A 60948-nucleotide genomic window follows, 5' to 3' on the forward strand; every position below is an offset into this window, starting at 1 on the left:
ACCACACCCACCAGACACAACAGTGGAAGGCCTGAGTGGAATAGGGTCGCCCACTTGGGGTTGGTTAAGGGGAGGTCAGGAAAGTCAGGAGGTAGTAATAGGAGTAGAGAGTGACGTGTTGGAAGTGAAGGATAGAATGTCAGAAGTAGGGCTCCTAGGAAGCTATCTAGGTGGCAGACGGTGGTCTGGGCCTAGAGGAGCTGGACCACGGTCGCAGGGGATCGTGGCATTGGGCACGGAACTGTCGAGAAGGACAGGCGACGGCCTTGCACCATCAACGGGCTGGGACCAGGGCACGACGGGGTACGTGGACCCTAGGTCAGTGAGTAGCTTCAGGCAACCTGACAATTTACCCGACGAGAGCGGAGCCTTCAAGATCCGTTTTCCCGTCGCTCCAAAATCGGGGTACTAGTGCAACGAGGGGGATATGACTTTCCACCAAAACGGTCCAGAAAATCCCAAGCGTGAACCCTGAGAGCAAGCTCCCACACTTAGCCATAGTGGGGAGCGGGACCCGACTAGTTCCATACTACCAGGACCAACAGAGAAGTAAACTTAGTGCCAGGAGGAAGTTCATGGATCACCAGGCAGCACCATTGGGGACGGGACCTGAACTAGCTCCCCTCAGCGTCAGCGATATACAGAACTTTGGTTTACTCAGTTGTCGGTGTCAGCTTAATGGACTGAGTGAATACGAAAGTGACCCCGTTCGCACCCAACGGCACTCCCCAAACACCAACACCATCACAGAGTCCTGGGGCACCCCCCTACCCGTGGAGGGTTCTAACACCTGTCTGCCTCATTCCATCGCACCCAGGTACTCCCAACTGCAGCAGTGGTACCCCACATTACCACATACCATGGGTGGCGTCACAAACTTTAACACAATCCCCTGTAAATACCCCCCCCCCTTCATTTGAGTGGCCTCACAACCCCCGGGTCTGGAGACCCCTTGAGCCACCGCGGATCTGGATCCGAGCAGCCCGGCTGCTGGCACGGGGGCGGCACAATATTGCCACCCAAAATACTTTGGGAAGCTTCAGATTTCAGGATGATGTGCACAAAGCAAGGCAGCCAGTGCTAGAAGCAGCAAAATAACCCCAAAACCTCTTTAAACCTCCACCAAATGTGACTGTAGGTACTGTGTTCTCTTCTTTGTAGGCCTTTTTGGTATACAGTAGAATAATGTGCTTTACAAAAAGCTCTAACTTTGTCTCTTCTGTCCACAAAATGCTTTTCCAGTAAGATTTTGGCTTACTTATACACATTTTGGCAAACTGCAGACCAGTTTCTATATGTCTCTGTGATAGCAGTGGGATCCTCCTGGGTCTCCTGCCATAGCGTTTCATTTCATTCAAACGTCGATGGATAGTATACGCTGACACTGATACACCCTGAGCCTGCAGGACAGTTTGAATGTCTTTGGACCTATCCTGCGTTGCCACCTATTTATCAATTTTTTTTTTCTGTTATCCACGCCCAGGGAGATAGTTCACAATGAAGCAGTCATCAGTGTGGCATGTGACTAAAGTATATCCACTTCTATGCCTTTCTGTGACTCTTCCAGTCTCTCTATATCCCTGTTGCAACCTGCTGATGACACTCTTTGATACTCCCATCTTAGTGGCCACTTCTGTCTGAGAACATCCTGCTTGAAGCTTTGCAGTGGTGAGGTAAAGTTGATCAATTTTTAGATGTTGTCTTGGTCTCATGATGTCAAAATCTGAACAGCACAATGAGGAGGACTGTTTAAATACCAATTCTAGTCAAAATCCTAAATTTATTGAGCAATTCATTGATCAAACACCTGTTGTGAATTTTGCTATTAAGCTCCTTGTTAAAGAACAACAAGTTGTGCAAAAAGTACTGAAACGTTGAACAGTTGAACATGTGTATTCAAAGGTTTAGAGAAGGTCCCAATAAATTCACCTGAAAAGGTTAGAGGGCATTGTAGGATCATAGTTCACATATGACATAAATTCAAAGCATTTTTGCATTTTAGGGTCATCCTTAAATTTCACCCGAAAGCCAAATATCCCTAACTTATATATACAGTATATAGTTGAAACCAGAAGTTTACATCCACTATCTAAAAAGACACATATGCAGGTTTTTATCACTATCTGACATGAAGTCAGAATAAACCTTTCCCATTTTAGGTCGATTAGGATTACCAGTATTATTTATATTGTATTTGCCAAATGCCAGAATAATGAGTGTGAGAGAATGTTTTAAGGCATTGTTATTACTTTGTGCAAAGTCAAAACTTTACATACACCAAGAATACTATGCCTTTAAACAATATGGGACAGCCCATATGATTGAGTCTCCCTGGAGATCATGATCCGCGACGTTCTTTTAGGTCCCCAATCACGTCATCGCCGTTATACACTGTATTATGGCAACAATTTAGAGTAAATGGCAGCGCCAGTAAAAAGTTATTTCTCTCCCACCGGGCATGTTCAAATGTAGCGCCCCTAACTACATCAGGGTGCTACAGGGAACTGCATCCTGTACCCCAGGGTGCAGGACCTACCCCCCATGGTTCCAGGTTCCCATCAACAGTGTCACTGACATTCGCACTACAAATCCCAACCACACCTCACACCAGGGCTGGACAGACACACCAGTGGGTTGGACAAGCTGGAGCACGGCCGCCCACCTAGGAGTCAGGCAGACTGGTGGGAGGGAGGAAGTGAATGTTTGGAGTCAGCTCTCAAAGTGAGAGGGAGTTGAGTGGTAGCTCTCAGAAAGTGAGGAGCAGGGGAGTTGGAGCTCCCAGGGAGGCGACAGGTTGGGTCGCAGACGATGGTCCGGGACCACAGGATTTGGGTACCAGTATCAAGAACACTGGACAGGAGTGTAACAGACGCAGTCTAGGAGGACTGTTGGCACCAGAAAGCCGAGCCACCTTACTGGCTTACTATATCAGGGAAGAGCTTCAAGCGCCTTGGTAATTAACCTGTGGAGGATAGTCTCTTTATGAACTTTCCCCAAGAGCTCAGAGATTAGAGACCTCATCACAACGCGGGGGATAGGGCTCTCCAAAATACACAACCCAGTAAAATCCCAAATGCCAGCCACCAAGAGCACAGCTGCCATACAAACGGGTAGCAGGGCCCCGAAAGCTTCAAGCCAAGGGGCCACAACGGTCAATCAATTTGTGCATGGAGGCTGGGCTCCGGACTTACCAAGTGACACTGGTGGGAGCGGAACCTGGATGGGCTCCCCCCGTAGAGACTGCAGTGCCTAGAGACTTTGGTTTACCATCTGTGTGAGTGTCTGCTTAATCCACCTGATTCAGCACCCCAACTACCGCAGTGAGTAATCTGACCCCTGCATCCTGCTTCCCAAGGCCAAGCCACCCGTTCTTCAAATCCCCACTATTCGGGGCCTTCCCTATCTGCGGAGGGACTGACACCTGGCTGCCCCACACCATCTGCCCCAGTACTCCCTTTGGTAGCGGTGGTACTCCCCTTTACCGCAACCCGCAGGTAGCGTCACAAAAATTCATCACCTGTAAATATCCCCTTACATTTGTAGTGGCCGCAAGCCCCCGGGTCCGTAGACCCTCGTGCCACAGCAACCCCGGATCCGAGCAGTTCGACTGCTGCTGGGGCGGCACACAAACATGTCAGATGGGAGAGAAATGTCTTCCCCCTGTGTGGCCAAACTCCACCCCCGATTCCACTCCTCCTCCTGATCTCCAAAAATGGTGGGTGCATGAGTTTTATGCCCACTGCAAGCATCCTCCTCCTCTGATTTCTCTCTCATTTGGCATGTCAAATGAAAGAAAAATCCTCCCCAGGTCTGAGGTTACTGCAGTTCACAATGCCTGCAGTGTGACCTGGGGAGTGTGCCTGCAGTAATCTCACTGAGATCAGTGCAGCTCCACTCGTCACATGGAGTGCATGCCTTTCCATAACATGGGGTATATATGTTCACTGAGCGTGCCTCCCAGTGACCTCCAAAATGGATTATGGCGGACTGGATTTTTTTTTTCAATTTATAAATTAGTGAAAGGTGAGAATGTATTGGGGAGTGCTTTTGCAAATAAAAAATTTTTTTGTTGTCTTTATTTTTTTATTACTGACTGGGTTAGTAATGACGGGTACCTGATAGTCGCCTCAACACTACTTGATGCTTGATTACAGCTGGTATCAATTCCATATATTAGCCCATTTGCCACTGCACCAGGGCCACAGGATGAGCCGGGTGAAGCGCCAGGATCAGTGCATGTAATGGATGCGCCACTTTTGGGGCCTGCTATTTTTAGGCTGTAGAGGGCCAAATAAACATGGCACTTCCCACCCTGAGAAAACCAGACCCCAGCTGTCTGCATCACCTTGGCTAGTGATCCAATTTGGATTACCAGCCAAGGTGAAGCTGCCAAGGCTAAAACCCTTTAATGCTACATGAAAGTCACTAAAGGGTACAAGCTTAGAATATGTAGGAGAGTAGGATATTATATATGTGCTTGACATTTATCCATCTATCTTTTTAGGCTGCATGCCCACTATTAAGGTTTGCAGCGTTTTTGACGTAGAGTGTTCTCACTGCATCAAAAATGCTGCGTTGTACAGTACAAGCACAGTGGATGGATTTTTTTTTTAATCTCACGCCCACTGTGCTTTTTCTTTGTAGCATAAATTGACTTGTGGTGTGGCGTGGCTTTCCGAGCTGCAGGATGTCAATTTATGCTGTGGGGATGAGAGTGTTCTCCACAACGAGAATAGAGCTAAAGTCAACAGCAGCCTGAGCCCGGATTGTGGGCATGGCTAAATTCTCCAGTGGACAACACTTGCACCTCTGCAGGAGGGCTGATACTGCGTTCTACACGCAGTATCGCCGGATCATGGGCATATAGCCTAAAAGTGAGAAATTTACTGCTACAGCAACATTTTTGTGAAGTACCTGTGGGTTCAAAATGCTCACTATACCCCTCATTAAAATCCTTTAGGGGTCTAGTTTTCAAAATGGGCTCTCTTTTGGGGGTTTCTGATGTATACGGTAGGTACCTTAAGGGTCCTGCAAATTCGACATGGTGCCAGCAATTTATTTCAGCGTTTTCAAAATACAGCTGATCGATTGCTAGGACTTGCCGGGTCTCGCTGTTTGAGGACATCGCAAAACCAGGGATTGGAGAAGCAGGAAGCTCATTTGCATATTTCCAGTGAATTGTGGGAAGAGGAGAAGAGTCGCCGTAAGCTGATCGATTGCTGGGACTTGCCGGGTCTCGCTGTTTGAGGACATCGCAAAACCACGCGCCTGACGACGCGCGACTTTCGCCTGTCATACGCTACATCAGCAATATGGAAGAGAAGAAAATCCACATGGTCACCTGCAACACATGCTACATGTTTACGGATCTGCCGCACAAAAAATCCAACTTCACCTGTCAAAAGTGCAAACTTGTTGCCCTCTTAGAGGAAAAGGTGCAGGGACTGGAAGAAAGAATAGCAACTTTGAAGCTTATTAAAGAACATGAGGACTTCTTGGACGAGGCAGAAGCAACCATTCAGGATATGGAGTGAGAAAAGCTTCAGAACACATACAGAGGCTGAAAAGTGGACACATGTGACCAAAAGAAGCCAGCCTATCAAGTGGTCGTCACCACCCACACAGCTTAGCAACCAATATGAAGCCCTCATGCTGGAGAATGAAAATGGCAGAGCTCAGGATGATACCATATCTACAGGAGAAGACACAGTATCATCAAAAGAAGTTACTTTGTCAACAAAAGCAGAAACAAAAGACACTCAAAAACACTCAGGAGCAACAAGCAGTGCGTCCAGAAAGAAAAGAAGAGTGGTAGTTATGGGCGACACACTACTAAGAGGCACGGAGGCAACTATCTGCAGGCCGGACATAACCGCACGAGAAGTATGCTGCCTCCCAGGAGCAAAAATCAAGGATGTGGCCAACAGGATACCAACTATCCTCGGATCCAAGGACGAATATCCGTTCCTATTGATACATGTAGGAACAAACGACACGGCAAGAAATTATCTACCAACTATTTGTGAAGACTTTGAAATTCTGGGGAAGAAAATAAAGGAACGGAACGTACAGGTTGTTTTCTCATCAATCCTCCCAGTCGATGGCCATGGTGTCAGAAGATGGAATAGGATATTAGATTTGAACAACTGGCTACGACGATGGTGCCGGCAGCAAGGATTTGGATTCTTGGAACATGGAGTGAATTACCTCTACGATGGACTTCTCGCAAGAGACGGGATACACCTCACAAAACCTGGGAAACACACATTCGCCAGAAGGCTTGCCACACTCATCAGGAGGGCTTTAAACTAGAAGAAGAGGGGATGGGAGAAAAAACAGTAGACAAGAACATGCAGCAGAAGGACAAACTAATCAAGGATACTAGATGCCGTAAAGAGGACCCAAGACAGAGTACTAAGAAGGAAGCTAAGAAAAGGGGAGCAAAACTTCTTTCCTGCATGGTGACCAATGCAAGAAGCCTGACCAATAAGATGGAAGAACTGGAGCTGGTAATGTATGAGGAAAAATACGACATAGTAGGAATAACTGAGACATGGTTAGATGATAGTTATGACTGGGCGGCTAACCTGTAAAGATATGAATTGTTTAGGAGGGATCGTAAAAAAAGGAAAGGGGGTGGAGTCTGTCTATATATAAAGTCCAGTTTAAAGCCCAGACTAAGAGAAGATATTCAAGAGGGTAATGAAGAGGTGAAGTCTCTATGGGTGGAGATACAAGGAGGGAAAACTAATAAAATCCTCATAGGGGTTTGTTATAAGCCACCAAATATAACAGAAACCACTGAAAATGTATTATTGAAACAAATAGACAAAGCAGCAAATCACAATGAGGTGATTATTATGGGGGACTTCAACTACCCCGATATAGACTGGGAAACTGAAACCTGCGTATCTCAGGAAGGAAACCGGCTTCTGTCAGTAACTAAGGATAATTATCTGTCCCAACTTGTGTCGGGCCCAACTAGAGGGGCAGCCCTTCTGGACTTAATTTTAAGCAACAGGCCAGATAGAATAACAGACGTACGAGTGGATGGGCACCTAGGGAATAGTGACCACAATATAATACAATTCCACTTGTCCTTCAGTAAGGTGCCTTGGAGGGGGGTTACAAAAACGCTGAATTTCAGGAAAGCAGTTTGATCAGCTTAGAGAAGACCTTCACCAAATTGATTGGGACAATGTCCTCAAAAATGGGAGCACAGAAAATAAGTGGGAAATTTTTAAATCAGTATTAAACACCCACTGCGAGCGAGCCATACCATACGGAAATAAAAGGGCTAGGAAAAGGAGAAAACCAATGTGGCTAAATAAGGATGTAAAAGGGGCAATGAATAATAAGAAAAAGGCATTTAAAAAGCTAAAACAAGAAGGCAGCGAAGAAGCATTAAAAATATATAGAGAAAAATCCTTCTTTTCTAAGCTTATATCTGTTCTTTTTTTTTTTTTCTTGTTTTCTACTTTTTCTTAAATGTTTATTCAATAACTTAAAAGGGGATTGTTTTATGCTGAGAGTGGTCTTGTCAATTATCAGGAAGACATGTTTAGCTGGAACTCTGATTTCTAGTGTATGGTTTGTCATGGAGTGTTAGCATAAGGATAGCTTTGAAATCTACAATGTGATGTTATTTTTGTCATTCCGAAACTGAGAGATCACTGTTTATGTTTTATAATCTTTATAAATGTTCAAGATGTATGCTTGATTTATAAACTTAATAATAAAACAGATTTGAAACTAAAATATATAGAGAAAAAAATAAAATGTGTAAAAAACAAATACATTTAGCAAAAGTAGAAGCTGAGAGACTCATTGCTAAGGAAAGCAAAACAAATCCCAAACTATTCTTTAATTATATAAACAGAAAAAAGCTTAAAATTGATGGTGTTGGCCCTTTAAAGAATAATGAGGGTAAAATCATAGAAAGCGATGTGGGAAAAGCAAATGTTTTAAATACTTTTTTCTCAACTGTGTTCACACAGGAAAAGCATATGCCACGGGAAATGCAGAGTGATCATGTAAACGCTTCATTAAGTATGACCTGCCTAACCCAGGAAGACGTGCAGAACTGACTTGGTAACATTAAAATTGACAAATCACCAGGCCCTGATGGCATTCACCCTCGGGTATTAAGGGAGTTAAGTAATGTGATAGACAGGCCTCTATTGCTTATATTTAAAGACTCTATAGAAACTGGGTCTGTTCCACTGGATTGGCGGCTAGCAAATGTGGTACCAATATTCAAAAAAAGGGTGTAAAAGGGAACCTGGAAACTATAGGCCGGTAAGCTTAACATCTGTTGTGGGTAAAATGTTTGAAGGGTTTTTAAGGGATACTATTATGGAATGTCTCAATGTTAATAATTGTTTAACTCCATATCAACATGGATTTATGAAGGATCGCTCCTGTCAAACTAACCTGATCAGCTTCTATGAGGATGTAAGCTCTCACATGGACCGAGGAGAATCATTGGATGTCATTTATCTCGACTTCGGTAAAGCATTTGACACTGTCTCACATAAAAGACTGCTAAGTAAAATGAGAAAGCTTGGGCTCGGGGAAAATGTGTATAGATGGGTAGGTAGCTGGCTTAGTGGTAGAAAACATAGAGTGGTTATTAAAGGCACATACTCAGATTGGGCCAGGGTTACTAGTGGGGTGCCACAGGGCCCCCTACTATTTAATATATTTATTAATGATCTGGTGTATGGTTTACAGAGTAAAATATCAGTATTTGCAGATGATACAAAACTATGTAAGGTAGTTAACACAAAGGAGGACAGTTTGCAACTACAGATGGATTTGAGTAGATTGGAGAATTGGGCTGAAAAAGGGCAAATGAGGTTTAACACAGACAAGTGTAAGGTTATGCACATGGGAAGGAGAAACAGATGCTACGATTACTTACTAAATGGGAAACCACTGGGGAAATCAGACATGGAAAAAGACTTAGGCATCTTAGTCAATAAGAATCTAAATTGGAGTGCCCAGTGTCAGGCAGCAGCCACCAAAGCAAATAGGGTGATGGGATGCATTAGAAGAGGTCTGGGGGCACGAGATGAAAACATCATTCTCCCTCTGTACAAATCACTGTCAGACCACACTTGGAGTATTCTATAGACAAAAATATCAGGTCCACAAGGCAGATATATATGTGATCATGCTCAATTTATTAAATGTTACAAAAACATACATATAAAATTGTGACAATACAAGTTAATAGATAGAGGCTACACAGATATGGAATAGGGAAAGAGTCGCACTACTCAGGGTGACCACACGGGACCAGTGCAGTCCGTAGCCACATATATATAAAGGCTGATTACCTACGGGCTATGATTAGCATTGAGGGTGCTGGTGGTGTCAAATTACTCACAGTATATTAGACTTAATCAACCCTTGTACATCCGAAAACATCAGAAATGCACAACCACTCAGCCATCTCTAAATCAATCTTCCATTGTGCCCCTAATATAATACAGGACTATAGTGGTAAGTTACCTACAGCCATGTGTCTATCGGTAAGCACCTGCTCGTGTAGCCACTCCCACCTCGACGCGCGTTTCACCGCTTCCATTTTCGTCAGGTTTCGTTATGAGCGTGTAATTGGGATCTGTCTTTTTATATGCATATTAAATAGTGCAAGTTGACTTCTGCATTCATTCCATGCTCATATATGACGCATGTCACCATAGTATGTATGTATCATGTCTTGATATAATTAAACATGCATTCCCATCATCGTCAATTGGACATATGGTGAGGGTGACACTTGGGCGACGGGTCACGTGGGTCTGCGGCGTGCAGTGCGCAATTGGCGTTGTTGATCTGGGGGTGCCTGATAGGCCTTGGTTGATATGGGCCTGTTTCCCATAATATGGATATTCCATGTATACATGTGTCCAAAATACTGACATCTAAATGACTGGACACCTATATAAGGATACCTAATGATTTGTGAGACATTATCTGTCCCAGTGGACACATCTATACATGGAATTCTGGGCATTTAATATTACACGGCATGTGCGCACGGGGTTGTAGAACGCGTGATGTGTGCGTACATATAATTGTGGATATTTTTGCATGCTTGCCTGTGATTGGCGTAATGCGTCTGGTATGAGCATGTGTTTGAGATTTGTCTCTTTATATGCTTGTGAAATAGTGCAGATTAACTTTTGCACCTTTTCTATGCTCATGCATGACGTGCGCCATCCCAGTATGTATGCTTCGCGTTCTGATCCAATCTAATATACATTCCCACACTGTAAGTTACCATCCGTGTGGTCAGGGCTTCACTCACCATGTTATCCGGGGGCCGCTCTGTGATCATGCGCTGTGCTGACTCCATGGATGACGCGCCACTAGAGCGAGTGACATGGGGGCGGGACTTCGGTCCGGTCTCCATGGACACACCACGTCACAGGGACGCGTACCGCGTGACGCGCGGTCACGTGGACTGCTGACGTGCTCGCAGTGCGACTCACCCATGGGACGCTCATCATGACGCTCGGAGCGCCCGATTCCGGCAAATGACCACCAGCTGGGTACAATTCCACGTAGTATATCTAAGGCACACACTACATTGCTGACATGCCTCCTGACGAAACCGGAAGCGGTGAAACGCGCGTCAAGGTGGGAGTGGCTACACGAGCAGGTGCTTACCGATAGACACATGGCTGCAGGTAACTTACCACTATAGTCCTGTATTATATTAGGGGCACAATGGAAGATTGATTTAGAGATGGCTGAGTGGTTGTGCATTTCTGATGTTTTCGGATGTACAAGGGTTGATTAAGTCTAATATACTGTGAGTAATTTGACACCACCAGCACCCTCAATGCTAATCATAGCCCGTAGGTAATCAGCCTTTATATATATGTGGCTACGGACTGCACTGGTCCCGTGTGGTCACCCTGAGTAGTGCGACTCTTTCCCTATTCCATATCTGTGTAGCCTCTATCTATTAACTTGTATTGTCACAATTTTATATGTATGTTTTTGTAACATTTAATAAATTGAGCATGATCACATATATATCTGCCTTGTGGACCTGATATTTTTGTCTATAGGATCTCTCATTCCCAGGGACACGCTGTATTACATATATGAGGCTAATTATAGGTTGTATGCTATTTCTTCTTTTCTGTATTTTCAGATGCCTCGAGCACTAGCTACATGGACTATAAAAAACGAGATAAAGCTTGGATAAATCAGATAGGCTCACTGTTTGGTGAGGGGGGAGTCGTTGAGAGTGAAACTTGTAATGTTAAGGATTTGAAACTCAAGGTCACCAACTCTTTAAAAAAACGTACGCGCCTGTGGTGGAATAAGGTATCATTAGAGAACTACCTCCAGAAAAACATTATCCCTCGAGTACTTAGATTGCAGATATTCCCCACTACTGTAACACCTGATCCATTGTTCATAGAGAGATGGGAGGATACGCTTACTAAATGTTCTCGTACATTAATTGAATTATTGATTGGACTGGATAAAAAATCTATAGAGACTGTAGAAAAAGATATTGACACATATAGAATACAAATCCAGGAGAATCTCTCATCGGAGGAATTCTCCAAATTTGATAAGGATCTGGATGTGGAAATCAATAAATGTGAAAAAGAGGTACAGGAAAGAAAAATTAAAAAATTCCAGAGAGACCTTTCCGATTACCAAGACAAAAAAGTATATCGGTGGTATAACAATAACCAAGGACATAGAAATAGACGAGGATCACAAGCCTCTTCCATTACATCTAATCAATCTGAAGAAATATGTGGAGAACATTTTTTAGCCAAGCGGCAAGGGAGGGGAGATGGTCCAGAACGAAACCCTCCTTCAATTGCCCAAAATCCAGGAAGTTCTGGAAGAGTCCTAAGGAACCAGAAAAAGTGGGGATACAAAACAAAGATAAACTAAAGGTAATAAACCTGTCGAGTAAAAACCTTACCAGTGCACAGATATGGGTACTGGAGAAGGGGCTTACTTTTTCCCCCACTGCACATGTTGATCATTTTACACTTATAAAGGACTTAGAACTATTTGCCAGAAAGTTACGATATAAAAAGTTCTTTGCCTCAAAAGATGACGATGGTTTTCCTACTTTCAGAGAACAACAAGCGCTATCTGATCTTCAAATATTGTTGGATGAACAAGAGATTGAGGAACCTATACACTCTCGGTTCCCTACACACCTGCACAGCCGGACGCAAGCCTTCCCCCCCCATGGCATTAGTCCAAATGTTGACATCTTTGTTAAATTAGTTAAAAAAGAAATATTGACTATCTCAGAAAAAACAAGAAATTACAATCTGACAGCTCAGGAGAGAAGAGCTATTAAAGAACTAAGAGATATGAAGGATGTGGTCATAAAACCGGCCGATAAGGGGGGGAACCTTGTTGTGTGGCCTGCAGGTATGTATGAAGGTGAAGCATTCCGACAACTTAATGCTGTTAGTTGCTACCAAAGATTAAGCAACAATCCGACAATCCAATATAAAAATACACTAGATGGAATCATCGAGAATGGATTTAGGAGGGGAATCATTACTGAGAAAATGAGGGATGGTCTTATCACCAAATATCCGAGGATTCCGACTTTTTACTTAACCCCAAAGATTCACAAAAACAAAGACAACCCCCCGGGGAGACCAATTGTATCAGGTATAGGGGGGCTGAATGAGAAGATCTGTAGATTCATTGATTTTTACCTCCAGGGATGTGTCGGGACTCTGCCATCATATATCAGAGACTCAACTGATATACTTAAGCGGCTACACAGTGTCCAATTAGAACCGGACATGCTGCTGGTCACATGTGACGTAGAGTCGCTGTACACATCTATTGCACATAGCCATGGCACCACTGCATCGAGAACTTATTTGCGAATGACGAATATGGATGATGACTTGATCAACTTTGTAATGGAATTGCTAGACTTCATATTGAAACACAACTATTTCCTATTCAAGGACCGCTATTACCTACAGCTCCAGGGAGTGGCAATGGGGGCGACTTGTGCGCCCTCATATGCAAATCTCTTCCTGGGGCTGTGGGAGCGGGAGGTTGTGCAATCCATAGAGGGCTTCGATGCAGTGGTGTCATGGTACAGGTACATAGATGACATACTATTCGTGTGGCAGGGCTCTGAGGCATCCCTGGTTGGGTTTTTACAACGACTCAATGACAATCAGTTGAACATCAAACTTACATCTAAATATGATTACAACAAAGCGGAATTCTTGGACATTTCAATAATTAGAGGTGAGGATGGCGGCTTAGTGACAGATGTTTTTCGTAAAAGTACGGCAACTAACTCGCTTTTACACGCATCCTCATCTCACCACCCACAAACAATTAAGGCAGTACCAACAGGACAATTCCTGCGTATGCGCAGGATTTGTTCAAGGGAGGCGGATTTTGAGGCCCAAGCCACCCGACTGAGTACCTGTCTCAAAGAGAGAGGATATAAACCTCAAAACATCAAACAGGGTTACATTAGAGCACTTAACCATAAACGAGAGACACTGCTTATGTCACATAGGGACAATAGTGAGTTACAACCTGTCAGATTTATTTCAAACTTCAACACCAAATGGCATGATATAAGAAACATTTTCCAAAAACATTGGGGGATCCTGTTAGCCGATCAAGACCTGGCCAAACATCTTACAGCTTACCCATCCATTACTTGGCGTAGATCGAGAAATTTAAAAGATCTGCTTACCCGTAGCCATTATGTCCCGCTACTTCAAAATCCATTTACTCAGAAGGGACCCAAGTGGGGCTGTTTTCAATGCGGCAGCTGTACGGCATGCAGGTACATAGAGAGGAGCACTACATTTGTGAATAGTGCAGAAACCAAATGCTTTTCCATCACGCACAATATAACATGCAAAACTGACATGGTTATTTACTATGCTAGTTGCCCCTGCAAAAAATCTATATAGGGATGACCACCAGACAGCTACGGGTGAGAATACTGGAACATGCTCGGGACATTGTAAATGCCCAAGGGTGTAAAGATATTAGCGAGTTAAAGACTATACCACGGCATTTCTTTAACCACCACAAATGTAATCCCAAGGACTTAAGAGTCAAAGGTATAGACCACGTCAGCTTGGGTGCGAGAGGGGGCGACTATAGGACGGAACTCCTAAAAAAGGAGACAAAATGGATGGTTGTCCTTGACACTGTAATGCCCATTGGTCTCAATGAGGCCTTGAGTTTCAAACCCTTCTTACCAATGTAGCGCGAATTTTAAGCTGTACATATTGTATCTGTATTTTAATTTTCTTTTATCCTTTCTTTTTTATTTTCTTGATACTCTCTTTGTGCCTTTCATGGAATTCCAGCGTTGATTTGGAGCCTGATATGACATCACATGGACCACACAAGAATATGGAAGTCGGCATGATCGATAACATATCCTGATCCCTTATTGACAATAGTCAAGATGATGACATATAAAAGCATCGGCGACAGCAACATACCCCATATTTTATGTATATACTTAAGTCATACGTTTGGCTGGTCTGTGGTGGACACGTCCTGCGGCCAATTAAATTGGATACAGCAGCGGGGACATGCAATTGGACGTGACCTGGTGTTTGACATTATGCTTATTCTTTGGTTAGTATATGGCCCTCATTATGTACTTTTTGATGCAGAGTAGGTAGCATATGGGAATTTCCTGTAGTGATAAAGATTTTTTCTGTGGTTGGGCATATGGTGGGGGCGACATTTGGGCGACAGGTCACGTGGTTCTGCGGTGTGCTGTGTGTATGTTGCGGTGTTGATTTGGAGGTGCCTGATGGGCCATGTTCCATAGGGGCTTTCTCCCCATAATATGGATGTTCCGTGCATGCATGTGTCCAAAATAGTGACATCTAGATGAGTGGACTTTCATATAAAGAAACCTAATGATTTGTGAGATATTATCTGCCCCACTGGACACATTCATGCATGGAATTTTTGAAGATTTAACATTACACGGCATGTATATACGAGGCTGCAGAACGCGTGATGTATGTATATACACAACTGCCGATTTTTGCGTATGCTTGTCTGGGATTGGCGTAACACGTCCGTTATGAGCGTGTAATTGGGATCTGTCTTTTTATATGCATATTAAATAGTGCAAGTTGACTTCTGCATTCATTCCATGCTCATATATGACGCATGTCACCATAGTATGTATGTATCATGTCTTGATATAATTAAACATGCATTCCCATCATCGTCAATTGGACATATGGTGAGGGTGACACTTGGGCGACGGGTCACGTGGGTCTGCGGCGTGCAGTGCGCAATTGGCGTTGTTGATCTGGGGGTGCCTGATAGGCCTTGGTTGATATGGGCCTGTTTCCCATAATATGGATATTCCATGTATACATGTGTCCAAAATACTGACATCTAAATGACTGGACACCTATATAAGGATACCTAATGATTTGTGAGACATTATCTGTCCCAGTGGACACATCTATACATGGAATTCTGGGCATTTAATATTACACGGCATGTGCGCACGGGGTTGTAGAACGCGTGATGTGTGCGTACATATAATTGTGGATATTTTTGCATGCTTGCCTGTGATTGGCGTAATGCGTCTGGTATGAGCATGTGTTTGAGATTTGTCTCTTTATATGCTTGTGAAATAGTGCAGATTAACTTTTGCACCTTTTCTATGCTCATGCATGACGTGCGCCATCCCAGTATGTATGCTTCGCGTTCTGATCCAATCTAATATACATTCCCACACTGTAAGTTACCATCCGTGTGGTCAGGGCTTCACTCACCATGTTATCCGGGGGCCGCTCTGTGATCATGCGCTGTGCTGACTCCATGGATGACGCGCCACTAGAGCGAGTGACATGGGGGCGGGACTTCGGTCCGGTCTCCATGGACACACCACGTCACAGGGACGCGTACCGCGTGACGCGCGGTCACGTGGACTGCTGACGTGCTCGCAGTGCGACTCACCCATGGGACGCTCATCATGACGCTCGGAGCGCCCGATTCCGGCAAATGACCACCAGCTGGCTACAATTCCACGTAGTATATCTAAGGCACACACTACATTGCTGACATGCCTCCTGACGAAACCGGAAGCGGTGAAACGCGCGTCGAGGTGGGAGTGGCTACACGAGCAGGTGCTTACCGATAGACACATGGCTGCAGGTAACTTACCACTATAGTCCTGTATTATATTAGGGGCACAATGGAGGATTGATTTAGAGATGGCTGAGTGGTTGTGCATTTCTGATGTTTTCGGATGTACAAGGGTTGATTAAGTCTAATATACTGTGAGTAATTTGACACCACCAGCACCCTCAATGCTAATCATAGCCCGTAGGTAATCAGCCTTTATATATATGTGGCTACGGACTGCACTGGTCCCGTGTGGTCACCCTGAGTAGTGCGACTCTTTCCCTATTCCATATCTGTGTAGCCTCTATCTATTAACTTGTATTGTCACAACTTTATATGTATGTTTTTGTAACATTTAATAAATTGAGCATGATCACATATATATCTGCCTTGTGGACCTGATATTTTTGTCTATAGGATCTCTCATTCCCAGGGACACGCTGTATTACATATACAGTTAGGTCCAGAAATATTTGGACAGTGACACAATTTTCGCGAGTTGGGCTCTGCATGCCACCACATTGGATTTGAAATGAAACCTCTACAACAGAATTCAAGTGCAGATTGTAACGTTTAATTTGAAGGTTTGAACAAAAATATCTGATAGAAATTGTAGGAATTGTACACATTTCTTTACAAACACTCCACATTTTAGGAGGTCAAAAGTAATTGGACAAATAAACCAAACCCAAAAAAAAAATGTTTATTTTCAATATTTTGTTGCGAATCCTTTGGAGGCAATCACTGCCTTAAGTCTGGAACCCATAGACATCACCAAACACTGGGTTTCCTCCTTCTTAATGCTTTGACAGGCCTTTACAGCCGCAGCCTTCAGGTCTTGCTTGTTTGTGGGTCTTTCCGTCTTAAGTCTGGATTTGAGCAAGTGAAATGCATGCTCAATTAGGTTAAGATCTGGTGATTGACTTGGCCATTGCAGAATGTTCCACTTTTTTGCACTCATGAACTCCTGGGTAGCTTTGGCTGTATGCTTGGGGTCATTGTCCATCTGTACTATGAAGCGCCGTCCGATCAACTTTGCGGCATTTGGCTGAATCTGGGCTGAAAGTATATCCCGGTACACTTCAGAATTCATCCGGCTACTCTTGTCTGCTGTTATGTCATCAATAAACACAAGTGACCCAGTGCCATTGAAAGCCATGCATGCCCATGCCATCACGTTGCCTCCACCATGTTTTACAGAGGATGTGGTGTGCCTTGGATCATGTGCCATTCCCTTTCTTCTTCAAACTTTTTTCTTCCCATCATTCTGGTACAGGTTGATCTTGGTCTCATCTGTCCATAGAATACTTTTCCAGAACTGAGCTGGCTTCATGAGGTGTTTTTCAGCAAATTTAACTCTGGCCTTTCTATTTTTGGAATTGATGAATGGTTTGCATCTAGATGTGAACCCTTTGTATTTACTTTCATGGAGTCTTCTCTTTACTGTCGACTTAGAGACAGATACACCTACTTCACTGAGAGTGTTCTGGACTTCAGTTGATGTTGTGAACGGGTTCTTCTTCACCAAAGAAAGTATGCGGCGATCATCCACCACTGTTGTCATACGTGGACGCCCAGGCCTTTTTGAGTTCCCAAGCTCACCAGTCAATTCCTTTTTTCTCAGAATGTACCCGACTGTTGATTTTGCTACTTTAAGCATGTCTGCTATCTCTCTGATGGATTTTTTATTTTTTTTCAGCCTCAGGATGTTCTGCTTCACCTCAATTGAGAGTTCCTTAGACCGCATGTTGTCTGGTCACAGCAACAGCTTCCAAATGCAAAACCACACACCTGTAATCAACCCCAGACCTTTTAACTACTTCATTGATTACAGGTTAACGAGGGAGACGCCTTCAGAGTTAATTGCAGCCCTTAGAGTCCCTTGTCCAATTACTTTTGGTCCCTTGAAAAAGAGGAGGCTATGCATTACAGAGCTATGATTCCTAAACCATTTCTCCGATTTGGATGTGAAAATTCTCATATTGCAGCTGGGAGTGTGCACTTTCAGCCCATATTATATATATAATTGTATTTCTGAACATGTTTTTGTAAACAGCTAAAATAACAAAACTTGTGTCACTGTCCAAATATTTCTGGACCTAACTGTATGAGGCTAATTATAGGTTGTACACACTTGGAGTATTGTGTGCAATTTTGGGCACCGGTGCTCAAGAAAGACATTACTGAACTTGAAAGGGTTCAGAGGCGGGCTACTAAAATAATAAATGGAGTGGGTGCATTACAATACACGGAAAGGTTATCAAAATTAGGTCTATTTACTCTAGAAAAGAGAAGACTTAGGGGAGACCTAATAAATATGTACAAATATATCAGAGGGCCATATAGAGATCTCTCCCATGATCTGTTTGTACCAAGGACCATGACAAGAACAAGGGGGCATTCTCTTCGATTGGAGGAAAGAAAATTCCTACATCAGCATAGAAGAGGGTTCTTCACGGTAAGAGCAGTGAGGCTCTGGAACTCTCTTCCTGAGGAAGTGGTGATGGCCAACTCACTGAATGAATTTAAGAGCGGAATGGATGCTTTTCTTGATAGCAAAAGTATAGAAGGTTATAAATAGCATAATCTTACAGGTAGATAGAAGAGCGACCTAGATTATTAGAGGAATGGGTGGGCTGCAACACCAAGACAGGTTATTAAACTTGGGGTTATTTAGTTTGGAAAAACAAAGGCTTAGGGGGATCTAATCACAATGTATAAACATATGAGGGGACAGTACAGAGACCTTTCCAAAGATCTCTTTACACCTAGGCCTGCGACTGGAACACGGGAGCATCCGCTACGTCTTGAGGAAAGAAGGTTTAATCATAATCACAGACGAGGATTCTTTACTGTACGAGCAGTGAGACTAAGGAACTCTCTGCTGCATGATGTTGTTGTAATAAGTGATTCACTACTAACATTTAAGCAGAGCCTGGACGCCTTTCTTGAAAAATATAACATTACCAGTTATGTATATTAGATTTTATGACAGGGTGTTGATCCAGGGAACTAGTCTGATTGCCGTATGTGGAGTCAGGAAGGAATTTTTTTCCCCATTGGAGCTTATTTGACATATTGGGTTTTTTTTGCATTCCTCTGGATCAACATGTTAGGCTACGGGTTGAACTAGATGGACTTAGAGTCTCCCTTCAACCTTAAAAACTATGAAATTATGAAATGGTGCGCCTTTCGTTCGAAGCCCTCCCATTTGTCCAAACAGAGGTTTTTGATGACATGTGGGGTATCTCTGCGTTCATAAGAAATTGGATAACAAACTGTGGGGTCCACTTTTTGGTATTGCCTCTTGAAAAAGTGAGAAATTTGGTGCTTAAATAACATTTTTGTGAAAAAAAAATTAAAATGTTCAATATGATGACTTAAGGTTAACAAATTCTGTCAAGTACCCTTGGGTTAAAAATGCTTACTATACCCCTGAATAAAATCCTTGAAGGGTCTAGTTTCCAGAATTGGGTCACACGTGGGGGACCTCCCCTGTTTATGCACAACTGGGGCTCTCCAAATGCAACATGGCGTTCGCTAATGACTGCAGACAATTTTGAAGTCAAATGGCGCTCCTTCCCTTCCAAGCCCTGCAGTGCGCCCAAACATTTGATTTCCACCACATATGAGGTATCATCAAGCACAAGAGAAATTGCACAATAAATTGTATGGTGCATTTTTTCCTGTTACTATTGCTAAAAAAAGTGTTATCTGTTTGCAGTAACAATTTTGTGATAAAAATGTATAACGTTTTACTATTTTCACAGTTAAACGTTATAAAATTCTGTGAATCATCTTGGGGCTGCAAGGTGGTTATGAAACATCTAGATAAATTCCTTAAGGGGTCTTGTTTTCAAGTCACATGTTGGGGAGCTCCTCTGTTTAGGTACAACAGGGGCTCTCCAACCGCAACATGGCATCGCTACTAATTGCAGCCAATTTTAAAGTCAAATGGCGCTCCTTCCCTTCTGAGTCCTTCCATGCGCGCAAACAGTTGATTTTAATCACATATGAGGTATCAGCCTACTCAGAAGACATTGTGCAATAAATTGTATGGTGCATTTTCTCCTGTTACCCTTGTTAAAAAAAGCTATCTGTTTGAAGTAATAATTTTGTGGTAAAAATGTTTTTTTTATTTTCTCAGCTCAGCATTATAAAATTCTGTGGCGCACCCGAGGGTTGAAGGTGTTCAACAAACATCTAGATAAATTCCTTGAGGGGTCTAGGTTCTAAAATTGGGCCATTTGTGGTGGGTTTCTTCTGTTTGGGTACTTTAGTGGCCCTACAAGTGCAACATGGTACCTGCAATCTATTTCACCCAAATTTGTTTTCCAAAATTAAAATATTGCTCCTTCTGTTCCGAGCCCTCTCATTTGTTTAAACAGAGGTTTCTGACTACATGTGAGTAACAAACTGTAGTGAGAAAGTTGAGAAAAAGTGAGAAATTTGGTGCTAAAACAACATTTTTGTGAAAAAAAACCCATTTTTAATATGATGGCCTAATGTAATCAAATTCTGTGAAGGACCTGTGGGTTAAAAATACTCACTATACCCCTAAATAAAATTCATGAGGGGTCTAGTTTGAAAAATGGGGTCACTTGTAGGAGGTTTCTAGGTTTCTGCTGTTTAGGTACCTTATGGGTCCTGAAAATGCAATATGGTGCCCTCAATCTATTTCAGCCAAATTTGTGTTCCAAAATTCAGATATTGCTCCTTCTATTTTGTGCCCCCCCCATTTGTATAAACAAAGGTTTCTGACCACATGTGGGGTATCAGCGCGCTCAGAAGAAACTGGGTAATAATTTTGGACTCCATTTTGTTGTGTTATTTCTTCTAAAAGTGAATAAATTGGGTCTAGAGCAACATTTTTAGTTAAAATGTTAATTTTTGTTTTTTCCATCCACATTGCTTTAGTTCCTGTGTAGCACCTGAAGGGCTAATAAACTTCTTGGATGTGGTTTTGAGCAGTTTGAAGGCTAAAGTTTTTATAATGGTGTCAATTTTGGGTATTTTCTGTTACCTAGGCCTCTTAAAGTCACTTCAAATGTGAGGTGCTCTCTAAAAAAAATGGCTTAAATGTAAATGTAAATTTTGTTGAAAGAATGGGAAATTGCTGATGAACTTTGAACCCTTCTAACTTCCTAAACCCAATAAATTCTCTTTCAAAAATTGCGCTGATGTAAAGTAGACATGTGGGAAATGTATGTTATTAACTATTCTATGTGACTTAACTTTGGTTTAAGGGAATACAAATTCAAAGTTTGAAAACTGCAAACTTTTTAAAAAATATTATTTTTTTTTAACAAATAAAAGCAAAAATTATTGTCGTAAATGTATCACTATCGTGAAGTACAATAAATAAAAAACAATCTCAGAATCACCAGAATACGTTGAAGCTCCGGAGTTATTACCTCATAAAGTGACAGTGGTCAGATTCCCAAAATTTGGCCTGGTCATGAAAGTCAAAATTGGCTTTGTCCTTAAGAGGTTAAAGGGAATCTGTCACCAGGTTTTTGCTACTCCATCTGAGAGCAGCATGATATAGAGACAGAGACCCTGATTCCAGCGATGTGTCACTTACTGAGCTGTTTGCTGTCATTTTGATAAAATCAATGTTTTCTCTGCTGCAGATCTAGCTCCTGAATATCCTGGACTACCTGGCTGCAATTTACCATGTAAACACAAATCCCTTTAAAACATTATCTTTACTTAAATATCAATATTAAAATTATTTTGCCCAGGTGATCACCCGCACACACATATATTCATGAAGGGGAGTAGAGATATTTCAAAGATAAATATATATTCATATTAAAAGACGGGATCAGCAAGATAGCCCTATTTAGATGCCTGAAGCTGACCCCTACCTGTCAACGGAGGGTATGACACCCTAACTTAGCCGGGGCGCCCCCGTTCCTCATCGACTTGCCCTCACTCACCCTTCACTTACACTATCCTGTGAAGACTACATTACACCTCTTGATATACTGATGCAAAAAGCAACTGACTACTTATGCCACAGCCAATGTATATAAATCACACTTTATATTGGTAATCAATCCATATGGATACCAATCATTAATTAAGGAGTGAACAAGATATATATTAATCATCCTCCCCTTTATTCAAAAACAGATATTCAACATTGGCTGAAATTCAATCCAAACAGTAGCCAAATGCATTGGGCATACACTATATTCTGGTCCAAAACCAGTCCAGCATCATACAAACGATGAAAAATGCATACAATAATGAAATAAATCACTTCAGCATCATACAAAGGATTAGAGATGCATATATTGAAACAATAAATCACTTCCCTTAAACATTGTGTATGCTGCACCGCCTCAACGCGTTTCTCCGCCCATTTCTCGGAATATCAGGAGGCCCAGGGAGGAAAGAGGGAAAAAGAGCTGTTCATGGAAGACATCAGTATATGAACGGAACCCCGAGCCACTGCCGTTCACACCTAGGCCACACTCCGTACTGCTCCAACGCTGTCACTTTACTCACAACTGATAATGCCGGCCTGCTTGGCGGTGGGAGTCTTTTGTCTCTCACTATCTTCAACTTCCAAAATGGGGCTGGTCTGGTCTCCCAAGGGAGTCTCAGTTTTTCAGACCGCATCCTGCAGGGTGGAGCCTTTTACAGTTAGCACACCCATTCACTTTTAGCCTCCGTCTGTCGCACCTCTCTGCACAGCAACGGATGTGGTTCCTTCTTCGACCACACCTTCCAGAGCTGCACAGTTCTCTTTGATCCTCCCGGGGCTGACCACACTTTCACGCTACAGTGCGGCGGGGATGCCTAGGATGGGCCTGCTGCTCCTCCCACACTGCGGCAGCCATTTTAGTTCTATTCAGCCACACTCTGGCGGTTACATTCAAACTTAATTTCGCCCTATGAGCAGAGACTTTCTTTTCAGGACACGTGAAGTGATCCTGCCGACTATGCCAAATGTTAAAGGGGTGTTCGGGTGCTGGGGTACTCACAGCTGAGTCTGCTGTTTGGCCGCAGTGCGGCCCTTGGATGTGACCCTGTACCGCGATCACCTCTTTAGTGAAGGGGAAGAGTTGCTGGGACTTTTGGTACAGAGCACTTACAGGCTTGAGGCCAGGGCTGGTTCTCTTTTCAGGACCTCCTCCCAGCTGCCTGTTGCACCAGGTCCCATTACCCTCAAGCACCACACAGAGACACAGTTCTTTCTAAACGGCAACTGTTCTTTACGGTACAAAACATAATGACATCTTCCATCATGCCTTCGGCGGGCACATCCTCCCTTAGTTACAGGGGTCACACAAGTTATTTGCCATAATGTCTTTATTTACTGTACACTCCGTTCCCCCGAAAGGGGTTACCGATAGCAACCGGAGTCACTTTCAATTTGCCGGCCAGCCACTGTAGAGCTAAGCCCCAGGGGAGAATGATGGTGGTTGTAGTATAGTGGAAGTTGGTGATGCAGAGGTGTAGGAAGAATTCAGACAACACTGGGGCTGCGGTTTAACTTGTGCTTTACTCACTGGTTCTGAGTTGCTGCAACCTGGATGGTGTTGGTCTCTACCAATCTGGGCCTCAGGTAATCCAGTATTCGCTTGATACCAGTGCCGGTGTAGTTACCTGCTGAACTTTACTTCCATGTACCCGTCTGTAGTCAGTGGGTCCCCGTGGCCTGAAGCGTTCTGGGGTCCCCTCCTGTTGTCACGGTCCTGGCCCGTACGGCAGGCAGCTTGAACCTCTGTTGAGTTGGACCTCTGTCCAAGTTCCCGGGTTTCCTCCTTGCTGCTGTGCCCCGCACACTAACGTTGATGAGGAACCCTCATGATTCCCTCATCGAACAGATTTAACAGGTGAGCTTGAAGCATCTTCCTGAACTAGGGCTCTGCACCCCGCCGGTGCTCGGTCCAGTGAGTACTCACACCATACTCTCCCTGGCGACCATACTCCTTTAGCCCAATAGGTCACTTTACACTCTGTCTGAGTGTCGACTTCTGACTCACTTCCACTGACTGTCTTTCTGACAAGATGTCCGTCTCCCATAAACTGCACTGACTAGCCCCGCCTCTCAGGTTTCTGACTAGCGGATTAGATAAGTCCCGTCCAATAGGTGGCCATCCATCAGATCCGTCTCTAGCCTATTACCCAGTTTGGGGAAAAAAAGGCATGGATATGTGTGTTTGAATGGCATTTACCGGCACTGGTCTTCAAGGAATCCCGGGGTTAGCACCGCACCTGTTACTGGATGCAATACCCTGTGGCACCTGACGCCTCAGGGGTGCCACAATTGCACCCCAGCCTAATAATAGTAGCCTGCAGCCACCCAGAATTGTTGCATCCATTAGATGTAACAATTCTGGCACTTTACCCGACTCATCCCAATTGCCCTGGTGCAGTGGCAATCGGGGTAATAAAAGGGGTTAATGATAGCTTACAGCTGCCACACAGCCCTAGATTAGTAATGGAAGTTGTCTATGAGACCCCCTCATTACAAATACTGTAAGTTAAAAGAAATAAACACAAACACCGAAAAAATCCTTTATTGGAAATAAAATACAAAAAAACACCCTTTTTCTCTAATTTATTAACCCCAAACACCCAGTTCCAAATTAACCCACACGAAGTCCCACAACCATCCCGGCTCTGCTACATACTGAAGTAGCAGAGTGCATGCACACTACAGATCATGACCACATGCTGCAGCTTCAGGCAGATACTGACTGAGCCGCAGCTGTGAGCAGTGAAGTCACTCAGTTCTTCTGCAGTCACAGCTGGAGGTTCCCACAGTACTCCACCTGAGGTGAGGTCACTGAGTTCAATGAGTTTACCTGTGGTCACAGGTGAACTCATTCAGTTCATGTAGACCTGCATCTCCTGGCAGAAAACCACGTTTTTTCTGCCAAGAGATGCAAATATGGTGCTGAAATTTATACACCAAATTCCTGCACCAATACTGCATCTCCTGGCAAGAAACGCTTCAAAACGCGATGTAGGTTTATATTCCTGCACTAAATCTGCATCCTCCGGTAAAAAAAAATACAATGCGGTTTGGCATCTGGTATCTAAATGCAATGCGGTTTTGATGCGATATTGATGCAGTTTTTCGGCACAACATGCAAATTTGGTGCAGCAATGTGGTGTATAAATTTCAGCACCAAATCTGTATCTCCTGGAAAAATATCGCATCAAAACCGCATTGCGTTTTGATGCAATTTTTGTTTGCCAGGAGATGCAGATTGTGTGCAGGATTTTGGTGTACGAGTAAATTTCAGCACCAAATTTGCATGTCTTGGCAAAAAAAAACACACAAAAACTGTTTTGACACTGTTTCTTTGCGATTTTCTGCCAGGAGATACAAATTTGGTGCAGACATTTCAGCACCAAATTTGTATCTCCTGGCAGAAAACCACACCGAAATGGCATCAAAACTGTTTTTGTGGGGTTCCTTTGCCAAGAGACCTGATAAGTATAACTAGCCTGCTGTAATCATCGTAGTCCTCTCTACCACCATTTTACAGCATAGCATTCGGATCCTTATAGACTTATATGAGGTTCGGCGTCTGGGCAGATGTTTGGGTTCCAGTCCAGTCCCGAATCAGATTTTCTTTTTAAAGTCCGTCGAGATCCTCCGAACCCGAATATCTACGGGTTCACCCATCTCTAAAAATCAGCACTTGCCATGAATCAGTTTTCTAGAAATGTGTCACTGTGATGTAAAATGTTACGTAGGTGGCACACCACAGCTCTGCAGTATATACTCCGTAGAGACTGCTCTCATTTAGTTCAGCTTGACTCCCACTAAAATGAATGTGAGACGAAATGAAGCCCAAAAGACTGGACACTACACAGTGTATAGAGCAGCAATGCTCTGGTCCAGCATAATGTTTACTTCCACCAGCTGCATAACCTGTAAACAGCTGATTGGTAGGGGTAGTGTACCGCCCCACGGGCTTGGCTGCGGCTGCCGAGCCGCTCGGATCAGTGCTCGTGTAATGCGGGTGGTGGCTCGAGCCTCTCACGGACCCGGGGGTCACTTCGCTCTGCAAAGGGGTTGGCGCTACGCGCAGGGGATGTGGGTGTTCGGTTTGGGAATGATAGTTCGTGACGCCACCCACGGGTTGTGGTGATTGTGGACACCACCGCTGTGGTGAAGGTATGGGGACTCCCGGAAGCGGTGTAGTTGCGCAGCTAGGTGTTGACCCCTCTGTGGGTAGGGGATGTTGGTTCTGGGGCCCGGTTGGCGAGGGCCGGGGTGCAGGGCGAAGGGCTGCAGTGCAGCGCGGCACGGTGCTGGATGGCACTGGCGTACTCATTCTGACACAAGACACTGGAGTCGCTGGTAAACCAAACGGAGTGATGAACGGGGCCCGCAGCCGGCTGCTGCTTTTCCAGTTAGGTTGGCAATGTCCGCCTTTCTCCTGCACCTGTGTGTGAATCTTGACTCCTGTGCCTAGGCACCGGTAGTCCGCTGCTCGGTGTATAAGTGTTGTAGGAGCCCGTTTGCCCGCAGACGCTGGCCCTTTGGATCTCTTGCCTTTGGCGATGGCACTTATCCGGAATGGTTGGGCTGTTGCCTTCAATCGGGACTTAGGTGGGAATGAACCCCTGAGGTCCAGACCACAATCAGTTGATTTGGCTATGGTGGTGGCTTATAGCCTAGTTCGGGGTCTGAGTACCCTGCCTGGTTCTCATGTATCCAGTTGGCTCCCCGATTCGGTACCGGCGGGCCACTACCCTGCCCCGGTCCCTTACGGTTCCACCGGTCATATTCCTGGTCTCCTGCAGGCGGCCACTACCGTCTGCCTCCTTGCCAGTGGTGACTGGGCTCCAACCCAGCCACCGGAATAGTCTGTGGCAGGCCTGAGCACAGGTCTGCTTCTGGATACAACCTCCCTCCTTCACTGCCAGAACTCCTCTCTTCACTCTCTTGAACTTGACTATCTAGGTTCCCGCCTCCAGGCCTGTGAACTCCTCGGTGGGTGGAGCCAACCGCCTGGCTCCACCCCCCCTGGTGTGGACATCAAACCTGGAGGGTGGTGACAAGGTTTTCTATGTTTGACTGGTGTTACCTAACTGGAAGTTGTGATGTTGTGTGTGTGTGACTACCTGGGACGACCTGGATAGTCCAGGGCATCACAATAGTATGTGTCAGATCTCCACCAATCTGATATTGAGGACCTATGCTAAGAAATAATCTGATATATAAAGCTGACTGTATGTATGTATGTGTGTATGTCCGATAAATGAATCTGCACCATCGCATTTACAATCACAATATTTTGCACAGACACCTCATTTGTCTCAGGGAATGTCATAGACTATAATTCAAGGGGAAAATTTAAACCCACGCTTTACAGTTATTCGCCAAAAATCCTGCTTACATTAAAGCCAATGGAGTTGGGAATTAATCTGTTTTTATAAATTCCTATTATAGACAGAGAAAGAGACACACAGAGAGACTGTGACGCCCTGACATTGCAGGTAGTCACACATAGGCCTCCGCATAACATCTTCCCTCACCTAGGTTACATTCAGCCGACCTGAAACCCTAGCCACCCCCCTCAGGGCAAGACAGGCACACCAGGCGGTTAGGAAATGCCCACCCAGGAGTCTAGACAGCCCGGGATGGGAAAAACCACAGTTCAAGTCTAGAGTTCACGTTGAGAGGAGTGGAGGCTGGGGCTAGGTGTAGTGACAGGGGGAAAGTGCTGCACACAGCATACACTATGAGCTAAAATAATAATAATAATAATATTTATTTCTATAGCGCCAACATATTCCGCAGCGCTTTACAATTCAGGAGGCATATACATATACCTATCATATACATAAACATATACAAACAAGTAACAATTATAGAAGATACAATATTTAAAGGGGAAAAAAAGGCAACCCTGCTCGTGAGAGCTTACAATCTACAATGAGATGGGGGAAGAGGCAAGGTGCAAGTGCTTATTTACAATGACAATCCAGCCATCTCAAGGAAATGGGGGATAGATAATGGCTTCCTGGACCAGTTGGCCAGAGCCTTGAGATGCATTTGGGTGCCATGGAGTTTGACGTGGGGTTATGTTCTGAGAAGTTGTAGAGGGATTAGGTGAAATTAATTTGGCTAGGGAGTGTGATAGGCCGTCCTAAAGAGATGCGTTTTTAGGGAGCGTCTGAAGCTAAGTTGTGATTTGTCCTAATTTCTTGGGGTAAAGCGTTCCAGAGGTTTGGTGCAGCTCGGAAAAAGTCTTGGATTCGGGAGTGGGAGGTTCGAATTAGTGTGGATGTTAGTCGAAGGTCATTTGCAGAGCGTAGAGAACGGGTGGGATGATAAACCGAGAGGAGGGTGGAGATGTAGGGGGGTGCTGCACTGTGGAGAGCTTTGTGGGTGAGAACAAGCAGTTTGAATTGGATCCTGTGATATATGGGCAGCCAGTGCAATGACTGACACAGAGCAGAGGCATCCGAGTAGCGGTTAGCCAGATAGGTGACCCTGGCTACTGCATTAAGGATGGACTGTAGAGGAGTCTAGTTAGGGGGAGCCCAATTAAAACAAAGATGGCGGTGATCTCCTCCCTCTGCTGTGATCTGGACAGCCCAGGGGGCGTTTCCAGGTCACAGCAGGAAACAGACAAAGGGCAGGAGATAGTTGTCGCTCTCTGACCCTGTCTTCTATGCCCAGGACGCTGTTGTATTTGAGGTAACTGTTACACACAGCAAATTCAAGATGGCAGCCCCAAGTGTTTCAGTAAAACTAGAATTAAATAAAACCTAAATAAACAGTGACTATAATTTTGTATTAAAAATACTTGATTTCATAATCCCTATTATTAATTCACACAAAAAAGCGACACCTTCCCTTTAAAAGAATTGAGCAGACTATTCCTCTGGCTTTTTTTGCTATGCAGATGCTCTAACCTGTTCAATAAAAGTCAGTGGTAAGGCTCAAAAATGTTGTGAAGATGCCTGGCCGTCTTTTCAGTGCTTTGGTCTCTAAAAATAAACTAGTGCATCATTTATTGTTTAATGCATTTAAAAAATAAAAAAAAAAAAAATCGCCTCTAAAAATCACTGAAAAAAATAAAAATGTCTCCCTCCGTTTACAAAACCTAACAAAAGACTTCAGGACACAAAATGCTAATGTTTTCATGAAGCCGTTTCTGCTTGAAAAACTCGTAGTCTTTGAGCACCAGAAAAAATGTAGTGTTACCAAAACCTGTTACCATGGCCTGCAGAGTCTCCGGACTTGCTCCCATTGAGCACATTTGGGATATCATTGGTCGATAATTACAAACGGAGCTGCCAGAAGTGGATCTTGATGATTTGCCAAAGTTCATTCAGCGACGCAGAACATTTCTCCGACAACCAATAATAACCTCAGTGATAGCAGCCAAGGTTGTACCTACGGAGATTCCTGGAGTTTAATCAGTACAGAATAAATTGAGATGTTTGGAAATATTTGTTTCCTGTTCTTCATTTGTACATCACTAACCTTGATTCTGTGATTTCCATAATTTCGTGACATTTCCTTTCTGGTGTTACAATTGCAGTATTCACCAAAAAAGAGAAAATATATCTGGTACCATCACACCAGCTATATTCTTATTGTGGGAGGCAGAGAAACAGAGTCCAACAATGGGGATATTGTGGTGCTCAGCCTCAAAATGCAGAGTGGATCAATGTGAAAAAAAACCCCAAAAAACGTGGCTCTCACCATCCCATTAAAAACTCCTTAGTCATAATTCCTGTAAAAACATTGATGCAGGAGAAAGAGGGCAGTGTAATGGAAGACGGATGTTAAAGTGGTTCACCCATATTCATTATTGGCCACAACGAAATTATGTTGAGAAACAAGGTTTCGCTCAAATACCTTGTGTTGTCATTTCTCCCTCTGAGAGGCGCTAATGCAGTCCGTTCTTCCCTATCGCCGGGCCCCCGGGCTCTGTGACCTCGGGGATCCGGTGATGTCACGTCAACTTCCTGCTCACCTCACCGCGGCCACTTATCACAGCCCAGCATCCCTACTGCTTGGGGCGCAATGCAGCAAAGAAGGAGGGAGCAGGGAGATGATGGGCTGTGATGAGCGGTGAAATGCCGCCCACAGCCCAGTGCCTCCCAAAAAAATTTGGGTCGGCTGTGGTGATGTCAGGTGAGCAGGAAGTTGACGTGACATCACCGGATCCCCGAGGTCACGGAGCAAGAGGGTCTGGCGATAGGGAAGAGCGGTCCGCAATAGCGCTGCTCACAGGCAGAATTGGCTACAAGGTAATTGAGAGAAACCTTGTTTCTCAACATATCGTTGTGGCCAATAAAGAATATGGTTGAACCACCCCTTTAAGAGTCCAGCTTCACTTCAATATTACCTGTTGAAGAGCAGCTGTGTGCACAACAGCTGCCATCCATATCGCTGCCCACATTCTCCTGTTTTGACAGGAATTATGAATAAGGAGTTTTTAATGGGATGGCGAGTGTCACCTTTTTCCTTCTTTTTCACGTTAATCCAATTTCTGTTTATACAGTATATTCAGCTTATCTCATTACTGGTAATATTTATATCCTGCAGTCCAGGAGAGAAATGTTAACATCTGCTATAAAGAGGATCTATCACATTTTTTTTTTAATTTAATGATTTTTAATTAAATTAATATGTATATTTTTAATTGTATAAAATTACTAGGTAATTTTTTTCATTAATTTTTTATCTTATACACTGGTGCATGTGTGTCAGAGCACTCATTCACACGGCAAATATAGCTGCAACAAGCTATAGACTATGCTGTGGAAAGGGGAGCCATGGCGCAATGTACTGTGGGAGTGGGAAACGTGGCATAATGTGCCACAAGATGGGGAACTGCGACGTGCAGCGGCAGAGGGAGCAAACGCGCAATGTGCCATGGCGTGATGTGCTGTGGTAGGAACAGCCGTGGTGTGATGTACCGTGGGAGGGGTGTTATGGTACTCATATGTTTTGCTCACTCTGACATTCTTCAGCATACCCTGTTGTGAGGGGGTTGCTGCTGTGTGATCATTTGCTCCCAGTAGTACCACGCAATGTGATCACTGGTCATAAATGGGTTACCATGGCAGACAGGGACTTGCTGAAGGCCCCAGTCACTGCCATTTTCTCTCCGCTTCATAGGTCACTATGATTTGTCAGATATACTGCAATAAAAGGTACTGTTCTAAGACTGGATAGAAGCAAGTATGGTGGGCTGGCAGGTAGGAAGAGCATGGAGTCATCAGCCATGGCCTCCTGTTCTAAGACTGTATAGCAGCAAGTATAATGGGCTGGCAGGTGGGAAGAGCATGGAGTCATCGGCCATGGGCCCTTGTTCTAAGACTGGATAGAAGCAAGTATAATGGGCTGGCAGGTGGGAAGAGCATGGAGCCATCGGCCATGGGCCCTTGTTCTAAGACTGGATAGAAGCAAGTATAATGGGCTAGCAGGTGGGAAGAGCATGGAGCCATCGGCCATGGGCCCTTGTTCTAAGACTGGATAGAAGCAAGTATGGTGGGCTGGCAGGTGGGAAGAGCATGGAGCCATCGGCCATGGGCCCTTGTTCTAAGACTGGATAGAAGCAAGTATGGTGGACTGGCAGGTGGGAAGAGCATGGAGCCATCGGCCATGGGCCCTTGTTCTAAGACTGGATAGAAGCAAGTATGGTGGGCTGGCAGGTGGGAAGAGCATGGAGCCATCGGCCATGGGCCCTTGTTCTAAGACTGGATAGAAGCAAGTATGGTGGGCTGGCAGGTGGGAAGAGCATGGAGCCATCGGCCATGGGCCCTTGTTCTAAGACTGGATAGAAGCAAGTATAATGGGCTAGCAGGTGGGAAGAGCATGGAGCCATCGGCCATGGGCCCTTGTTCTAAGACTGGATAGAAGCAAGTATGGTGGGCTGGCAGGTGGGAAGAGCATGGAGCCATCGGCCATGGGCCCTTGTTCTAAGACTGGATAGAAGCAAGTATGGTGGGCTGGCAGGTGGGAAGAGCATGGAGCCATCGGCCATGGGCCCTTGTTCTAAGACTGGATAGAAGCAAGTATGGTGGGCTGGCAGGTGGGAAGAGCATGGAGCCATCGGCCATGGGCCCTTGTTCTAAGACTGGATAGAAGCAAGTATGGTGGGCTGGCAGGTGGGAAGAGCATGGAGCCATCGGCCATGGGCCCTTGTTCTAAGACTGGATAGAAGCAAGTATGGTGGGCTGGCAGGTAGGAAGAGCATGGAGCCATCGGCCATGGGCCCTTGTTCTAAGACTGGATAGAAGCAAGTATGGTGGGCTGGCAGGTAGGAAGAGCATGGAGTCATCGGCCATGGGCCCTTGTTCTAAGACTGGATAGAAGCAAGTATAATGGGCTAGCAGGTGGGAAGAGCATGGAGTCATCGGCCATGGGCCCTTGTTCTAAGACTGGATAGAAGCAAGTATAATGGGCTGGCAGGTGGGAAATTATTTTGATAGATTGGACTTTTACTAACACAGTAATACCAAATGTGTATTTTTTTTCTTAATTTTTAATGAGGGAAAAGGAGCATGCATGATTTGAACTATTATATTTGTCAAAACTTTTTTTTTTTTTACTTTACACTGTATTTGTTAGTTCCCTTAAGAGATTTGAAGCTGCGATCATCCAATTGTTTTTACTGCATACGGCAATACCACAGCATAGCTGTATATAGCAAACACCATGGTCTATTTACAGCAGTCAGTGGTGTGATGTATTAACTACTTTGTGTGGTGTTACTACCTGGACTAAAGGGATAATGAAGGTTGGAAATGAGAATTATTCTCCTATAAGGCTCAGTCCACAGGTAATCCCAGGTTCCAGTGCCGTAAAGGGGAATAAAACAGTAAAAAAAGTGTTTCATAACAATAGCAAATAAAAATAACATTCACCCCTTTTGCCCAGTTTTAGAGGAAATATACATCGTTTGTAACTGTGATTTATGATAAACGCTATCAAAAGTGGTGGGGGGACAGAATTGCTGATTTTCAGTTACTGCACCCCCTAAAATTGTAATCAAATGTCATCCAAATATCTTAAAATGGTTTCAATAAAAGCGTCAATCCTCACACAGCGCCAGTGAAAGACACTTGTAAAAAGAAAAATTTACTCGCTTCAGATAATGGGAAAAAAAAGGGGTCTATAAATTCACATTTGTTTCACCCCTTGAATAAAAGATAAGAAACCTTTCCAAGTTTGGTCCTGCGGTAATGGTGCGGACCTGGAGAATCGTGTGCACGGCCCCCAGATAATGAACACCAGAAGAAGAAACCCCAAAAGAACACACTGCAGAAGGGGTTAAATTATTTCATTATCCGAATTCATATGATATAAAAATAAATATACAAGTCTGGTAACGGTAAAAGCTCAGCCCTACCACCCCCCACAAAGCGAGACCCGCCAAGCCACCGCCCCCCACAAAGCGAGACCCGCCAAGCCACCGCCCCCCACAAAGCGAGACCCGCCAAGCCACCGCCCCCCACAAGGTGAGCCCTGTTAGGCAGCATCACAAGCCAGCCCCACAGCTCACCATCATAAGCGAGCCCCCCCCGACGTGTTTATCCCCACAGCCCCCCGCAACGTGAGCCCCACCAGGCTATCACTGTTCAGTAATCATGCCCCTTCCTGGTGGAATAACGAGTAGTGGGAAGGGCTGGCGCTCGCCTCAATATGTCGCGATTACAGCAGTGTCGCCTCTGTCGCGCTCCAGTTCTTGCACTGACTACACACGTGCACTGATATTCAGTAGGAGTCACGCAGTTCACCCTATTTCTCCCAGCAGACGCTGAGCCGCCCACAGTCACTGCCCGCAGACCTGCCCTGCTCCCACATACATAGGACACCGGAACTTATCCCCTTCTCAGTACAGGCGGCCGCACCATCTTCCCCCACCCCTCTGCCAGCACAGCGGCACGCTGGCGCCATCTTTCTTACTGGCATACTACCGGCTATAGGGCACGTTCATGTCCGCCATCTTGTTTTCAAACAGAGGCTGATACACACTTCCTGTCTTGAAATCTGACACAACCAGCTCCTAATCCTCCATATAAATAACAATATATGTTTATTAACATTGGGAATTCTGTCACCGCGGGATAGTGAAGGCGGCTACCGGGACCACGGAGGCGATGGGCGATAATGAGGGGACAGCTGACCAGGCTGCTCATCCTCCCACTGACCACAGCTGTCTGCTGCACCAGGTATAGCAGCACCTACTGCTCATCTGCTCATCTCACCTACTCCTACCTACTGTCACATTACTACCCTAGGGCTTATAGATGTATATATCTAATAGATATGTAAGGCAAAGAATGTTATTTAATATTTGATACATAAATCTACCTTGTATATGTGCAAATGTGAGAAAAATCCCTGTGTGCGTGCGTGTATATATATATATATATATATATATATATATATATATATATATATAACATATATATATATATATATATATATATATATAACATATATATATATATATATATATATATATATATATATATATATAATTATAATTGCACCCTGGACACACACATATTATACATATTATACATATATGTGTGTGTCCAGGGTGCAGGTTAATGATCCCCATGTTTTATTGTCCGCGCTCAGATTGTCAGACGTCATTGGTGACCACGGTCCTATCTACATTGCCTTTTCCCATAGTAACCAATCAAAGCTCAGCTGCCATTTCTTAAACTGCTTAGCAGAGATGTAAGCTGCGTTGTGATTGGTTGCTGTGGGAAATAAAGGCTGGTGTAATTAATGTCAGGCCATGTTCCCACATTGAGTATTTGGGGAGTTTTCTGACAATAAATAAATCTTTATTTTTATATAGCGCTAACATATTCCGCAGCGCTTTACATACATCAGGAACACAGTCCCCATTGGGGCTCACAATCTAAATTCCCTATCTGTATGTTCTTGGAGTGTGGGAGGAAACTGAAGAACCCGGAGGAAACCCACGCAAACACGGGGAGAACATACAAACTTCTTGCAGATGTTATCCTTGGTGGGATTCGAACCCAGGACCCCAGCGCTGCAAGACTGCAGTGCTAACCACTGAGCCACCGTGCCGCACAATGCAGCATTTTCTGCACTTACTATATTTTACTACGTTTTTGTTCATTGCATTTTTAAATACAATTTTTTTTTTTTTTTTTTTTTTACATACGTGGCATTTATTGCCTTTTTGATACTGCGGTTTTTGTCTTTTTATTATGTCATGTTTTAAATAAAGCTGAATTGTTTTGTACCATTCCTAGTATTTGGCTTTGACAAAACGTTTTTGATACAGTGATGTGCAGAATTTGGGTGTTTTTAGGGCGTTTCTGCAGTGGAAACACTTTTTTTCATTTGTTTTTTCACATCTAATTAAATATGCTAATCACCTCATCAGAGAGGAAGAGGATGTGAACTCTAGCGCCACCCACTGGAGGTGGCAATCCGAAAAGTCAATATCAACCCTTTAATGAGCTACTCCATATGACTTAGGCCAGTTTCCGACGTCCGTGTTTCTGGTACGTGTGACATTCGTTTTTAACACGAATGTCACACCTATGTTATTCTATAAGGGTAGAAAATCCAGCAACCGACCTTCTTAAAAATGTATATAAATCTTTCTTCCAAAATGTATTCCATAAAAATAAATGGTAGCATAGAAAATCCAGAGAAAAGGGAAGGGGGGGGACAAACGCGTTTCGGATGCTATTCCTTATTTATTGTTTCTAAACTGAATTCACAATAGTAGCGTTATACGTCATATCCTCCTGATCACGTGTGGAAAATCCACCAATCAGGTAAATGGAGACACATGTTATAGAATACATCTAATCACAAGAACAGCGATATAAACAAGAAGAAACACATGCATGTGCTTTAAACAGAAAAAGGAGGAAGGGAGGAGAAAAAAGGGGGAAAAAGGAAAACATATTTGTTAAAACCATACATCAAAGATCTAAAAATACAGTGAAATTACAGAAAGCACTATACATTATAATGAAACAGCAGATCTTGTTTCACATTCAGAGCAAGCGGATTTCTAGTGCATAAAATAAACATCAACCAAGCCTCACGGTACAAAAGTTTTCTTTTATGGTCCCCTCCTCGTGAAGGCGGTAAAACTTTTTCTATACCCATAACCATACAATAGCTTACATCCCCTTGATGTAGCAGGGAGAAATGCCTAGAAATCGCAGAGCATTTTGTGACATTTGTTTCGGGCATCGGATAGGTGTCTCCATATGCGGGTTTTTAGTGAACAGGTGGTACAACCTATATACTGAAGGTTACACGTTGTACATATACAGTTAGGTCCAGAAATATTTGGACAGTGACAATTTTCGCGAGTTGGGCTCTGCATGCCACCACATTGGATTTGAAATGAAACCTCTACAACAGAATTCAAGTGCAGATTGTAACGTTTAATTTGAAGGTTTGAACAAAAATATCTGATAGAAATTGTAGGAATTGTACACATTTCTTTACAAACACTCCACATTTTAGGAGGTCAAAAGTAATTGGACAAATAAACCAAACCCCAAAAAAAAATTTTTATTTTCAATATTTTGTTGCGAATCCTTTGGAGGCAATCACTGCCTTAAGTCTGGAACCCATGGACATCACCAAACGCTGGGTTTCCTCCTTCTTAATGCTTTGCCAGGCCTTTACAGCCGCAGCCTTCAGGTCTTGCTTGTTTGTGGGTCTTTCCGTCTTAAGTCTGGATTTGAGCAAGTGAAATGCATGCTCAATTGGGTTAAGATCTGGTGATTGACTTGGCCATTGCAGAATGTTCCACTTTTTTGCACTCATGAACTCCTGGGTAGCTTTGGCTGTATGCTTGGGGTCATTGTCCATCTGTACTATGAAGCGCCGTCCGATCAACTTTGCGGCATTTGGCTGAATCTGGGCTGAAAGTATATCCCTGTACACTTCAGATTTCATCCGGCTACTCTTGTCTGCTGTTATTTCATCAATAAACACAAGTGACCCAGTGCCATTGAAAGCCATGCATGCCCATGCCATCACGTTGCCTCCACCATGTTTTACAGAGGATGTGGTGTGCCTTGGATCATGTGCCGTTCCCTTTTATTCTCCAAACTTTTTTCTTCCCATCATTCTGGTACAGGTTGATCTTTGTCTCATCTGTCCATAGAATACTTTTCCAGAACTGAGCTGGCTTCATGAGGTGTTTTTAAGCAAATTTAACTCTGGCCTGTCTATTTTTGGAATTGATGAATGGTTTGCATCTAGATGTGAACCCTTTGTATTTACTTTCATGGAGTCTTCTCTTTACTGTTGACTTAGAGACAGATACACCTACTTCACTGAGAGTGTTCTGGACTTCAGTTGATGTTGTGAACGGGTTCTTCTTCACCAAAGAAAGTATGCGGCAATCATCCACCACTGTTGTCATCCGTGGACGCCCAGGCCTTTTTGAGTTGCCAAGCTCACCAGTCAATTCCTTTTTTCTCAGAATGTACCCGACTGTTGATTTTGCTACTCCAAGCATGTCTGCTATCTCTCTGATGGATTTTTTCTTTTTTTTCAGCCTCAGGATGTTCTGCTTCACCTCAATTGAGAGTTCCTTAGACCGCATGTTGTCTGGTCACAGCAACAGCTTCCAAATGCAAAACCACACACCTGTAATCAACCCCAGACCTTTTAACTACTTCATTGATTACAGGTTAACGAGGGAGACGCCTTCAGAGTTAATTGCAGCCCTTAGAGTCCCTTGTCCAATTACTTTTGGTCCCTTGAAAAAGAGGAGGCTATGCATCACAGAGCTATGATTCCTAAACCCTTTCTCCGATTTGGATGTGAAAACTCTCATATTGCAGCTGGGAGTGTGCACTTTCAGCCCATATTGTATATATATATAATTGTATTTCTGAACATGTTTTTGTAAACAGCTAAAATAACAAAACTTGTGTCACTGTCCAAATATTTCTGGACCTAACTGTAACAGTATACACAACAAAAGTGGTGTTACAATTAATGTAATGTGTAATTGGGTAGTTTTTTGTTAAAACTACAGAAGAAAAAGTTTTTGACTGCACCGCATCCTTGCAGCACATACAGATAGAATAGCCACGTTTAAAGAAACCTGTGACATCAAGCCGAGTTCTATTTGAAAAATGCTCAGTGTGGACCAGGCTAGGAGAAAGAAGGTCTCCCATGGTAGGGGCTTTTTTAGCGACAAATTTAAAGGGAACCTGTCACCAGATTTGAGGCCTATAAGCTGCTGCCACCACCACTGAGCTCTTATATACGGCATTCTAACATTCTGTATATAAGAGCCCAGGCCGCTGTGAGAACATAAAAAACACTTTATAAAAAAACACTTTATAATACTCACCTAGGAGGTCACTCTGGTCAAATGGGCCTCCTCTTTCGGCCATCTTTGTTCTCCTTCTTCTGAAGCCGGCGTACATGACGCGTCTTATGTCATACACACTCACCGACACTGAGGTCCGGCGCAAGCGCACTTTGATCTGCCCTGCTCAAAGTATTGTACTGCAGCTCACAGCTCTGGACCAGACCACAATCAGAGGACAGTAAAACTTTCACACTGCTTATCTATGAACTGCTGCAATATTTATGGTCAGAACAGTTTGCCCCCTTCCCATACTGATAGTTCTGCTTCACATAACTTTACTGCTCCATTCTATGTCCTGTTGTGCATAAAAATGTGACTCTTCAGATTTTGTATTATACTGAGCCTGATAGAGACCTGAGTAGTCTCGAAAGCTTGCTATTATTACCATCTTTTCAGTTACCCATTAAAAGGTATCAACCACCGAGAACTCTCAGTTCTTCTAAACAATTTTTTTAACAGATTTACATATGAATTTTTGAACATCTAGATGGTAATTACTGTATTGTATTACTAAATGCACACTAAGAGTATCAAGTGCCAATTAGTAAGGGATTGTTGGGTAAAGACTTAGGGGCACTTTGCATACTACGACATCGCAAGCCGATGCTTGCGATGCCGAGCACGATAGTCTCCGCCCCCGTCGCAGATGCGATATCTTGTGATAGCTGCCGTAGCGAACATTATCGCTACGGCAGCTTCACATGCACTCACCTGCCCTGCGACGTCGCTCTGGCTGGCGACCCGCCTCCTTATTAAGGGGGCGGGTCGTGCGGCATCATAGCGGTAGCTGGCCAATAGAAGCGGAGGGGCGGAGATGAGCGGGACGTAAACATCCCGCCCACCTCTGTCCTTCCGCATAGCCGGCGTGAGCCGCAGGTAGGAGATGTTCCTCGCTCCTGCGGCTTCACACACAGCGATATGTGCTGCTGCAGGAACGAGGAACAACATCGTACCGTCGCAGCAGCGTAATTATGGAATTCCCTGACACTACACCGATGATACGATTACGACGATTTTGCGCTCGTTAATCGTATCATCTAGGATTTAAACACTACGATGTCGAGAGCGACGCCGGAAGTGCGTCACTTTCGACATGACCCCACCGACAGCGCACCTACGATGTCGTAGTGTGCAAAGTTCCCCTTACAGCATCACGTCAGTCACAAAAAAAATCCTTATTCATAGCCATACCATCTAAGAATTGAATAACATGTTTTGTGTCTCTAATATATCCTGGCAATTCTCTCACCAAATGGTTGAAGGTGTAGGTCCACACAAGAGCTGAGTTTCTCTCCCAAACTCCCTATACCCACCACGATAGGCCTCATAGGTGGCGGAAAGATGTTTTTATGAGCTTTAGGGAGTGAATGGAATATGGGAAAATTAGGAGAATTAACAAATAAATCATCTGCAATCGTTTTAGTAAGTACACGATAATTAATTCCGTCTTCTAACAATTGCGAAAGTTCAGTTTGAAATCTTTGGTGGGGTCGAAACTCAGCTCCTGGTAAACGTCTGCGTCTTCCAGCATAGACATGTTCATCTTGTGATACAATCCCGCATTCACGAGGATAACGCCTTTATCTGCTTGCCTAACTATTAGGTCTGAATTAGACTTTAGAGTAGTAATAGCTTCTTGTTCTTTTTTGTTTTAGTTTCGAGAAATAGACTGATGAGAATTTTTTTTAACTGTTGCAGTTCTATTTCCATAATGTCTTGAAAAATATCCAAAACGGGGGCGGGAGTTAATAGGGTAAAAAACGGATTTATTTTTTTTTTGTCTTGAAAAATTTGGATAAATTACTGTCCTGTATAATAGTCACTTGTTAACCGTTTAAGGTCCCAAATACTAGATTGTTCCAAAAAACTTCCGATATTGGTGACAGGTTGGGAAATTTCTCACCGTGATATTTCATCTGTTATATTTGATTCTGACTCAAAATAATGGCAGCAGAGTGTTAGGGTATGCACAAATTTATTCACATCTAAGATGGTGTTATATAGATCAAAGTCTTTGGTAGGAGCAAACGAGAGTCCTTTGGACAAAACACTCACCTGGGAGTCAGTGATAATATAGCTGGACATATTAATTACTTTTGGAGTCTGGATGTTCTTAGTCTGGCTGAATAGAAGTGACTCTATTATACAGGACAGTAATGTATACAAATTTTTTAAGACAAAAAAAAATATCAGTTTTTTTTTTATACCCTATTAACTCCCGCCCCCCCTGTTTTGGATATTTTTCAAGACATTATGTAAACAGAACTCCAACAGTTAAAAACTTCTCACAAGTCCATTTCCCAGAATCTTTCTTAAAAAAAAGAACAAGAAGCTATTACTACTTTAAAGTCTAATTCAGACCTAATAGTTAGGCAAGCAGATAAAGGTGTTATCCTCGTGAATGCAGGATTGTATCACAAGTTGAACATGTCTGTGCTGGAAGATGCAGAGTTTTACCAGGAGCTGAGTTTCGACGCTACCAAAAGATTTCAAACTGAACTTTCGTAATTGTTAGGAGAGGGAATTAATTATGGTGTACTGTTACGATTGCAGATTATTTCTTTGTTAATTCTCCTAATTTTCCCATATTCCATTCACTCCCTAAGCTCATAAAAACATCTTTCGCCACCTATTAGACCTATCGTGATGGGTATAGGGAGTTTGAGAGAGAAACTCAGCTCTTGTGTGGACCTACACCTTCAACCATTGGTGAGAGAATTGGCATTAGAGACGTGAAACATGTTATTCAATGTTTGGATGGTATGGCTATGAATAAGGATGTTTTGTGGCTGACATGCGACATTGTAAGTGTAGCATCCCTGAGCCACTCAGGGCACTACAGGGAACTGCATCCTCCAGGGGATGCAGGAACTACCCGCTGGGACATGGACTACCAGTGCCGATACCACCAAAGCACAACCAAAATCCTAGTTCTCCACTTCATACCGGGAATACAGGATTAATCAAGTAAAAGGATGGTTGCCTAGAGGTAGGAACGAGTCCAGGGATTAGCCAGCCTGGTGGGAGGGGAAAAGCGAACAGTGGCACAGTGAGGTGTGCGGACGTGCTCTAGCTGGGTCCGTGCTACGGTGACCCGGGGGCACGGGAGAGAGGTCGCCAGGGCGGGTACGGACAAGTACCCCTGGGACTGGAGCACAGGGCCCCAGATCAGGCGCCAGTTCTACACGGCTTGATAATCAACTGCATGGTGAGGACACCTTCATGGACTTCACCGAACCAAATAATCCGGGGACATCAGCCGTAAACTAGGATTGGGGTTTGGACACTTACCTCCCCACAGGGTCCGCACTGCCCGCCGTACGGAGAAGGAGATTGTTACCCCAACAGGACAGTGAGGCCTCAAACGCTCTATGCTACAGGGAACCAACCAACAGAGTGCCAGGGACAGAGTAACCTCGGTCACTACATTGGCACTGATACTCCATGAGACCTGGACCAGTCATCCACGGGTCAAAGTGAGTAGAGACTGTTCCTTACAACCTTGTGTGGTCTCAGTTATTGCCCCTTCACATCTCCCAGGCACGGCTCTACCTGCGGAGGGCCCAACATCATTACTGCAACCACCACCAGCCCTGGGAGTACCCACATTCAGCAGCGGCGGTTCTACACCCTTAACCGCAAGTGGCGTCACGTACACTAACTTTCACCCCTACTTTAAATGATTCCCCCTTTCATAAGAGAAGCCCCAGGGCACGGGACCGGGCAACGGCCACCAGAGTGACATTCCCATTTGCAACTGCCCGGGACAGAGTACTCCCTTCCCTGGGTGACACATAAGCCTTTATCCATCAATGACTCACGAATTGGCACTTGATACTCTTAGTTTGCATTTAGCAAAATACAGTAATTACCATCTAGATGTTCAAAAATTCATATGTAAATCTGTTGAATTTTTACTTACAAAGAACTTTTAATTTTAATGGTTCTTTTTTTTCTCCAAAGAATGAGAGCTTTGATGGGGGCGATTTTCTCGCCCTCCATCGCTATGAGATGCCGAGCGTGATAGTCCCCGCCCCCGTCGCAGCTGCAATCTCTTGTGATGGCTGCCGTAGCGAACATTATCGCTACGGCAGCCTCACATGGACCTACCTGCCCTGCGACGTCGCTCTGGCCGGCGACCTGCCTCCTTATTAAGGGGGCGGGTCGTGCAGCGTCACACGGCAGGCGGCCAATAGAAACGGAGGGGCGGAGATGAGCGGGACGTAAACATCCCGCCCACCTCCTTCCTTCCGCATAGCCGGCGTGAGTCGCAGGATGCCGCTCCTGCGGCTTCACACACAGCAATGTGTGCTGCCGCAGGAACGAGGAATAACATCTTAACATCGGTCCTTCCGAAATTATGGAAATGACCGACGCTACACCGATGATACGATTTCGACGCTTTTGCGCTCGTTAATCGTATAAAAAATGATTTACACACTCCGATATCGACAGCGATGCCGGATGTGCGTCACTTTCGATTTGATCCCACTGACATCGCACCTGCGATGTAATAGTGTGCAAAGTACCCCTAACTCTTGATACGGGACGGAGATGCTGATTCCATTCTGAATTTTGTGGAATACATAAACAATAATACCATGAATCTTCAATTCACAAACAAAGGCCAAAAAAAATCATATTGATTTTTTTTTTTTTACGTTTCCTTCTATGTCAGTGAAGATAATTTCATCCAATTTTCACCTTATCGAAAAGACTTGTCACTTAATGCCATTTTATTGGCTACATCTTGTCATAAAAACAGGTCATTAAAAATATTCCTTTGGGAGAGATGGTGCAAATAAAAAGCAATTCCTTCTCTCAGTTAACTCTTTCCAGAGAGATGGAATCTCTTGAATTCAGGCTAAGAGAAAGAAGGTATCCAGGTTGGATGATACATAAGGGAAAAAATAGGGTTAATGACATGGATTGACAAGACATCATAAAAGAAAAATGTAAGATCAGCAACTATGACTCTAAACTACAATTTTTGCCCTTTATTACGATTTATAGCCCTCAGTTTGATCTTGTAAAAAAATTTGATAAAAAAAAAACATAGCCATCTTATACCAAGATACAAAACTCAGATCAATTTTATCTCAGGACATTAAATTTATCGCTAAACAGCCCCTACCCTGGGAGACCTTCTTTCTCTTAGTATGTTCCGCACTGAGCATGTTTCAAATAGAACTCGGCTTGATGTCACAGGTTTCTTTAAATGCGGCCATTCTATCTGTATGTGCTGCAAGGATGCGGTAACGTCAAATACTTTTTCTTCTATAGTTACAACAAAAAACTACCCAATTAAACATTACATTAATTGTAACACCACTTTTGTTGTGTATACTATTATATGTAAAACGTGTAATCTTCAGTATATAGATTGTACCACCTGTTCACTAAAAACCCGCATACGGAGACACCTATTCGATGCCCGAAACAAATGTCACAAAATGCTCTGCGGTTTCTAGGCATTTCTCCCTGCTACATCAAGGGGATGTAAGCTATTGTATGGTTATGGGTATAGAAAACGTTTTACCGCCTCCACAAGGAGGGGACCATAAAAGAAAACTTTTGTACCGTGAGGCTTGGTTGATGTTTATTTTATGCACTAGAAATCCACTTGCTCTGAATTTGAAACAAGATCTGCTGTTTCATTATAATGTATAGTGCTTTAAGTAATTTCACTGTATTTTTAGATCTTTGATGTATGGTTTTAACAAATATGTTTTCCTTTTTCCCCCTTTCTTCTCCTCCCCTCCCCCTTTTTCTGTTTTAAAACACGTGTATTTGTTTCTTCTTGTTTATATCGCTGTTCTTGTGATTAGATGTATTCTATTACGTGTCTCCTGATTGGTGGATTTTCCACACGTGATCAGGGGGATATGACGTATAACGCTACTACTGTGAATTCAGTTTAGAAACAATGAAAAAGGAATAGGATCCGAAACACGTTTGTTTCTGTCTGTGTCCCCCCCACCCCCTTTTTTTTTTTTTTTTGTCCCCCTCTGGATTTTTTTTTCTGCTACCATTTATTTTTCTGGAATAATTTTGGAATAAAGATTTATATACATTTTTAAGAAGGTCGATTGCTGGATTTTCTACACTTTTTGAATCCTTACTGTTGGCAATACGGTGTCCGTGCAGTTGACCTTCGGTGGGAAAATGTGAGCTGATTATCCTCCCTTCTACATGTTATTCTATAGTGTTACTCTCACGGACCGTGTGACCCCTCATGGCCCCGCACGCCCACACAGAGACATGTCCGTTTTTTTCTCCAGCAGCACGGGAGTCACACGTACCACACACTGATGTGATCCGTGTGACATCAGTGTGACACGTACTGAAGAAAACACAGGTCTTTTAAATAAAAAGATTTTCTACATTTACTTGTATTCAGCGCTGTTTTCTTCGGCTCTGCTGTCTCCCGCTTCTGACCGCTGCTCATTATATTCATTGATTGTTCAATCCACTGAGGAGCAGGAAGCCAGAGCAGCGCTGGGGACTTCAGTGTGCGTGTGAGTGTGTGTGTGTACATGGAAGCCGGAGTATCGTGGGGACAGCATCCCGGAGGACAGCATCGCCATTGCCGGTGACAGGTGAGTATTCAGCAAGCAAGCATTGTGTGTGCTGTGACATCAAGGAGGTCATCGGAGTTCCCATTTCTCTTCCATTGCCTTTCCCTCAGAGTAGCTGTCATTTAATATCCCCCAGGCTCACCCACCCAGTTCCTTGACCACTTTTCAGCCTGGCTGCCACACTTAATGTCTTCAGAATTACCCACCCTTATCCTAGGAGACTTTAACATCCCCATGAACAGCCCAACCTCCCCATTTGTATCCCAGCTATTATCTCTAACCAAGTCTCATGGCCTCTCACAGCTCTCAACCTCTGAGACACATAAAGACGGCAACACCCTTGACCTGGTCTTCGTTCGCTTCTGCTCAATCTCTGACTTTGATAACTCACCTCGTCCCCTCTCTGACCACAACATCCTCTCCTTCAAGCTCACAAACCCTTGACCACCCCAGCCCACTCCCACCTATCACATATTCAGAAATCAACAGGCCATTGACTCTCAGGCACTTAAAGACTCTCTACACTCATCATTGTCCCCTATGTCCTCTCTTTCTTGCCTGGATCTGGCTGTAAATCACTACAATGACACACTCAGTAGAACCCTAGACCGAGTAGCGTCCTTCACCCTAAGAACCTCCAAACAGAGTAAAACAGCCCTGGCTCACATCGCAAACTTGATTTCTCTAGCGATGCTCTAGGACTGCCGAACGCCTATGGAGGAAAACCCACACACCAGAAAACGTCATCCACTACAAATTCATGTTAAGAACCTACAACTCTGCCCTTCACCTCACCATACAGACCTACTTCACCACCCGATATCCTCTTTCCAACAATCCCAAAAAGCTCTTCGACACCTTTTACTCCCTCCTGAGTCCCAAAGCACAGACCCCTATCACAGACCTTTATCCTGAGGATCTGGCCTCATATTTCACAGAGGAAATAGAAAACATCCGCCGAGAGATCAGCTCCCAGCCACCAAGCGTTGTGATTCACATCCCCCTCCCCCCCACATCCCACCTAGCTTACTTTCCACATGTAACCCAGTCACAGAGGAAGAAGTCTCTAGGCTCCTCTCTTCTTTCCATGCCACCACTTGCTCTACTGATCCCTTCCCCTCACACCTACTCCAGTCCCTCTCTCTGGTAGTCACTACTCACCTAACTAAAATCTTCAATCTCTCATCTGGTATCTTCCCCTCCCCCCTCAAACACTCTATCATTACTCCATTATTAAAAAAAAAAAAACCTTCTCTTGACCCATCTTGCACAAACAACTACAGCGCCTGGTCTATTCCCGCCTCACCCGCTACCTCTCCACTCACGCTCTCCTAGATCCTTTACAGTCTGGCTTCTGCCCCCTACACTCAACAGAAACTGCCCTCATCAAAGTGACTAATGACATTGTGACAGCAAAACGTAATGGTGACCACTCTCTGCTTATTCTTCTTGCCCTCTCTGCAGTCTTTGACACTGTTTACCACCATCTCCTTCTCTCTATGCTCCATTCAATCGGCCTAAAGGACACTGTGTTCTCCTGCTTTTCTTCCTATCTTTCTGGCCGCTCATTCAGTGTATCATTTGCTGGCTCCACATCTTCTCCTCTTCCTCTCATTGTTGGGGTCCCTCAAGGCTCAGTCCTTTGCCCTCTTTTTTTTCCCCTCTACAGTGCCCCAATTGCACAGACCATCAATAGATTTGGCTTCCAGTACCATCTTTATGCTGATGACACACAACTACACACTTCATCCCGTGACCTTAGGACCGCTGTACTACAGAACACCAGTGACTGTCTGACTGCAGTTTGCAACATCATGTCTGCTCTCTATCTGAAACTTAACCTTTCCAAAACTGAACTACTACTTCTTCTCCCTCCGTCTTGTAACCTTCCTAAACCCGACATCTCCATCTTTGTGTGCGGTGCCACGATAACTCCTCGGCAGCAGGCTCACTGTCTGTGTGTTATACTTGACACCGATCACTCCTTTACCACCTACATACAATTTCTTGCCCACTCCTGCTTCTTACACCTCAAGAACATCTCTATAATGCGCCCCGTTCTCACAATGGAAATGACAAAAGCCCTCACCGTAGCTCTGATCCACTCCCGCCTTGACTACTGCAACTCTCTAATAATTGGTCTTCCCCCCCCCCCCCCCCCCCCTAACTAGTCTCTCTCCTCTACAGTCCAACGTTAATTCAGCACCCAGGGTCACCTATCTGGCTAAGAGTTACTCGGATGCCTCCTCTCTGTGCCAGTCATTCCACTGGCTGCCCAGATATCACAGGATCCAATTCAAATTGCTTGGCTAACTCACAAAGCTCTACACAGTGCGACACCCCAATACATCTCCACCCTCCTCTCTATCTATTACCCTACCCATTCTCTGTGCTCTGCAAACTACTTTCGACTAACATCCACATTAATCCAAACCTCCCACTCCCTGATCGGATCCAAGACTTCTCCTGAGCTGCACCAATTCTCTGGAATGCTTTACCCAAAGAAACAAGGACAAATCACAACTTATTCAGCTTCAGACGCTCCTTAAAAACACATCTTTTTAGGGTGGCCTATCACACTTCTTGATCGAATTAAATTCACATAGTCCCTCCACGACCTCTCAGAATATAACTTTCCATCAAACTCAACTGCATCCAAATGCATATCAAAGTTATAGCTGACTGGTAAAAGCATCCTTTATCTATTCTGTACCTTGTCCCCACCCCCCTATCTCCTTGTAGATTGTAAGCTTTCACGAGCAGGGTTGTCTTTTTTTGTTCTAATTATAGTATTTTCTATACCTGTTACTTGTTTGTATATGAACCTCCTGAATTGTAAAGCGCTGCGGAATATGTTGGCACTATAGAAATAAAGAATTATTATTATATCCTATGCTAATGTGCCCATCCTATAGTAATGTGCCCAGCCTTGCCCTCATCCTATAGTAATGTGTCCTATCACTGTTCCCTTTTGCTAATCTGCTAATCTAATTCATCATATACACAAAAACCGCCCCACCATTCTTCTCACCTGTCCCCCGTTCCCTCGGCTGCCTCTTCTATGTTTCTTGCTGCCTGCAGGCCCATGCCCCGTTGACTATCGCAGCCAGTGCAGGGGCCACAGCCACTGTCAGCGCTTTGTCAGATGAACGTTTTGCCAGCGCTGCGCACGCAGAGTCAAGCTCTCCGTGCACAACTTTTCCAATACAGCCGTTCGCAAGCAGGTGAGGTCATACACTTCAGATGATTGCCTCTGATTGGCCGGCATCTTCCATTGGAGGAATAGTTGTGCACAAAGAGGTTGAATCTGTGCGCGCAGCGCCGCAAAATGTTCATCTGACATAAAGCGCTGACAGTGGCTGCGGCCCCTGCACCGACCACGATAGTCAACGGCAGCATGGGCCTACAGGCCGCAAGAAACAGCCTGAGGGGCCGCATGCGGCCCGCGGGCCATGTGTTTAAGTTCAGTTTGCACACAGTGTTTCGGGGTGATTGCCTCTCCTCTGTGCAAAGTATGAGATCTGATTTGGCTAGGTGAGAGGCTAAGACTGGGATCTAAAGGGAAAGGTGTCTCCCTATGACGTGTCACTATGAGGACACTTAGGCCCTGTGCGCACTGGAAAACGGAATTTTCTTAAGAAAATTCCACAGGGTCTGAAAGATTACCGCAACCGCGGTAAAAAACCGTGGCAAACCGCACCCGAAACCTGCATGCGGTTTGCCGCCGTTTTACCGCGGTATTGTTTGCGGTATTGCCGTGGTTTTGTCGCGTGTGGGTTGGTACATGTGCTTTAATGCATTCCATGCAATAAAGCACATTGAAAAAAAGAAAAAAAAAAGTTAATTTCCTTCTGAGATCTCTAGAGCGTAGATGGATAAATAGACAGATAGAAGGATAGATAGAGGGATAAATAGATGGAGTCCCTGTGAGCACACACTGCATTTCTCCCGAGCGGTAATGGGAGTTCACATTACTGGCCGTGGGAAATGCCCTGTGGTTACCTCTGCAGGCTCGTTGTGAGGCTGCATTCAGCAGCGTGTCACTTGCTTCTGGATGCAAGCAGCGCAAGACGTGGATTACGCCGGAGCTGTGTGTTTCGGGGGGGTTAAACGGGTGAAAGAGGAGGCTTTTTTGTGTTTTATTTAAAATAAAGGATTTTTCGGTGTGTGTTTATTCACTTTACTTACGGGTTGATAATGTCAGCTGTCTCATAGACGCTGCAATGATCAAGCCTGGAGTTAATGGTGGCGATGCGCTGCCATTAACTCGTTATTACCTGGATAGCCACCGCATCACGGCATCTGGAAGAGCCGAGGACACTCCGGGACTGTCGCATAATGCATGAGACAGTCCCGGGGCAGCTGCGGCTGATAGTCTCGGCTGCCCCCCCGCCCTCCCCAGCCTGAGAATACCGGGCCGCCGCTGTGTGCTTACCTCGGCTGGAAGGTAAAAATACAGCGGAGCCCACGTGTTTTTTTTTTTTCTATATTTCCGTTTGATTTGTATGTGTATTCTATATGTCTGTGTGTGAGTGTGATGTGTGTGTGTTTACTCTCTGCTCCGCTTCCTCTTCCTGTAATGACATCACTTCCCTGCGGGATTTCACGATTACATTGCAGTCAATGGAGTGAAATCCCGCAGGGACCTGCGGAATAGAAGTGACATGCAATTGCTTTTGCTGCGGGAATCCCGCAGCAAAACATGCAGCTGTCAAATTCCGCATAGTGCGCACAGCATTTTTTTTTATCCCATAGGTTTTGCTGGTGAATCACTGCAGAGATGTTATGAACATAACATGCAGCGAAACATGCAGCAAAACCGCAGGAAAAAACGGTAAGTGCGCACAGGGCCTAAAACTCCTTGTAATGCTCCACTGGGAAATTAAATATGCAAATTTCCTTTTCGGAGAGGAGCATTGCAGGCATTTAAGACTCCTCATACTAGCATGTAACCCTCTACAAGGGTCCCAGTTTTGGCTTCTCACCTAAACAACCCCATTTCCATTCTTGCAGACTAAAGCCCGCTTTACACGTTGCAATTTTGCATACGATCTTGTATGCGATTTGCAACACCCCCATCGTATGTGCAGCACGTTCAATTTGTTGAACGTGCCGCACATACGAGTAACCCCGTCACACGTACTTACCCGTCCATACGACCTCGATGTGGGCGGCGAACGTCCACTTCCTGAAGTGGGGGGGACGTTCGGCGTCACAGCAACGTCACGCGGCAGCCGGCCAATAGAAGTGGAGGGGCGGAGCTGAGCGGGATGTAAACATCCCGCCCACCTCCTTCCTTCCGCATTGTGGGCTGGGAGCCGCAGGATGCTGGTAAGATCTGTTCATTGTTCCCGGGGTGTCACACACTGCAATGTGTGCTACCCCTGGTACGATGAACAATCTGACGTGGAATTCCAGAGACAGGGATAATGTGTATGCGATGAACATTTTACCGTTCAATCACAATCGCACGTACCTGTCACACACTGCAATGTACCTTACAATGCCGAATGTGCGTCACTTACGACGTGACCCCGCTGACACATTGTAAGATACATTGCAGCGTGTAAAGCGGGCTTTACACTGGAGGACCCCACCAGCATGCTAGCAGTGTTAGTGCGATTGTGCACACAATGTGACTGCAGGCACGTTCTGACGCCTGGCTCCTGCCTGTATACAGCCACTACTCAATATCCATGGAAGTGTAGCTCGCAATTGGTTTCATAGAGGAGGACATGGGCCTTCTTGCAGCCACATTGTGTGCTCCTCCAGTGTCCATGCAGAAGTTCACAATTATGACTCATATCGGGAAAAACCAAGCCTTTATATAGCCATGCAGATTAATAAAAAAAAGTTAAAGCTTTCAAATGGCCTAGAAATAAAGTACAACATTACCAGTGTGTGACATGTAGATCAGGGGAGAGGACTGTCAGTCATTACATGTCTCACACTAGTAACTCCCCTTTCATTTACAATAGACATACTCCAGCCCTATCTTTTGTCTAAAATAATCTAAAGAATGAGTGTAAAGATCATTGTGAAGGGAGCAGGGTCAGCGGTGATATGGACGATTATGAATAGTGTTATCCACTGTGAATAGAGGGGTTATCTGTCATTTTCAACCTGCTTGGGATGATAGTGAGACCTCTGAAAAGCCTTTTGTAAAGAATAGGAAGAGTCTGAAATGGCTCCAGAAGGCTGTGTAAAAATTACAAGTTTTCTTACTTATTTTATATATATATATATATATATATATATATATATATATGTGTATATATAATATATATATATATATATATATATATATTTACAGATTGATGTGAAAAAAAGAACTTCGGATATTTATAAAATAAATAGAGTTAAACCATGCCATTTTCTGCTGATATATTCCTTTTCATGTTTTTTGTTTTGGCATTGCTGTATTTTTTACTATACACTGATTTCACAGTGGACTTTGCTGATGCTGCTGCATGAACTAGTGTGGGGAATATCAAATGCAGAATTGTAGAATGGCTCCAGGTCGCGTTCTCTGCAGCCATCATAGTCGCCTGTATTGTAGATGGTATGGTGGGATGAGGGCGCCTGCTTTGGAGCAGTCGTTTTCACTTGTATGGTCCCATGCAGGACAGTACAGTGCCTGCTCCGGAGCCGTCCTATTCACTTGTGTGGTCCCATGCATGACAGTACTGCGCCTGCTCCAGAGCCATCCTATTGATTTGTATGGTCTCATACAGGATAGTACTGCGCCTGCTCCAGAGCCATCCTATTCAGTTGTATGGTCCCATACAGGACAGTACTGCGCCTTCTCCAGAGCCGTCCTATTGACTTGTATGGTCCCATGCTGGACAGTACTGCGCCTGCTCAAGAGCCGTCCTATTCACTCGTATAGTCCTATACAGGACAGTACTGTGCCTACTCCGGAGTCGTTCTATTGACTTGTATGGTCCCATACAGGACAGTACTGTGCCTGCTCCGGAGTCGTTCTATTGACTTGTATGGTCCCATACAGGACAGTACTGTGCCTGCTCCGGAGTCGTTCTATTGACTTGTATGGTCCCATACAGGACAGTACTGTGCCTGCTCCGGAGTCGTTCTATTGACTTGTATGGTCCCATACAGGACAGTACTGTGCCTGCTCCGGAGTCGTTCTATTGACTTGTATGGTCCCATGCTGGACAGTACTGCGCCTGCTCAAGAGCCGTCCTATTCACTCGTATAGTCCTATACTCTCCAGAGCCGTCCTATTGACTTGTATGGTCCCATGCTGGACAGTACTGCGCCTGCTCCAGAGCCGTCCTATTCACTTGTATGGTCCAATGCAGGACAGCACTGTGCCTGCTTCGGAGTCATTCTATTGACTTGTATGGTCCCATGCAGGAGCCATCCTATTTGCACAAAATTTATATCTTTACAATATTTATTTAAATGGTTTTCCAAGTTATTGAAAAAGCCCCAAAATTCCCCTAATCCTTAGATATAGTTTTAGGTAAGAGGAATCTAACTTTTTGCGTCCGTGCTCCATTTGCAGGGATTTAGTATCCATTAAAGAGGAAAGTAGATTCTCTGCTTTCTGAAATATAACTATTTCCATTTTATTGGCTTCTTTTTCTCCATTAGGACAGTGCTATTCCCAGCATCTCTCCTGAAGATGGCCGGGAGCAGGACGTGGTGGCCAACAGGTCTGTGCCAAAGAAAAAGACGTCTAAGGCATTCAAGAGGAAAAAGGATGGAATCCGTAATAGAAAGAGAGCTGATTTTTCTCCTCGGACTCAGAAAGATGTAGGTGAGGACCAGATCTGATTTATTTTGCTGCTACAAATGAATATTCAGTATGTGCAGGTCAGCAATGAAGGAGCAGATGTGTCAGGAGAGCTGACTGATCCTCCGTAACCTCTGTCTTTCCATTTTCCTCCTTCAGCGGAGGTCCAGTCCAGCATTGGTGATTTGGTTTTAGCTGCAGAGTTGATGGAGAAAGCAAATGAGGCGAAAATCCAAGATGTAGGAGATAGGACTGAGTGTCTTGTACATGACCATGGAGATTACTGTGTACCTGACGACCCTGAGCTCTTGAAACAGATGGTGAGAGAACTGAAGAAGACAAGTCATCAGCAGAGCCAGATGCTGCAGTCACTGCAAGACGCCCTGGACAGCAAAGAAATGCAATGCCAACAGCTCCAGGTGATGTACGGTGCAGATCCGTATCTATAGGTGGACAACCCGAGCATTTTTCTTGTTGTGGCAAATATTGGAATAGTTCTCAGTATTTAGTAACTATTATCCGAACACGAATAGTTACTATTCACCCATCTCTACCTGTGGCCAGTGTGAAAATTGCAAGATTTCTATTGTTTATATTTACTATCAGGGGTATACATAGAAATCATGGGACCCCATAGCAAGTCTCGTTTATCTCACAGCTTTGCAGCCCTATGAAAGTTATTTGCTCCTTTTGAGGCCTCTTATTGTCTCCACACACTTACAGCTCTGGCAAAAATTAAGAGATGACTTCCAAATTTTCAATTATTCTGATTTTTCTCTTTATATATTTTTAGTATATATATTTTTAGTAAAATGTAAATTGTTGTTTATTCTATAAACTACTGACAACGTCTCCGAATTTCCAAGCAATACATTTTGTATTTATTTTCTGAAAATGAGAAATGGTCAAAATAACAAAAAAAAGTATTGCTTTTAGACCTCAAATAATGCAAAGGAAACAAGTTCATAATCATTTAGAAACAACAATACTAATTTTTCAACTTAGGAAGAGTTCAGAAATCAATATTTTGTGGAATAACTATAACTTTTAATCATAACGTTTATGCGTCTTGGCATGCTTTCCACCAGTCTTTCACACTGCTTTTGGGTGACCTTATGCCACTCCTGGTGCAAAAATATAAGCAGTTCTTCTTTTGTTTGACGGCTTGCAACTATCCATCTTCCTCTTGACTATATTCCAGACGTTATCAATGAGGTTCAGGTCTGGAGATTGGGCTGGTCATTACTGGGTTTTGATGTGGTGGTCCTTCATCCACACATTGATTGACCTAGGTGTGTGGCATGGCGCATTGTCCTGCTGGAAAAAACAGTCCACAGAGTTGGGGAACATTGCCTGAGCAGAAGGAAGCAACTGTTTTTCCAGGATAACGTTGTATGCGGCTTGATTCATACGTCCTTCGCAAAGAATTCCAGCCTTGCTGAAGCATCCCCAGATCATCACCGATCCTCCACCAAATTTCACAGTGGGTGCAAAACACTGTGGCTTGTACGTCTCTCCAGGTCTCCGTCTAACCATTAGACAACCAAGTGTTGGGCAAAGCTGAAATTAGGTAAAGAAAATTCAACAAACATCTTTGCGAAGGATGTATGAATCAACCCGCATACAAGGATATCCTGGGAAAACAGTTGCTTCCTTCTGCTCAGGCAATGTTCCCAAACTCTGAGGACTGGCTTTTCCAGCAGGACAATGCGCCATCCCACACAGCTAGGTCAATCAATGTGTGGATGAAAGACCACCACATCAAAACCCTGTCATGGCCAGCCAAATTTCCAGACCTGAACCCCATTGAAAATCTCTGGAATGTAATCAAGAGGAAGATGGATAGTCACAAGCCATTAAACTGCTTACATTTTTGCACCAGGAGTAGCATAAGGTCACCCAAAAGCAGTGTCTAAGACTGGTGGAAAGCATGCCAAGACGCATGAAAGCTGTGATTTAAAAATCATGGTTATTCCACAAAATATTGATTTCTGAACTCTTCCTGAGTTTAACAATTAGTATTGTTGTTTCTAAATGATTATGAACTTGTTTTCTTTGCATTATTTGAGGTCTGAAAGCAATGCATTGTTTTGTTATTTTGACCATTTCTCATTTTCAGAAAATAAATACAAAATTTATTGCTTGGAAATTCGGAGACATGTTGTCAGTAGTTTATAGAATAAAAGAACAATTTACATTTTACTCAAATATACCTATAAAGAGAAAAGTCAGAAAAACTGACAATTTCGAAGTGGTCTCTTATTTTTGCCAGAGCTGTATATACCCCATTTATGGCCCCATAAAGTATGATGCCATCAAAAGTATCCCCCAAGCATAGTATGATAGCTCTTAATGAGTTCCTCCACCGTATCTTCCACACACACAGTATGATGACCTTACAGAGCCCCTCACCCCACAAAGTATGATACCCTCATAGTAACCCGAACATAACATGACGGCCTCACAGTGACCCCAACACAGAGTGATGGGCCTGACACTGTATGATGACCCGAACACAGTCGCCCATACACACACAGTATGATGGACCTGATACAAAGTAGGATGGTCCAAACAAAGGCTTCACACAGTGTATGAGGCCTCCCACACAGCATGATGGCTCCACAGTAACCCTAACACAGATTGATGGTCCTAACACACAGTATCATGACCCCAACACAGTTCCCCCCCCAGACACCCACACACACACAGTATGATGGACCTCCAATGTAGGATGGTCCTAGCACAGTCTTGATACAATGTATGAGGCCTCCCACAGCCTTCGACACCGCATGATGGCCCCACAGTAACCCTAACACAGATTGATGGCCCTAACACATGGTATAGTGACCCCAACACAGTACCCCCACACACAGTATGATGGACCAGATATAAAGTAGGATGATTGCAACACCGTCTTCATACAGTGTATGAGGCCTCCCACTGCCTTCAATACACACATTAATTGATTTGTAACAACCCTCCACACAATATAATGGGCCCCCCAACACCGCTCTCGAAATAATGCCCCCCACATAGCCTTTCAAACAGCATAATTAGTCCCCTCATAGCCCACCACATATTATGATGGCGATCACGTTGCCCTCCAAGTAGTATAGTTACCCCCAACTTAGCCCTTCAAACAGTGTGATGAAGGAGGGACCTGGTGTGGGTAGTGAGACCCCTAACTAATGGGCTACATAGAGCAATTTGTGGCATTCCACTGTTTACTACAGACTGTCATATGTAGAAAAAAATGGTTTGCCAAATATTTAAAAAAAAAAAAAGAAAATAAATGTAACACAAAAAACTTATTCAGTAGGTCATTTTTTTTATCTGATTTTATCTATTTTTTTCTGACATTAAAGGAGAAATGGGAGAATGAGAAATGGTTGATGCTGTCTGACATGGGCCAACAGATTACAGAGTTGGAGTCAGAGATTCGAAACTTGACTTGCGAGAAGGAGATTTTGGAGAAAAAAAATAAGGAGATAGAGGAACAGCTGGAGAGAAGTTCTGGGACAGTCCTGTACTTGGGTCAACAAGTAAAGCACCAGGAACAAAACCGGGAGGATTCCAGCTTCTGTATGAACAGCATTAAAGATGAGAACAAATGGGTGCGCTTCTATACCGGCTTTGATAGCTACAATCATCTCATGGAATTCCTTGGCTTTATTACTGCAGACCAAAAACTTTGTGCTGGCAGAATTTGGAAAAAAACAGAGGTGGGACCTCAGAGTGCCTTAAGTTTAGAAGATCAGCTCCTCCTCGTCCTCACCAGATTGCGCTTGGGTTTACTGCTCCAGGATTTAGCCTTTCGATTTAGAGTATCAGAGTCCACTGTCTCTCGGTACTGGTTAAACTGGACAGAACTTTTGCATGCTCGTCTTACCCAGGTAAGATCCGGCATAAGTGTTTTTAGGCAGTTTCTGGTATGGAGTTTTGTGAGCCAAAGCCAGAAGGACGCAGCCAACTTTTTTTTTTTATTTGATCCTCCCCTTTGTCAAATAACCATGACATTTTTGTTTTTCTGTCAACATAGATAGATGAGGGCTTGTTTTTATGCTTTGTATTTTGTAGGATGAGTTGTAGTTTCCCTTAATATTTATCATAAGGGAAAATGGGAAGAAAAATTGCTAATACATTAAAATTGTAACAAAATATGCAATTGTGACAAGTGAGTGAGTCTGAGTCCCAAAGTAATAGTAGTGAAACAGATCTAATAAGATGTATATACCAGTTTTCTTGCACTAAACTACACTACATTTTGCCATTTGTGATGCTCCAGCACCACCACTGACCAGGGATTTTGGCCCACTCCTCCATACAGATCTTCTCCAGATCTTTCAGGTTTCAGGGCTGTCACTGGGCAACATTGAGTTTCAGTTCCTCCAAATTTTCTATTGTGTTCAGGTCTGGAGACTGGTTTGGCCACTCCAGGACCTTGAAATGCTTCTAACAAACCCACTCCTTAGTTGTCCTGGCTGTGTGTGTTTCGGGTCATTGCCATGCTGGAAGACCCAACCACGACCCATCTTCAATGCTCTTCCTGAGGGAAGGAGGTTGTTGGCCATAATTTCACGATACATTACCCCATCTATCCTCCCTTCAATACGGCGCAGTTGTCCTGTCCCCTTTGCAGAAAAGCACCCCCAAAGTAAGATATTTCCACCCCACATGCTTCACAATTGGAACTGTATTCTTGGGGTTGTACTTATTCTTCTTCCTCCAAACATGTTGAGTGAAGTTGATACCAAAAAGTTCTATTTTGGTCTCTTCTGACCACAAGGCCTTCTCCCATGCCTCCTCTGGATCATCCAAATGGTCATTGGAGATCTTCAAATAGGCCTGGACATGTGCTGGCAGGAGTAGGGGATCCATGCGTGCTCTGGAGTATATTAATGCATGATGGCAAAATTTAGTGCAGTTATGCAAGAAAACACGCACACATGCACGGAAATGTGGTTAGAACAAGACTCATTTACTGATTTAGGCTATGTGCCCACATTGCGTTTTTTCCTGCGTTAACACTGCGTTTTGAACTGCAGCGTTTCAGTGCCAAATTGCATGCGTTCTGCTTCCCCAGCAAAGTCTATGAGAAGTCCGAAATTTAATGCGCATGCTGCGTTTTTAAACGCAGCAATTTGGATGCCAAAAATCGCTGCGGAAAAAAAAAGCAGCATGTCACTTTTGTGCGTTGTAGCTGCGTTCTCCACCCATTGAAAACAATGATGTGGGTCAAAACGCAACCAAAATGCACTTGGACTGCATTTTTGTTGCGTTCCGCATGCTTTTTTGACACACAAAAACACAGGTCTTTTCAGTCTCTCTCTGTTGATGTCGGTCTGTCTCTTTCTCCGTCAGTTGGTCGCTCTCTCTCTCTCTGTCCGTCGATCTCTCTGTCTGTCCCTCTCTCTGTTCATCGGTCGGTCTCTCCCCCTCTCTCATACTCACCGATCACTGGCACGGCGCTGTACGGCTGTCACAAAGCTCCGGTGGCTTTTCCTCTTTTGAAAATGCCGGCCGCTCATTATTCCATCTCGTATTCCCTGCTTTCCCCGCCCACCGACGCCTATGATTGGTTGCAGTCAGACACGCCCCACGCTGAGGGACAGTTGTCTCACTGCAACCAATCACAGCCGCCGGTGGGCGGGTCTATATCGTGCAGTAAAATAAATAATTAAAAAAAAAAAAAAAAAAGACGTTCGATTCCCCCCTAATTTTGATACCAGCCAGGGTAAAGTCACACGGCTGAAAGCTGGTATTCTCAGGATGGGGAGCTCCACGGTATGGGGAGCCCCTTAGCCTAACACTATCAGCCAGCAGCCGCCCGGAATTGCCGCATCCATTAGATGCGACAGTTCCAGGACTCTACTCGGCTCATCCCGAATTGCCCTGGTGCGGTGGCAATCGGGGTAATAAGGAGTTAATGGCAGCCCATAGCTGCCACTAAGTCCTAGGTTAATCATGGTAGGCGTCTCCCCGAGATACCTTCCATGATTAACCTGTAAGTTAAAGAAAATAAACACATACACCCGAAAAAATCATTTATTTGGAATAAAAGACAAAAAAACACCCTCTTTCACCACTTTATTAATCCCCAAATACCCCTCCAGGTCCAACGTAATCCACACGAGGTCCCGCGACTCATCCAGCTCTGATACATGAAGCTGACAGGAGTGGCCACACACCACGACCGCTCTGTCAGCTCCACGCAGCAACTGAAGTGAGCCGCACGATCAGCGATGACGTTACTCAGGTAACCCACGGCTACCGCTCTCAGGTGGAGGACTCCAGCTGTGGCCGCGGGTAACCTGAGTGACGGCACCTCTCATCGCGCAGCTCACTTCAGTCACTCAGGGGATTAGCGGTCACCAGTCCTTCACGGGTGACTGCTAATCAGGACGCGACACACAGACAGAGCCGGGGGATGACAATGAAGTCGGGTGAAGTTCATCCGAGTTCATTCTCATCGCGTGACTCTGTCTGTGTGTGCTGTGAGCGAGCATGTAGCAGAGCTGCATTGCCGGGGGGAACGCACTGTCAAAAATGTTTTGGTTGCATTTTTTTTTTTACAAACGCAGTGTTTACATTTGTCCAGTCTGCCAGAGGATGCATTCTTTTCCACACTGCACAGAACACAACGTGTGCACATAACCTTAGACATGTCGACAAGTATCTTGCCAAAAGTAGATTTATTGACTGTCCAATTTGGCCCATAACCTTATAACGTACATAGTGACCAGTTTGGCAACGTTGTGGTAACATTTTGTGTTCTTATTTCTAGATACCCATACTCTACAGTGCCCGCTATCTAGAACTCTTTGAACCTAAGAGAACACTGCAGTATCAGGGCCTTACTTGTACAATCATGGACTGTACAGACTTATTCTTTGAAGTACAGGCCAAAGACCGCGCTAAGCCTTCTCCTAGCCATCCCTCCCGAAATCATTATTTAAGACGTGGCTATGCTATCGCTTCTTCCAATGGCTTCATCACTTTTTCATCAAGCTTACCCTTTGGAATAGCTACTAAAGTCATGGATGGCCAGCCCCAAGAGGAGCTGTATGAGAGGATCAGTCCGGAATTACAATTACCAGATTTTATGCAGAACTTTCCCACCCTACTGTCAGATCAGCAGAAAGTGATGAGCAGACAAGTGTTAAGTATCTTGAGTCTCATAGACAAAGCTCTCAACTTTCGCTTTTTGAAGTGTGTATATCCACAGAATATGGAGGCACAAGTAGATAGAGCCTGGATAATCTGCTGCTACTTGGCATGTTTGCTTCACGATCCAATGGGACTGCACTAAAAACAATCCTAAAAGATTCTATTGTAAATAAATACATGAACTGACATCCGTTCAGCATTACACAAGATCTCCCGGCCATGTCCTTTGCGATGTTGGATCTCGTGGCTCAGCGCGGGGCTCGTGTGCCCTCTGTTGCCTCTCCATTGGGTTACATGAGCCATACTCTGCACCAGTGCCTGGGGGGCCCTTTGCATTGTTTCATTCACTTATAAAGTCTTGTTTAAAGGGACTGTATCGTCAGGAAAAAAAAAAAATTAAATACCTGAAAAAATGTAAAGTAATATTATTTTAATGTTTTGTTTAAATATTATTTTCTTTTTTTAATTGAGCAAAATGTAAAAAAAAAATTAAAAAGTTTAATATTTTCCACTGTTAAACACTAGGGGGAGCAGCTTCTGAAATCCTACAGAAATCCCACTGTAGGAAAAAGCTCACGTTACAGCCTGCCGTAAAGTGGGCGGAGTCTGCTCTCCTGTGTGTGATGGCACGCCTCCACCTCCCAATCTGAGTGTTTACAAAGGATAACAGAGAATGACATGTAGGGACACAATGCAGAGCCATTTTGTTGGTGACCAGAAATGTCTAAGGGTACCTTCACACTTTAGCGATGCAGCAGCGATCCGACCAGCGATCTGACCTGGTCAGGATCGCTGCTGCATCGCTACATGGTCGCTGGTGAGCTGTCAAACAGGCAGATCTCACCAGCGACCAGTGACCAGCCCCCAGCCAGCAGCGACGTGCAAGCGACGCTGCGCTTGCACGGAGCCG

General features: G+C 44.2%; 1 protein-coding gene across 2 annotated transcripts; it reads left to right on the forward strand.

Moving 5' to 3' along the window:
• Positions 1-33915: 33915 nt before the first annotated feature.
• Positions 33916-60718, forward strand: LOC142255966 (uncharacterized). 2 transcript variants are annotated; one of them, XM_075327429.1, is made up of 5 exons: positions 33916-34353; positions 52730-52895; positions 53031-53290; positions 56237-56764; positions 59656-60718. In XM_075327429.1, exons 1-5 carry the CDS (start codon positions 34282-34284, stop codon positions 60178-60180), a joined length of 1551 nt encoding a protein of 516 aa, XP_075183544.1. In that variant the 5' UTR covers positions 33916-34281; the 3' UTR covers positions 60181-60718. The 2 variants fall into 2 exon arrangements, with proteins under 2 accessions (XP_075183544.1, XP_075183545.1); XM_075327430.1 differs by lacking the exon at positions 33916-34353 and having other exon boundaries at positions 52830-52891.
• Positions 60719-60948: the final 230 nt, after the last annotated feature.

Source organism: Anomaloglossus baeobatrachus, chromosome 11 (assembly GCF_048569485.1).
Source record: "Anomaloglossus baeobatrachus isolate aAnoBae1 chromosome 11, aAnoBae1.hap1, whole genome shotgun sequence".
Classification (NCBI taxonomy): domain Eukaryota; kingdom Metazoa; phylum Chordata; class Amphibia; order Anura; family Aromobatidae; genus Anomaloglossus; species Anomaloglossus baeobatrachus.

Coding starts and splice junctions, on each gene's coding strand:
- LOC142255966 (XM_075327429.1), top strand. CDS start 34,282: ATGGGCGATAATGAGGGGACAGCTGACCAGGCTGCTCATCCTCCCACT. Junction 34,354..52,729: donor ACAGCTGTCTGCTGCACCAG/GTATAGCAGCAC, acceptor TTTCTCCATTAG/GACAGTGCTATTCCCAGCAT. Junction 52,896..53,030: donor TCGGACTCAGAAAGATGTAG/GTGAGGACCAGA, acceptor TTCCTCCTTCAG/CGGAGGTCCAGTCCAGCATT.